Source organism: Antechinus flavipes, chromosome 4, assembly GCF_016432865.1.
Source record: "Antechinus flavipes isolate AdamAnt ecotype Samford, QLD, Australia chromosome 4, AdamAnt_v2, whole genome shotgun sequence".
NCBI lineage: Eukaryota > Metazoa > Chordata > Mammalia > Dasyuromorphia > Dasyuridae > Antechinus > Antechinus flavipes.
The window spans coordinates 146,849,592-146,921,299 of NC_067401.1; the positions used below are offsets into that span (position 1 = coordinate 146,849,592).

Sequence of the window (71,708 nt, forward strand, 5' to 3'; positions counted from 1 at the left end):
GGAAACTAAGGCAGACAGATTTTATATGACTTGCCTAGGAGACAGATTTGAATTCACATCTTCCTGACTCCATACTTTGATGCCATGATGTAGAAAGTATCTCTCTCTCTCTTTTTTTCTTTCTCTCTCTGTCTTTTTGTTTCTGTCAGGGATTTTTTGAGCTTTGAATTGTAAAAGAGGAGATGCTCTCACTAAACACTAAGAAAATGTCTCTCTGTGTGTGTCTCTGTCTGTATCTCTTGTCTTTATCCCTCTTGTCTCTGTCTTTCCCTTTCTCTTTCTCTATCTCTATCTTTCTCTGTCTCTCCTTTCTCTCTCTCTTTTCTTTGTCGCCTCTCTCTCTTTCTTCTCTCCTACTCTGTCTATCGCACTGTCTGTCTCTCTGTCTCTGTCTCTCTTTCCCTCCATCTCTGTCTCTCTCTCCCTCCTTCTCTCTCTCTCTCTGTCTCTCTCTCTTTCTCTGTCTCTGTCTCTCCCTTCCTTTCTCCTCCTCCTAAGCAAAAATATCTCTTCAAATTCTTCATCGCATTTTACCTTGAACTATCCCTTTAGATATAGTCCGAGTCTCCAGTGATGTTAAATATTTATGTACTTGCCTTTTTTCCATATTATATTGTGAGATTATCAAGAGCAGGCTCTGTGTCATACCTCTCTTTATAGCTCATCCAGTGCCTAGCGCAGTGCTTAATAAATGTTGGTTTGATCTGAATTAAATTGAATTGAAATCTCATAGATCAATAAAATCACAGACTTGGTCCAAAAGAAATCTGCCTTGGTTCCCTGAAAACAACTATTGTGTCTTATCTAAATTTTGAATTTCTTCCAATTTCTTGTATACAGATCCTCTGGCTTAGTAGGGCCTTAATATTTGTTAAAAGGAATAGAACCTCTTGGTTCCACTGTGAAACCACAGGGAACCAGTAGGTGGAGACTCAGCACCATTGTTATCCAATAGATATCCGCTGTATCCCTGTCCATTTCTGGGAAGATCTCTGCCTTCCAGGTCTCCTTCTGTTCCCTCTACATGAGTTAACAAATATTTCTTGCACAAACGCCAATGATGCCAAGGGAAGGATCCCTGTTTACAAGAATATTTATAGCAATATTTCCTCTTGTAGCAAAGAATTAAGAACAAAATAGATGTCCAACAATTGGAGAATGACTGAACAAATTGTGGTATATCATTAAATTATGGATTAACACAGGATTATAAGCCTAGTGTTGGAAGGAACCTCAGAGGCCACCTAGTCCAATTCTCGCATTTTACAGATGAAGAAATTAAGGCTCAAGTAGTGTGAGCAATTTACTCAAGATCACACAGGTAGGATTTGGACCTCAATCAGTTGACTTAGGACAGGTAGGTAGCACAGTGAATAGGGTGCTGGGCCTGAAGTCAGAAAGACTCATCTTCATTGATTCAAATTCAGCCTCAGATACATACTAGCTGTGTGACTCTGAACAAATCACCTACCCTTTTGCCTCAGTTTCCTCATCTGTAAAATAAGTTAGAGAAGGAAATGGCAAACCACTCTAATATTTTTACTAAGAAAATCCAAATGAAGTCATGAAAATTGTCTAAAGAATAAGGAGAATTAATATAATGATTAGAATAATGATGCATCACAGATTTATAAATGTAACCCAGTGTCTTCCTTGATATCACCAATTGGGCATTTCAAACTAGATGCTCTGAAGATATCTCAAATTCAGCATACTCAAAACAGAAGTTATTATCCTTCCCCAAAACCCACTCCTCCTCCAAATACTTTTCTATTTGTCAAAGGCACTATCATCTTTCTAGACTCCAATGTTCTAATCTCAATATTATATGCAACTTCTTAATCTCCTTCCCCTTACATAACTAATCAGTTACCAAGCTTTGTCCTTCCTACTTTTATATCATCCATATTCAACTACTTCTCTTTACTCATTTGGTACTATTTTAGTTTAGATCCTCATCATCTCTTGCCTAGATTGCTGCAGTAGTTTTCTAATTTGTCTCCCTGCTTCATTTTATTCTCACTACAAACTGCTATCAACATAGTTTTACTTAAACATATGTAGTATCCTTCTGGGGCCACTTCCCCAACTGTCAATCAATAACCATTTATTAAACACCTACTATGTGCCAGGCACTATACTAAGAACTGAGCAAAAGATAGTCCCTGTCCTTAAATAACCTACATTCTAATGGGAATTAGATACAAAATGAATAGAGAACAATTAACAAAGGGAAGGAACTACAACTTTTTCTCATACGATAGTATAAATTTTTAAAACAAGATTATTGCACATGAAACTGCAAATCACTTATTTACAACTTGATATATGTAATAAATATATAATATATAATAAAGTTATCACATAAATTTCTTTTTTTTTCTTTCCCCCATCTCTCTATCCACTTTAGAGATGAAGAGACTAGAAAAGACTTCTTAAAGAAGGTAGGATTTTAGTTGGAATTTGAAGGAATCTAGAGAAGTCAAGAGGCAGAGATAAAGTCGGAGAGTATCTCAGGCAAAGGAGATAGCCAGAAAAATTGTCTCAAGCTGAAATGTAGCATTTTGTTTATGGAACAATAAGGAAGCCAGTGTCACTTGATTGAGGGAGGGAAGTAAGGAACAAGAAGACTAGAAAGGCAACTAGGTTTTGAAGGACTTGACCACCAATGTCATGTGATCCTGGAGGTGACAGCTATTGTATTCTATTTGCTGAGGATAGGGTTGAAAGGGAGTTTGAAGGGACATGGTCAGAACTGAACTTTAGGAAAATCACTTTGATATGATAGCAGAAAGAAGGATGTAATGGAGTGGGGAGAGTCATATGGTAGGCAGACCACCTAGCAGGCTACTGCAATCCTTAAGGTGATGAGATCCTGCAACAGGAACATGAGATTCCTAGTATCTGAGGGAAAAAAAGGGGACAGATTTGAGAGCTGTTGTAAAGGTGAAATCACAGACATTGGTCACAGCTTAAATGTGCAGTGAGGTTAGAGATAGTGAAAGGTGTAGGCTATAAGCTGGGGAGACAGGGTGTCTGCAGCCATAAAGTGAAGTCCCCAGAGGATGCTCACCATTTCTCCTTTCATGGTTCTATTGATAACATTGAGGATTTTCTAACACTATCGTTCATAAACTTTTATGGTATGCAATCTACTGTTAATGAGTTGAATTCCTTCAAATTTTTAGAAAAGAGATTTACTGGGGTGTTGGAATCTTTACAAACTGCTAACTCATTAGAGTTGATAGATTATTGATCTGATCTTATAAGAAGATGTTTTGGGCCAGAACCTGAAACAAGGTACTAAGTAGAACTAATTAATACAATGCTTGTGTTTGCACCTTTACTCATTGGAGTTCACATGTTTGGGAAATTTCAGGGTTTAGTATGAGATATCTGAATTCACACCTCCCTTGAAGCTCTTAAGGCCAGAGAGCACTATGGGAGAAAATCCATAATCCCATTCTCTCAGAAGAGTCATATATAAGCCAGTGAAGAGTGATTCATTTGAGAATATTTTCCGCTTGGCTGGCTGGTGGCGGAAAGAGAGTTTTGGGAGGAAGAAGCTACGAGTTGAGAGTTGAGCGGGAGATTGAGAAGGCTGGGCTCCTGCACTTCCCCCACTGAGACCAAGCTGGTCTGAAAGGCTCGCCAGAAAGGTAGCCGAGCCCCAAGTGAAGGAGACACGACATTCATTCCATTTTTGTGCTGGCTGGAGGCTGAAGAAAGCAGAGGCAGAGGCAGAGGCTGAAGGACAAAACCTTTGGATTTGGAGACATTTGGAGGGAGCTCTTGGAACTAAGCAGAGAGATAGGCCTCTTAACTAACCAGGCTATTTTGGAAGGAGAAAATAAATGTTTGCATTTTTACCAGCTGGCTGCATTTGGGGTAATTATTGATCCCAACTGATACTAAGGCTGCCTCCAAGAATTACCTTCTCCCCAAGAAAGAACCATCATCTTACATATTTTAAAGAAGAAAAAGAACACCACACTGGGGAGGGGGGGGACACTTCAAGAATAATTGTCACATTTTATGCAAATTAGTGTGCAGTCTTTGCACACACAAGGTCTATGGGGAGAATAGGCTCAAACTTAAATACAAAGGCAGTAGAATCATGTTTAGAAAATATGTGTGGCTAAGAAGTGCCTCCCAACTCCTACTCCTGGAAGTCCTTTTCTTCTATTTATTTATTTATTCATTTTATTTTATTCATTTATTTATTTAAATAACTTTTTATTGACAGAACCCATGCCAGGGTAATTTTTTACAACATTATCCCTTGCACTCACTTCTGTTCCGATTTTCCCCTTTCTCCCTCTACCCCCTCCTCCAGATGGCAAGCAGTCCTATACATGTTAAATAGGTTACAGTATATCCTAGATACAATATATGTGTGCAGAACCGAACAGTTCTCTTGTTGCACAGGGAGAATTGGATTCAGAAGGTATAAATAACCCGGGAGGAAAAACAAAAATACAAGCAGTTTATATTATTTCCTAGTGTTCTTTCTTTGGGTGTAGCTAATTCTGTCCATCCTTGAATAATTGAAACTGAATTAGATCTCTTTATCGAAGAGATCCATGGAAGTCCTTTTCTTCTTTGGTCGTGTCCTCATTTTAGGCATAAGATTTCTATTGGGCTTCAAGAATAGTTATATTTCTAGAGTGCATAGCTGGAATTTCTTTTCCTAGTGAAAATTCAAAAAACCTTAAGCTTCTGCCATGGTCAAGTAGCTTTCTCTCTACATTCACCCTCTGTTATTGGTCACTCTTGATCTAGTGGTCACTGCTGCATTTTTTGGTTGTCGTTGAACTTCTAATAGAACAAGAATAAACATAAAAGAATATGAGAAGCCATGTGCTCATGTCACCTCTAGTAACAGGGATTCTTTGAGCTTTGGATTGTAAAAGAGGAGAAGCTCTCACTAAACACTAAGAAAGAAAGATGGATGTAGGTAGGTCACATCTTTGTGCACTCGGTTCTGATTTAGCAATTCCTGAAAAACTCACACTTTCTGGATCTGTAGCTATTTGGAAGACTTTTTTTGTCATCAAACAGTCCTGAATCATCATGGGTGGAAAACAGCTCCCCAAATTTGCATATTCTCACTTGGATTGAAACTGGCTAAAGGAATATCTATACAGTTTCAAAAAGACTGAAACTAGGTAGGGGCTTTCTACCCATGCTCCTAAGACCAGACCCTGATAGGCCAGCCTAATCCTATGCCATCCTTTTCCTCAGTAGCTCTGAGACAAAATATAAATTCTTTTATATTTAAATTTCAAATCCCTTTACCTAACCCAATCCCAAACCGATCTTCGCAGGTTCATTGGACATTATTCCCTCTCAGGAACTTCTCAATATGACATACAGTTCTCTCTGTCTTCAATGCATTATATGCCCTCTATGTATCTCAGCACTGACAATTCCACCCCACCCCCATTCTAGCAAAAATCTTGTAATCTAAGCATCAGAGATGAGGTCGATAAATCGATCCTTTCAGGGGCCTGGAAGTAGGCAAGAGGTCAATTAGTTCATCGTGCAGCGTGAAATCCATTACAGACTCAGTCCCTTTCGATCTCACTTCGTTGTTGGCGCTCAGAATTCTGATCTGGGTTTTGGATTCAGATTTCTCAAGGCTCTTAGGACCTGACCCTGGGTCCTGGTTACTTCCTGTGATTGCTGAAAGCTAAGAGTGTAAGTGCTTTCTTCCCCGTCTGCCGCTTCCCCGGAAACTTTCTAGATCCATTTGTTTGCAAGGTTTACAACAAGGTGGCTGGTTGGGCTTCTCGGGGAAGGAGAGATGTCCCTGTCCTGCGGCGTGAGTCTGCTCTCTCTAGTTCTGCTTGCCTTGGGTCAATCTGAGAAACTGAGCAAGAAAGAGCCCGCTCAGAATAGGAGGCACATAGTAAGAAATAGGAGCCACTGTGAACAAGAGAGCAGCCCGGCTTAAGAAATCGTCGGGGCTGGGTGGAGTAAGAGAAGGCACATGTTGGAAATTCTCTCCTAGAAGTACCGCCTCCCAAAACGCGTCAGGTCAAACAAACGGCCCCCAAACTTGTGCTTGGAAAAGAGTACCAGCTGCCCAGAGTCCTAGCCTTCCGAGACCCTGCTACCTTCTCCACCCCCACAGGGCCGGAAACTGTGTCCCTCCGCCGCCTACGTGGGTTGCCTAGGTGGGGGCCGAGCGCTTGATAACTTCAGTCTCCCGGCGGACCAAGAGAGTTCAGCGCGAGTTCGGTGCTTCTAGTCCCACCTCAGGGCCTTGTGCAGCTTTAATGAAGTATACCAGGCAGTCGACAGAGCGGGCAGGTGAGGGCGTCCCACGAGGGATTGGCAAAGCGCTCCAAAGCCCCGAAGGGAGTGGGGTGAGGAGGCCACTGTAGCTTAAGAAGTGTGGGAGGAGGAGAACCGGGGATCGGAACGGTGGGGCTAGGAGTCGGAGAAGGAGACGGCCGGGAGGTAGAATGGTGAGATCCTTGTTCTGAGCTGGACTTGGAGGGACACCTAAGAAAGTGGAAATACTCTCTAGGCCCCTGGACTAGCGAACCTAGTCTGGGTGGGCGGGGGAGAAAGAAAGAACTCTCCCTGAGACTGATCACCACTTAGCTGTCTGGTCTATTGTTTTGTTTTTAGAGCACTTCAGTTTCTAAAAAGAGAAACGTGGTCCCTTCCGTCTTTTCAGCCTATACCCAAACAGACGCGCCCCACCCCACGCGCGCCCGCCTGCGCTAAATGCTTTTTGATAAGGAAGGTGGTAGAGAAGAGTAAGCGGGTTTTTTTTTCTTTTCTATGAGTGGGCGGTGCTAGTGGAATCTTAAACACATTTTTAAAAATTTAAATAGGCATATAGCAGGTGCTTAATAAATGCTGGGTGAATGTACGGATGATTTGAATGTTCGGGGCTATTGCGAAAGGAATTATTATAACAGGCATTTTTCCCAGACGGAGGCGGTCCCTCATGCCCATTCCAACCCCTCCTCCCCCTGGGGCCCCAAACTCCGCCCCGGGGCCTCAGCCACGCCTTCTCGCAGGTATGGGGCGGGGAAGAGGCTAGTGACCCCGCCCGCCAGCCGCGGCTAGCCGTCGCCCCAAGTTGCTCGGGCTCCGGCGTTGGATGGTGAAGCATCCGCGGTAGGCTAGGGGTAGGCATTGGGGCAAGCCCGGGCATGGGCTTGGGGACGAGGGGAGGAGGAGCGCCCTTGGTCCGGAAGGAAAGTGTCCGAGCCTAAATGGAGGGAGGGCGCCCCGGGCTGTGAATCCTGCAGATTTATCTTGCGAGTGTTTTCGCCCTCCAGAACCCTCGGTTCCCACGTGGGAGCAGGCCGGGGCTGGAGCCTGGGTGCATGGGGTGAGGAACTGTGCCGAGGACGGAAGGAGGCTGGATTTCCAAAGATGGGCATTTTGCTGTGCCGTGCTGGTGGAAAGAGTGTCTCTGGGGCCCAAAGCCGACTAACCGAGGAATTGTGTGTGCCCTATGCAGGCCCATACCTACTTCTAGAACTAGTAGAAAACTTGTCATGCTGGTGTAACATAAAAAAGCAGTTCGGCAGAAGTTAAAACTCTTCGGAGAAGGGTAGAGGCAAATAGATTGATTTTGAAAACAAAGAAAGGAAAAAAAAAACCCTCAGAGATACTTTTTTCCTCTTCTCTCTCTCTCTCTCTTTTTTTTTTTTTTGAATTAACAAAATCACAGATCATACCAGAAAATAGCCATAGAGTTGGAAAAGTCCTTTAGAGGTCATCCAGTCTAGCCGCCCTCAGTTTACTGATGAGAATTCTTGGAATCAAAGATAATGGAAACCTAGGATTTGAACTCGGATTCTTTGGCTCCAAATCTTCACACTATCTTACTCAATTCTCTCTGGCTTTCAAAGCAGTGACTGAGCTGAGCCTTACAAAAAAATTGCCCTGGGTCGTGCACCAAGTTTTGGTGCAGAATTTGAAAATATAATTCAATAGCCCTGAATCCCTATGTACAATATTTCTGCAATTCTTATGCTTTCCTGTTCTTTAAACTTTCTAAAACTCCCTTTGAAAATGATCTCACACATATGAACAGTTCTTTTCTCTGGCCACCTGTAAGGTTACTCCTGGTTTGAGACATTGAGAGAGGGATAAGTGGAAGAGGTAATATTCTTTAAATTAAGATTAGTATCTGCTCTCCCATCTAGTGGTATCATGGCTGAGGATAGTGAGATTCCTCAGTCCTCTTCCCTCACTCTTGCTTTTAATCTACTCATTTGAAATAATTCTGGGATGATGCTGTTTGGCAGAAGGGGGAATAAGAATACTGGGTGATTAAGAGATTTAGCTACTGGTGGAGAGGGGTTACCTGGAATGTCTTTGCTCTAGCTATTCAAAAAAATACCACGAGGAAGCTATGTGTATTTTCCTCAACTGTAATCTGCAGCTTCTATCTTCTAGAGAGCTACTTGGAGCAAGTCAAAAACTTGGAATAGGTGTTTCCTCCCAAGCACCTACAACTATCTTGTAGTTGGAAGGAATATAACTGTGGGATTATATACAAATTTTGAAAGATATATATATATATATATGTTATATATGTGTAATACAAAATGTGTATATACATGCATATGTATAATATACTATGCATAATAGTATATTATATATGTATATATGTATAATATGCCATTTTATATAGCATATTATAAGATTTATAAATAGTATATATATGCTGTTTTACATATTTGTATGATTATATATACATAGAAATATACACACCCTTTATATGCTAGTACTATAAAGTACTAATATCTTGTAACATTTCTTTTAAAATCTTCATTTGATCCTACCATTCATTCCCTCAAGCCATCTTCCTATATCACACCTGCATTTCCCAGCCAACCTGCCAGACTAGGACCAAAACATTCTCCTCTTCTTTCTTTTCACTTAGTCACTTCATCAGTTGTCATGGGTTCAACTTTCATTAAAATGAAAACTTTTCCTGAGCCCCTGTCTTCCATTATGGACTTAGTTATTATCTATTAGAATTCTCCAACTGGTTGTCTATAATTATCTCAAACTTGACATGTCTTCATGTGTTCTTAATTTCCTTATTTCCATTGAGGGTTCCATCATTCTTATAATCACTAAGATTAATGTTTTAGGAATCCTTCCTGTAAATCACTACAAGCCCTTCTTTCTCAGAGTGCCTCATTTTCCTCATTGGTAAATGGATAAAGATTGTGATAATGACAAGATGTATCAAATTTCTGATTGAAATGACACAATTATTCTAGAGATGTTCGCTTGCCCATGTGATACATTGTCTTCCTTGTTTCTCAGTTTGAGCCCTGGAAGAAGGTGGGGTTTATAGTTTTCCAGTTAGAAAAATTGGGAAAGAGGTTAAGAATACAAAATAGGTCAATAAATATTTAACTTATAGTATAGTGCCTGGAACATAGTAGGCACTTAATAAATGTGTATTGATTGTGTTGTAGTCAGACTTTTAATATGGAACTTCATCGAGATAGTTTTGAGGATTTCTATATAGTTTATACAGAACTAAGTAGGTAGGCTTGTATTTTCAAAAGCTTTCTCAGAACCAGTCTATCAAGGCTGGTAAGGATGCTTGTTGCTATGTGCTTTTTTTCAGTACCTTTAAAGATTTTAAGTTCTGTCAGTTTTCATATTCGCTCCACCTACACAAATTGAAACCCCCCTACTTCTTAATATGATTATAGATTGAGCAATACCAGGGACCTCACATTTCATCTAGCTCCACATCCTCCCTTTTTACTGTGAGGTTTTATGATTGCCTAAGGCCACATATATAGTAAACAACAGACCCTAGTTTTGAATGACACAGCTTTATACTTGCTGTAGCTCAGAGGTGTCTAATCTTGCAAGCTGGCCACCTAACACACTTTTGATTAAGACCTGAATCAGATTGTAATTGGGAAATATCGAGCAAAATGAATAATACAATAAAACATAGATAATAGTACATTTTAAAACGGAGTTAATATGTAGCCCTCAGGCATCCTTATGTACAAATTAGTGGCCCGGTTTCTATTTGAGTTTAATACTACTATTAGAGCCAACAAAAAAATTTTATCACCTGATGACCAGTATTCTGATGATAAACCTTTCTAAACTTGGAAGTCCTTGAAAGACAGCCCATTTTCAAATGTTTTCAACATGAAAGGACCTGCCCTTCTGGCAGAGAAGAAGTCCTGTGTTTGGAATCTGTGGCACCTGGCTTTGAATTTCACTTGTGCCGAATGGGCAATTTTGGTTTTCCCATCTGTAAAAAAGAGGAGGGTCAGACTAGATGGTGTCTGCAGGCCTTTTGTATCTCTAATTGAGAAGTAGTGAATCTAGGGTTACTTTTCTTCAATGGAGAAGCCTGGTAGTGGAAAATTATTTTGTAACCCATGGTTATTGAGTTATTTTTCAATTCAAGTTGGACTCTAAGTGACTCCATTTTAAGAGAGAGACTGGAGTAACTTGCCATTTCTTTCACCAGTTCATTTTACAGATGAGGAGACTGAGACAAATAGGATTAAGTGACTTGTTCAGGGTCACTCAACTAGTAAATGTCTGAGGTCAAATTTGAACTCAGGTCCTCCTGATTCCAGAGCCATTGGTCTCTTCACTGCACCATCTAGCTGCTCCTGTGACCCATTGGAAATTCCATTTTAGTTGTCCTAGCTCCTTTATAAAATCAAGTCCCAGCTAAAATTACATGTTCTACAAGAAGCATTTCTCTCTTGATTATCTCCAGTTGTTTTGTTTTGTTTTGCATATATCTTGTTTGTGAATAACTTTTCCTATTGCCTCATCCCTCCCCCATTAGGATGTGAGCTTCTTGAGGGCAAGGTTTATTGGTTTTGGGTTTAGGTTTTTTTGCCCTTTTTTGGTACTCCTATTACTAAGCACTGACTGACACATGGTAGATACTTAATAAATGCTTATTGACTGACTTACTCATCTTCACTAGGAATGAAATAGATTTTTATTAACATGGGTCTTAGTCTCTCTTCTTAATACTCTCAGCCTCTTAGTAAAAACCTCACTCTATGTAAACTTGTAAGCTCACACAGCTTGGCCCAGAAATGAGTTTATTGGTACAGAGTTGAGACAGTCATACATTTAGTCATACCTCCTGCTTGTAGGGGTTCTAGTTTAGTGTGATGTTTGTTAGTGGGTGGAAAAAGAATGAAACTTGTCCTAAGAAGTATGACTCAAGATTATTTAGATTGGGGTCATGGAATCTTCCCATATCTGGGGGTGGGAAATGGGGATTACAGTTATCTCCCACCCAAATCTCACAACTCTGCCTTTCAGACATCTGGAACTGGATACCCAATAAATATCTAATATTTACTATGTTAAAACAGAACTCATCTTTCCCCCTAATTCCTCTTAACTTTCCCTGTTATTGTCAACATCCTTGCAGTCCCTTAGGCTCAAAATATAGTTTTCATCCCCAACTCCTCACTATATTATCTCTCCCTCCTGATAACCAATCTGTCATCAGGGCTGTTTGGGACTCAATGCTTTTAAAAACCTAAACACTCCACACACACTCTTGGGGTCTTCTTGCACCTCCAACCCCTACTTCAATCTAGTGACACTGGCTGGCTTGCTGTACTACACACAAGACACTATCTCTCAAGTCCGCTTGTTTTTTCTGGTTGTACCAGAAAAGTCTGGGATGCTTCTTATCTTTTCCTCCTGGCTTCCCTCACTTCCTTTAAGTCCCAACTAAAATAGCCTCTTCTACTGGAAGCTTTTCCTAATGCTTCTTAACTCTAGTGCTTTTCTGTCTTTTAATTGTTTCCTATGTATCCTGTATATGGCTTGTTGGTACCTAGTTATTTTATTGTCTCCTATTAGATTGTAAACTCCTGAAGAGCAACAACTAGTCTTTTTCTCTTTATGCATACCCAGGGCTTAACTTAGTGCCTGACACATAGCAGGTGCTTAAACATTTATTGACTCACTATCTCTGAAAAAGTCATTCCTGAGTGACTTTGCTAGGTGTTCAGGTCATGGTTGGCTATTGCTTGATCAGTGTTAAATGTGTATTTGTATTGATCACACCATTCCAGAGTGACTGGAACCAGATTAAAATATAATAAGAAAGTATTTAACAAAACAAATTAAAATGCAGTAAAACGTAGATATAATGAATGTGATATAATGTGATTTTCTAAGTCAGTATGAAACATTAGGGATCCTTATTATGAGGTTTAGTGGCTCTATTTCTATTTGAATTTAATACCAGTGAGTGACTTAAGTAACCCTGCTCCTCCCTCTCCCCTCACACAATAATAGTTAGCATTTATATTATACTTTAAGGTTTTGTTATTTTTGCTGTTGTTCAGTTATGTCCAACTCCCCGTGACCCTATTTGGAGTTTTCTTGGCAAAAATCCTAGGGTGGTTTGCCATTTCCTTCTCCAACTTATTTTACAGATGGAAAACTGAGGTAAACAGGGTTAAGGGACTTGCCCAAGGTCACACTGCTAGTGTCTGAGGTCAGATCTGCACTCAGGTCCTCCCGATTCCAAACTGAGTTGCCCACCCACTGTGGTACCTATTTTATGGTTTGCAAAGTATTTTACACATGTTATCTCATGTGAATCTCACAGCAAAGTCCTGTGAAATAGATGCTATTGTTACCCCCATTTTACAGACAAGGAAGCTGAAGTTGAAAGTGATTTGCTTAGGCTTAGCCAGCTAATGTTACATGTTACCTATGTTGAGTTACATATGTTATTTCATGTAATCCTTATGAAAACCTTGGAGGTTGGTGCTATTATCCAAGGCTTAGATAATAATGACTTCTCTGAGGACACATAATATGAACACAAGTGTCTGAAGTAACACTTAAACTTCGATCTTCTTTCCTTCCAAGTCCAGCACTCTGGCCACTAAATAACCTGTCTTCCTGGCATAATACTTACCTTGGTCCATTTTCCTCCGAGGGAAGAACAATTAGGAGCCTTTAAATGGGTGAAGAGTTTGAATTTGGTTGTTAATGTTTACTATAAAAGTCCCCACATCTTTCCAGTTAAAAGAAATTAATCTGACCAATTCTACATTGGGATAGTCTGCACCTGCAGCCCGTGCCATGAAAAAGATGTCCTTTTCCTTTGAAAAGAAAGATGAGTAAATTCTGCCAAAGGGGAACTCCCGAAGAGGGCATGGGGGCATTTGCAGAAGAATATGTGAGGTCATTTGAGGGGTTTGCATTTTCCTGGAAAGAGTTAGGGGGTAGAAGCTGCAGGGAAAGGGAATCTCTGGTTACCCTGGCCATTGGCCAAGCAGTGTAGCTATCAGTCTTGTTTGCCTTGTGGAGGGTTTCCTATCCTAAATCCACTGCTAAATTAATAGAAATCATTTTGGGTGGGGATGGTGGCAGAGGACAGCCATACCCAGTGATTTAGAACAATATAATTACTATTTCCTTTGATTATTCCTGCCCAGCTAGAAGAAAAGAAGGAAATGAGTTGTCATCCTATTATCTGTGGCACAGGATTGGGTGGGATTCCATACCCTTTGCTACCCACATAGTTTAGGCAGCACCCACATACTTTTACAAAGTCGTCAATGTTCCCCTGATCACAGGCTGGGGATTTCCAGAATGAGCTCATGCCCAGATTGGAGAAAAGCATTCCCCAGTTTCCTGCTCATCTGTACCTAGCTGGAGATGAAGAAGAAGGGCTTTTAACTACTAGAATTCATGCTGATCTCACACACAGCTTCTATTTTACAGGCTTCCTCCTAAAAAGATGAGAACATCGAAATTAGGAAACTCAGGGAAGCCCAGCTATCTCAGCAGATAAATCCCATTGTGTGAGGCCCCTGGGAAAAGGTCTGCCACCTGGTCTCTTGGAGGAGAACACTGCAATTTTTTCCAGCACATAGCAGCATGTTTTTCTGGTGCTTTATTGAATTGTTTATACTTGTTTTTCCATAGAGGGGAAGTCACAACAGTAGCCCCAGACCCTACCATACTATCAGGTTATCACTTTCTATCCTTTTTCCCTTTCGTAATCAAACTCCTAGAAAAAACTGTTTACACTAGTAACTTTTCTTTTTTCACACACTTGCTTTTCAATCTCTTGCAGTCTGGCTTCCATCCCCCTCACAACTAAAACCTCTCCCCAGGCTCACCAGTGATCTCTCTATTGCTAAATCCATTAATCTTCTCAGTCCTTATCCTTCTTGAGTACTCTGCAGCATTTCACATTGTTGACCCTATCTTTGAGACACTCTTTTCTCCCTGGGTCTTTGATGACAGTTATAATTTTCTTTCTGCCTATTGGATCAATTTTCTTTAACCATTGGTCATTTTCCATATCTCACTTCTTAGGTATAGGTATTCCCAGAAGTGGTATCCTGGACCTTTTTTTTTCCCTTCCAATTAATCAACAGATATTCAGCAACTTTCAATGTGGCAGGAAAAGTATTGAAGATAGAAATGCAACAAAATTAAATTTAATATTGGATAACAAGTGCTATAGAAATAGAAACCATTATAACTGATCAATATTAATTATATTAAAATAATGTTATTTTTAAAAGATGATATAGAAATGTAGGGTATTCTTATAATCATTATTAATTATAAACTTTAAAGGAATCCATTAAAATTCTTCATAATGATGCTCTACATTTCTAAGATACTTCTCCTACCTCTCCTTCCCCCACCTCCCCTTCCCCCCTCTCCTCCATGGTCCTATGAGTTCATCAGATGAGGGAATACCTGGTGAAGAACTCTCCCTACCAAAATAGATTAGCACCTATTTTGCATTTTACGGTCTTGGAAAGTTGCCTGTACCATTGAGAGGTTAAGTGACTTGCCCACTATCACATAGCCAGTATGTATGAGAGGCAGAATTGAAACCATGTTTTTCTGATTGTACAACCAGTTTTCTGTTTTAATATTTTATTTATTTTAATCATCCAAGATCTCCCTTTTTATCCTCCCACCCCAAATGAAAACAAAACCCTTTGAAAACATATAGAGTAGATCAAAATAAATTCCCACATTGTCCATATCCAAAAAATATTTGACTCATTCTGCATTTTGAATCCACCTCCCAGGTGGGTAGCTTGTTTCCTCACTAGTCCCCTGGAATCCTATCCTGGGATCATTATGTGGGTAAGAGTTCAGCACAGTAGTATCCCTTCACATTTATTTTCTATGACTTGTTTATCCATTTCCAATTTATGGACAACCCTTTAGTTTCCCATTCTTTGCTGCCTCAAAAACAACTATAAATATTTTTATTTTCAGTTTATTTTGCTTAGTACTAATAATCCCTCTTAATCTATCTATTCTCGAAATTCACCTTTCCTTTACTCTTTTCCTTCCTATTTCATTATTGAGTGAAATACATTTTTTCCTCTGTGTGTGCTCTTCCTTCCTTTAATACAATCCAGACAAGAGTGAAGTTTAAATGTCAGCTGCTCCCCTCACCTCTTTTTCCTTGTTTGTATAAATGTCTTCTTGTTCACCCTGAACCTAATTTTCTCTAACTTTCCTCTCTTCTTCACCAGTGTATTCCTCTTCCCATGATGGAGGGATCATTAATAACCTCTCCCACTTCTTTAATTGCACTTTCTGTATGAATGTTGATGATGAGAGACCTCAGAGGGGATACATGTCATCTCCCCATATTTGAACATTAACAGTTTATTCTTTGGTCCTTTATTATTGTTCATTTGTATATACCATTTTATGTTTCTCTTTGTTCCTATGCTTGAATTTTAGAGTTTTTCCACTACTCTGGGCTTCTCATCAAGAATAATTGGAAGTCTTCTATTTCATTAAAGGCTCCATTTCTTTTCCCTGTAGCAATATACTCAGTTTTACTGGGTGTGTCATTCTTACTTGTAAGCTCATATCTCTTGGCTTCAGAAATACTGTATTCCAAGTTCTCTAATTTTTTTAATAATAGTTTTATTTTCAAAATATATGCAAAGATAGTTTTCAATATTCACCCTTGCAAAACCTTGTTCCAAATTTTATTTCTCCCTTTCTCCCACCCCCTCTCTTAGACAGCAAGTAATCCAATTTCTATATTTATCATAATGCACAAGAAAAATCAGATAAAAAGTGAGAAAAAAATGAGAAAGAAAACAAAAAGTAAGCAAACGATAACAGAAAAGGTGAAAATGCTATGTTGTGATCCACATTCAATTCCCACAGTCTTTCTGGATGCAGATGGCTCTCTTCATCACAAGTCTATTGGAATTGGTCTGAATCATCTCATTGTTGAAAAGAGCCACAGCCAAGTTCTCTGATTCTTTATGTGGCTGATAAATGGAATCCTGACTGAAGTTCCTCAGTACTTGAATTCTTTCTTTCTGGCTGCCTGCAGTAATTTTTTTCTGTAACCTGTTTACTCTGGATTTTAGCTATAAAGTTCTGGGAATTTCCATTTGGGGGTTTCTTTCAGGATTAAACTAATAGATCTTTTCTGTTTCCCTCCTGTTCTTTCTTGTTCTAAGAGATCTGATCAGTCTTCTTGCATAATTTCTTGAAATACAACATCTAGGTTCTTTTTGTGTGTGTAGTGTTCAGATAGTCCATTGTTGTTGTTGAGCCATTTCTCATCTGTATCTAACGCTTCGTGACCCCACTTGGGGTTTTCTTGGAAAAAAACAAAACATTTGAAGCAGTTTGTTATTTCCTTCTGGTTCATTTTATAGATGAAGAAACTGAGGTAAACAGTGTCAAGTAATTTATTCAGAATTACATAGCTAGTAAGAGGCCAGATTTGAACTCAGGAAGACTAGTCTTTGGGAGACAGAAGTAGAAAGAGGGATAAAAGCTGTTCTGTCTCTCTGAAGAAGCAGGAGTCAGGAGAAATGAGTAGAAGTAAACAATTTCTGAACATTTTATTGTTCAGTTTTTTCAGGCTTTGCTTTCTGTGCCACCTAGCTGCCCTCAGATAGTCCAGTGATTGCTAAATTTTTTCTCCTTAATCTGTTTTCCAGATTATTTAATGTTTGTTTGTTTGTTTTCTATGAAATATATTACATTTTCTTCTATTTTTTCCAGGCATTTGACTTTGTTTTCATATTTCTTATTGCCTCATATAATTTTGCCACGCTGTTAATTCTCTTCCATTTCTTCCATGTCTCATTTCTTTTCCAAAAATTTCCCCAAGCATTCTCATTCTGTTACAAAAAACATTTTAAACTTTTTTTTAAACTCTTACTCCATTTCTTCCAGGAATTTGTGTTGAAGTTGAGTCCATGTAGGGGTGGGGATATGTTTTATCTTTTTCTTTTTCTGAGGCATTGCTAATAGATGTTTTAGAGTCATTCATTCTTTTTTGCATATGTGTCTTGAGCATCGATGCCATTATAATAGCTCATTATGGTGAGATTTTATTTTTTAATTTGTCCATTTATCCAGCTAGCTTCCTGACTCAGACTTGTAAGGGTTAGACTCCACCACATTTCTGGAGGAAATAGCGACTTCTTGTTGCTACTTTCTTGGGGCATTGGGTGTTGAGTTATTCTGTATTTCAGAATTTTAGGAATATGTCAGGGACCTGCAGGTTTTTAGTGCTTCAAAACCCCTGATCCAGGAAAAATCTGATCGTTTCCCCTCTCTCCCCCAACCCTTCTCCTTCCATTTGAGTGTTGCAAGTTCCTGACCTGGGTTTGATAGACTCAGGCCCTATCAGCTAATTGGAAAACTTTATTGATTCAAAGTGACAGAAGTGTAGCTTTTTGTTTAGAGTTAGATTTCTGCCTTAGTTATTCCTTTGTAGACTGAGTGAGATGCTAGAGCTGAGACTCTGCTCTGAGCTTGGTTCTGATGTATACTGCTGTTACAGTTACACTTTGCTTCTGAACATCTTTTGCCATATACAGACCAAAGCCTTCACCTCCAGGGAAGCTACTCCCTTCTCTGTGCAAGTGTCCTTCTTACTATGCCTTGGATTTGTGACCTGGAACTGGGTAGTGGGTCACAAAACTGGTACTTGTCCCCATCATGATGCCCTAAGATGCTGCAGTGTTCCTGCAGGCATCATGTTCCAGGGCTTGACCCTTCCCCAACGTTTCTGTCTCCCTGTGCCAAACTGGGCTGAATAAGTGACTCACTGTGACTTTTTCTGGCCTTCCTCACCAGGATTTGAGCTGGTGTATTTTTACATCTTTTCGGAGGGAAGCTCACTACACTGATATTTACCATTCCATATTGGCTCTGCCTCCCCTGTCCTTTTCTCTCTATTTTTTCTTGATATACTCAGTATACTTTTCTTGGGCTCAGCAACTACCATGGACTGAAATCCTATTTTTTCACATGAGTCCAAAATCTATATTCCCAGCCCTTACCAATTTCAGAATCATGGGATTTGAGAAGTGAAAGAGACATTAGCAGTTAAACCCACTTGTACATGAAAGGATTTCACACTATAACATACCAGCTAGGGGTCATCTCTCCTCAGCTTCAAGAAGTCTCTTGAGGGCAGCCCCTTCTACTTTTGGACATCTCTAATTGTTAGGGAAAAGTGAGGTGCTACAATAAGTAGAGCACTGGGGTCTGGCGTCAGGAAGATCTGAGTTCAAATGCAGCCTCAGACACTAATTGTGTGACCCTGAGCAAGTCATTTCACCCTATTTGCCTCACTTTCCTTATCTGTAAAATAAGCTGCAGAAAAACTGGCAAACCACTCCAATATCTTTGCCAAGAAAAGCCCAAATGGGGTCATGAAGAGTTAATAAATTGGTAAGAAATTTGTGTTTGCCAATAGTCAGTATTGAAAATTATCCTTGCATCTGTTTTGAAAATAAAAAGCTTCAATAAAAAACAAAAAAGATATTTGTGTTTGCCTTTTTGCAACTCTGGGCTTCTCTCTCTGGGGAGAACAGAACAAGTTTTAATCCTCTCTCATGAAGTAACTCTCCAAAATACTTGGTTATTATTTCCCACTAACTTCCTCTTGGCTTATAAACCAAACATCCTTAGTTTCTTCAATTAATTTTCTTTTGAAATGAACTCAGGTTGTCTATCTTACCAATTTTTTCCTTAGAAGCTATATATCCCAAGATCGTTAGCTTTTTTTGGATGCCGTCTTGCATTGCTGTAGTATAACATCCTCCCCACCCCCACCCCTAGTCTTTTTTAGACAAACTGCTGCTGAATCATGCTTCTCTAATCACGTACTTGTGAAATTGATTTTTTAACCCAAGTATAAAACTTAATAATGTCCATATTGAATTTCATCTTTTTAGACTTTGCCTGCTCTAGCTTTTTTGGATCTTGACTGTCATCCTATGTAGTAACTATCCTTTTTGTTTTGTTTGTTTTTTGTCATTTAGGGCAGCTATATGGTTCAGTGGATAAAGTGTTGGATCTGGAGTCAGGAAATTGAAGTTCAAATCCAGCCTCAGACACTTATAATCCTGGCCAAGTCTTTTTAAAAAAGAAACAGACCAATTCTTTCCCCTTGCCTCAGTTTCCCCATTTGTAAAATGGGTATAATAATAGCACCTACCTCCCAGGCATGTGATGATCAAATAAGATAAAGTGTTTGCATAGTGTCTGGGATGTAGTAAGCACTATATAAATGTTACTTATTATTAGCTATTATATTGTTTTTATCAATAAATTTGATGAGACTACTATCAATAGCTTTGTCCAAGTCAATGACAAAAAAATTTGACAAAATGGTATCCAGCATAGATCACTGTGGTACTCCACTGGTGACCTCCTGCCAAGTTGATAATAAACCATTAAAAGTTGCTTTGAGGCTGATCATTCAACCAGTTTCAAATAAATCTAACAGTATTATCATAGTTTCCACTAATTTCCATCTTTCCCAGAAGAATAATTCCCCGATCTACCCTGTCCCCCCAAAAAAAGAAGAAAGAAAAAAAGGCTAGTTTGGCATGATAAAAGCCTTGCTGGTTCTTTCCTTTTCTAGAACTTCACCAACCCTTTCTTTAGTGATCTGTTACAGAATTTTCCCAGGAACCAAAAAGAAGCTTAGAGTTTGCAAATTCTATTCTCTTCCTTTTTTTTTTTTTTTTTTTTTAAAAGGTGGTTTTCTCTGGTCCTTTCACATTTTCCACAGTCTTATAGCTGTCACTGACAGTGGCTTAGCTCAGCAACTTTAATAGTTTTATTTATTTAGTGCTCCTTATATGCTAGCCATTGTACTAAACCCTGGGAATATAAATGCCAGCAGAAAGGTGGTCCCTGCCAGCAACTTACATTCTAACAGGGAACACTGTATATAAAAGGAAACTGAAAAGCTGGGGAGAGGAGAAGGGGAATCACATCTGCCAGTTATTTTCAGTAATGAAGCACGTACTTCAGGTCTTTCCATCATGTCTGACTCTTTGTGACCCCCATTTAGAGTTTTCTTAGCAAAGGACAGGTTTGCCATTTCATTTTACAGATCAGGAAACTGAGGGAACAGTTACGAGACCTGCCCAGGATCATACAGCTAATAAGCATCTGAATTTTAACTTGGGACTTTCTGACTCCAGGTCCACCGCTCTTTCCACGAACTGTCTCCTATCCCCATTTTATAGTAGGAGTCAGACCCAAATTTTCTAACTGAAGTTCACTTCCCCTCTACCTTAACTCCATGTTGAGGAAACATTCAAGGAGTTAATGCAGTAGCTAGACCAAGTCAGGATCTCCGGGAAGGCTGCTTGGGTGCTCTAGCACTCAATTAGACTCTTTTGTCTCTGTTGACTTATTCTGGGAAACCAGCCCCAGTCAGTATTCTGGGAAGTCTAGTTAACTAGCTTTTTAGTGCATGTGTTTGGCAAGATTCTTTTTAAGGGAAGAAATGAATGAATGGCAAAGCATTTATGCCCTTGCTTTGTAACTATTACTGTTCAGTCATTTGTCAGTCAATGTCTGGCTCTTCTTGACCCCAACGGGGGTTTTCTTTGCAAAGATACTGGCGTGGTTTGCTATTTCTTTCTCCAGCTTATTTTACAAATGAGAAAATGGAGGAGAATCAGAGGCAGGTGAGTTGCCTAGGGTCACACAGCTGCTAAAGCTACATTTAAACTCAGGGCCCCCTGACTCCAGGGCGAAGGCTCTATCCCAGTGATTCTCAAAGTATGGTCTAGAGGTGGGTTCCTCAAACTACGACCCACGGGCCAGATGTGGCAGCTGAGGATGATTATCCCCCTCACCCCCAGGGCTATGAAGTTTCTTTATTTAAAGGCCCACAAAACAAAGTTTTTAACTATAGTCTGGCCCTCCAACAGTCTGAGGGGCAGTGAACTGGCCCCCTATTTTAAAAGTTTGAGGACCCTTGGTCTAGAGAATCCTGCGGATTTCTGAAACCCTTTTAGAGGGTCTACAAATTCAAAAATAGTTTTTATTTCCAGTATGGTAAATGTCTATAAATATAACCTAGATAAACAAAACAAAAACACTTTGGAGAAGATCCTCAATAATTTTTAATAGGTTAAAGATACTGAAAACAAAAGTTTGAGAACCACTCCATCCACTGCACATCTAACTGCCTCTAAGAGTGTTTTAAAAGCACAGTATGGAGTATCAGGATTTAGGACTGGAAAGGACAATATCCTTGTCCAACTTCCCCTCCTCTGTAAATGAGATTTGAGGCCCAGAGAGGTGACTTCATTTGCACTGGGAGCAAAGCCAGAATTTAAAAGCAGGCCCTTTCATTTGTCCTTTCTCTGTGCCCTTTCCCTGGCTCTGCCCTCAATTGAATGGGCACTCCATGTTTTTTTTTACCTTTCTTTACATCCTCATCACTGAAGCTCAGGGCCTGGCACATAGTAAGCACTTAATAAATGCTGGTTGACTGACAGTGACTGCCTGCCTTTGCTGTGGTTAACAGCTGTTTTAATTAGGTTAGTAATCTCATCTTACATTTTTATGGCACCTTTGGCATTTCAAAGCCTTTTCCCATGTTAACCCATTTGATAGTCATTAATTAACCCTTTCAGGTAGCTAGTGCTGTATTATATCCATTTTACAGAAAATGCAACGTGAGGCCTGAAGAGGTAAAATTAAGATTAGGGTCATGTGGCTAGTAGGTGACAAGAGACAGCAGTTGAATCCAGATTTCCATTTCTCCCACACCTTGCACTGGGTCACTCACTGGAAGTGTACCAGGAGACCCAAGAAGGCTGTAGAGGTTCCTTCCTAGGAGATGGGCACTGATAAGAGTGGCCTGGCTGCTTGGGCTGAGTGTGGAGCACCTTCCTGCCCCAAAGATCCGGAAGGCTCCCCTGGGTTATACCCCACACAGAAAGTTCTTGGAGATGGCGATCTGTTGGCAGTAAGAAGAGGAATAATGCAAATTGCAGCCCTTCCCCAGCTCCAAGATAATGTGTGTAGTGGGAGTGGGGGGAATGGGCTTGGAGAAGTGAGGGAGAAAATCGCTTTCATGGAATATTTTTTTTTTCTTTTTTCTTTTTGTAGACTCAGTCAGGATTAAATGACTTGCCCAGGATTACATAGCTAGTAAGTGTCTGAGGCCATATTTGAACTTAGGTCCTCCTGACTTCCGGACTAGTGAGTGTTCCATTCACTGCACCACCTTACCTGCCTCTCTGGAATAATTTTTAAGATTTCCAAGTTCCCAAAGATCCTGCAGGGATTCAGAATAGGGCGCTGAGCTACCCAGAGTGGGGAGTAGAGGAGAGTTTAGTTGATTACTTTTTAATCTGAACTAGAGTCCACTTTTTACCACAAAAACATAATTGCTGAGTCTCGGGGAGAGACTATAGGAATTGTCCACAGAGGGCATCTTGATATCTAAACTCATCTTTTTAAGATGCTCCGAGCACTTGGCTCTCTTTGGGTCTGAGGTACTGTGGAGGAGTGGTTGTGTCCTAAATTGTATCACCTTCCAGTAACCAAGTGCTTGCTGAGTCAGGTGAAGTCCATAAGCATTAATTAGATGCCTGCTGTGTGTCAGGCAGTACACCTAGCACTGGAAGTACAAAGAAAGGTTAAAATAGTCTTTGTTTCTTATCCCCACCGCCCTTCTCTTTTTTTATATTATTTTAAAATTTTTAATTAAAAAAAGTCTTCTTTCTTAAGGAGCTCACAGTCTACCTGAGGGAAGCCAAACTGACTAATATCCAGCCTCACTAGGGTAGAGGGAGAGGTAGGACTGAGCTGTTTTGGGCCACAGCCCAGAGTGAAGGGGCAATGTGAAAATAGGTGACTACTTTTCCCCTCCCCCTTCACACTGTTTACTGGGACTCTAGGAGATTGACATCTAACCCGTTTCCTCCACCTTCTAGTCTGCAGTTGCAACATGTGGTTTGCAAAGCATTGTAGGAGAGCTGTGTGAATTGGGTTCGGGAGAGTTCTGTACCTTGAGTGGGCCTGGGTCTCTGTGGCCACGGACCAAAGGGACCCGAGTCAGCATAGAAAACCAGGTGGGTCTGGGGCATCCCTCCGGACCAGGTACACCGGCATTGTCTTTCCGACCCTGTCTCTGCGACAGACAGAGAGGTAGTGGGGATGTTGGAGAGCTGGGAACTTCTGAACCAATCAGGAACCCCCTTTCCGGAGGAACATCTCCCGAGTGGTTTGGACCAAGAAGAGCTTCCTGTGAGTCTGTCCCGGGGGAGCTAGGACGGGTATGTGGTGTGTTTATTTCACAGCCATGCAGACCTGCCGACTCTCGGGGGTTTTCTCAGGAAGGTAGATGTGAGGTTTTCTTGGGAAGGGAGGGAGAGCTACTCTTTGACCTGCAGGAAGCAAGGACGATTTTTGGTTTTTCTTTACCTTCCTTGATGCTTTTTTTCCTCCCCCTTTTTATGATCTCCCTAACCATAAGTGGAAATCCTTGCCACCTCCAGTCCCAAGGCTTAGGCGTCTCCCTTCCCAACTAGTTTACAAGCACTTATTAAGCAATTGTTATGTGCCTGGCAGTGTGCTAAAGGCAAATACTGGGATCCAGAAGGAGAGATAAGACAGACAGGTTCCCTCCTGCCCTTTTCCTCTGTCCCTGCAGCCCTCCCCACCCGACTTCTGTGGAAGGGATGTTCTTTTGCTGAATGACTGGATGACTTGGGTGCTGTGTTGGGTGGGTAGTCATCTGACCAAAGCTGCTTTTTCTACGGGGGCGGGGGAAACCTGAGGGGAGGTCCTGGGATCCACTCCATGAGGTCAGCACAACTGAGTTCTGCTGCTGAGTTCTCAGTGGGTGTGTGCTGGTGCGGCTCCTGCTTCCTCTTTGCAGCTTTCTAAAAACGGCCTGGGTTCCCAGAAAGGCCACTGGGAGTTAGAGGGAGTCAGGTTTCAGTTTCCGTGGTGGGGAAGCAGCCAGGGAGTCATGTTTACCTTTGGGACAGAACCTGTTTTGGGGCTCCTGCCTCATCCTGTGATTCAGCCAGGTTAGGTTCCCTGGCCATCCCCAGAGCTGTTGTTAGAACTCCTCATCCACTCTGGGAAGGCTGCTGTCCCGGAAGAGTTCAGCTGACCCATCCTCTTCCCCCCAGCTCCAAAGCTGGCCTGGAAGTCAATGTACTTTCATTTTCTGATTTCAGGTGACTGGATTTCCATCCTCACCATTCCCTCCCCCTTTGGGTTCCTGATCACATCATTTGAGTGACAGAGGGAAGACTCCTTGTTCAAATCCCTTTCCATAGCTCAACAATTCTCCATCCATTTATCTACAGCAATTATCCTCCTCTTTGCTTGTTCTACTATCAGTGGAACATATCCTGGGCTGAGTGGGCCATGAAACCTGTTCAATAAAGCTAGATATTTGTCAGGGACAGTGAAAACTATGATTAAAAAAAAAGAGAGAGAGAGATTTTTCTCTTTTCTCTGCTCTGGTCTTGGTTATTTCATTTTTTAAACATATGTTCTGTTCGTATAGTGCTTTGTTGTTCTACTATTAAGAACAATTAATTTCCTCTTTCTTATTAATAAAAGGCAGCCGGTATTATGCATTTGCCTCTAAGAACTGCTTTGGCTATATTCTATAGATTTAGGATATGCAATCACTCTATAGTAGCTGTGTAATCGGCAATTTAAAAAAATTTATCTTTTATCCAATTAATCAAAAAAAGGCTTTAGAGGGATTCTCTCCTTGCTGATGGATGGGAAAATATCTCTATCATGACGCATAACCCAACTGATCTGCGCTCCTGCTGCCCACTTGGGATGTCCATGGAGAGAATTGAACTGGAGAGCTGAATACTCAGAGAAAGTGGGTGCCTGACTTAGCAGTAGCCGGGCCTACCTGGCTTTTCTTGGTAGCCTGGAGATGTTGAGATTGGCTAGGCTGGGAGTGGCTGACTGGCCCCACCTTTTCCTGGAAAACCTGCTTCCCCAAGTGGGTGGTTCTTGTACCTGTCTACTTCCCTGCCCATTTTCCTGCTTGGATGCCAACCTAAGGAAAATGTGGCTGCTATGTCTGATCTTTGAAGCAAGGCCACTGTGAATTGTTGCAGTTTGAAGGCTTGATGAGGTGGGGTAGATTAAAAAAAAAAAAATGGGAAGGGAAAAAATAGAAAAGACTATATAAAATGACATATAGGAGCTCCCTCCAGGTGATTTGACTTCTAGTTCACATCCTCTCTTCTGCTCTTCCTCCTCCATCAAGATTTACAGGTTTTCCTAAAGTGAGCCCCATGCTAATGCTAGGGAGGATTATCCTCTGTAATCCCTACTATCACTCCCTGCTTCCTTGGGTTGTGAAAAAATCACTTCTCTGGGTTTGTGTCCACTTCTGTAAAATGAAAATAGACCCCTAATGTTCCTTCCAAATCTAAAACCTCAGTGCTCAGCCTTACCTATTTCAGAGAGAGAGACAGAGGGAGGATGGAAGGAGGGAGAAAGGGAGGAAGAGAGGAAGAGGGAGGGGAAGAAGAAGAGGAAGAAGAAGAAAAGAGAGACAAACAGACATTTTCTAGGCTGGGATGAGGATAGCAAGGTAGAGAAACAGATGCTTTCCTCTCTAGTCCCTTGTTATGGCTGTACTGGCGCCTGGTTAGTCATGTGGGGAGAGCCTGTTGTGGCCATACAAACCTGGTGGAGCCCTGGTCTCAGGATGTTGCAATTTCCTCTCCCATGAGCAATAGCTTTTAGGGTAAGAGAAATTCAAGGCAGGGACTTTTACCCTAAGGAGCATGGTACTTTCTTCTGCTTTCTGTCTGCCATCTGGTCTCCTCCAGTCCTTGAGCTTATAGAGTAGTGACGGGGTGAGGGAGTGAGGCAACATTCACCAGCTTTGCAGGGAGTGTCACTAAAGCTGCTAGCCCAACCACTTTCTGAGTCCTGCCCTCTAGAAAGAATCAGGAGATTGCTTTCTTGAACCCAGCCCACCCTGTCTTTTTTGCAGAATTTATATAGGGCCTCCTGAGTGGTCCATCAATGCCATACAATTTATGACCTGAAAAAAGAAGGGAATATTTTGCTTTGATTTTTTTTTTCAAATTATACATCTGGGCGCTACCTTAAGAGAGAGCTAGTCAATCCTTCTCATTTTTGTTGTTATTGTTTGGTCATTTTTAGTTATGTTCCACTTTTTGTGGTTCCATTTGGGATTTTGTTGGCAAAGATATTAGAGTAGTTTGCCATTTTCTTCTTCAGCTCATTTTACAGATGGGAAAACTGAGGCAAATTGTGTTAAACAATGTGCCTAGGGTCACCTGGCTAGTAAGGGTCTGAGCTTGGATTTGAAGTGAAGTTGTCCTCACTGCAGACCCAACATTTTGTCCACACCTTAAGCTGCCTTCTCCTAATTTTATAGATAAGGAAAATGAAGCTTAAAGAAACATAGTCATGTTTATAATATATATTGGATTACTTGCCGTCTAGAGGAGGGAAAAATTTTGGAACATAAAGTTTTGAAAGAGTGAATGCTGAAAATTATCCATGAATGTATTTTGAAAATTAAAAGCTTTAATTAAGAAAAAAAATAAATATAGGCTTGACAGCATTATTGAATAGCACTGTGAGGGATGTAGAAGACCCTTATACAAAATGATTACTCAGAGATCATTCATTCAGTAGAAGGCAGAAAAGTTGTTTATTAAAAACCTCCGGAGGATGAGCTGTCCCATCTTGAGATAAGAAAGAGAAGTAGTAAAGATGCATAGCTTTTATACAAGAAATTACATCACAAGTAAGAGAGCATTGAGAAGGGGAGGGAGAGGCATCTAATTGGTTGTTGCTATTTGGAGAAATTGGAATGGAAGGTTTCAGGGAAATCTCCTGATTTCTAGGAAACAGAAAATCAGGCCTTCAGGCTTAATCAAGCAGATAGTGGTCAAGCTAATAGACTAAATATTGATAAATGCCAAATACTGATAAATGTCATCAGCTCAGGTTAAATAAATATGAGCCTACACATATTATACAAGTCATAGGGGAAATACGGAAATAATGAAAATAAAATACAGAAAAAGAATTCATACATTCTTTAAATTCTTCACCTTATTTTTCTCTATTCCATACAGCACTATTGGGATAAGAACCCTTTTCATCTTTTTATTTTGGGGAAAGGGAGTTGAGTAAGAGAAAAATTTAAATGTCTTTTGCCTTTAATAAACCATCAGATTACTTGATTTTTGATTATTGGCTAGAAGAGAGCTCAGAGACAATCTATTCTAAATCTCCTTTTACAAGTAAGCAAACTGAGGTCCAGAATAGTAAACAAACAGTCTGGCTTAAGGTCATACAAGAAATAAGTTTTAGAAATAAAATTCAAACCCAGTCCTTTCACTTCAAATCTGTTTTTGTTTTCATCTTTATAATTTTTTTTAGCAATAAAGTATTTTTATTGTTTTATTAATAGCTTTTTATTTTCAAAATACATGCAAATATAGTTTTCAACATTCACCCTTACAAAACCTTGTGTTCCAAAATTTTTTCCCTACCCCCTCTCTCCTAGACAGCAAATAATCCAATATAGGTTAAACATATGCAATTCTTCTAAACATATTTACACATTTATCATGCTGCACAAGAAAAATCTGATCAAAAAGGAAAAAATGCATCTCTATAATTTTTTTTAATATATATTTTTTATTATGTATTCTTTCTACCATACCGATGCTGTCTCAATGATACAAATTCTATTCCACCTCCTCTCCCAACACAACCCCTTCTAAAAGTTGAGCCTTGTCTAGGCAAAGTAGGATTATCATACTGGAAATTTCCAGTGGAACCAATCCAACTTGCCCAAAGAATCTCTAATCTGATCTGTATTATCCTTTTTTAAAATTTAATATCTTCATTGAGTATGGTCCACAGGTAATAGAGATCATTGGTTCTGAAAGTGTGGTCCAGAGAATCCTAGAGGGTCTCTGAAACCATTTCAGAAGGTCTACAAATTCAAAATGAGTTTTTATTTCTAATATATCAAATAGCTGTAAATATAATCCATTTAAACAAAAACTCTTTGGACAGGTCCTCAATAATTTGTAATAGTAAAAAGATGAGAACAAAAGTTTGAAAACCACTGGGATAGATCATCACTTTAGAACTGGAAGGGAATTCAAGTCATCTAAATCAATAGCTTCCATTGTATAGATTAGGAAAATTAAGTCACAGGGGAGGTTAAGTGACCTTGTCTCAAAGATAGTAAACATTGTACTGCTCATTCATTTCAATAGTGTCCTATTCTTTGTGATTCTTGGGATTTTCTTGGCAGAAATACTGGGGTGGTTTGCCATTTCCTTTTCCAGCTTATTTTACAAATAAAGAAACTGAGTTAAACAAGATTGTGCAACTTTCCCAGAGTCTTAGTGTCTAAGGCCATTTCTGACTCTAGGTTGGCATTCTATCCATGGTAAACATTAGAAGATATTTATGAATGTATAAAATTGACTTTTTCCACAGTTTGATTTTTTAAAAAGCAAAAAACAGATAAGCCATTGAGAATATGGTAGGGTGAGATACTTAATACCTATTAATAGGATTTTTTCCAAGACTGGTAGAAATTTTTAATTAATTTAATTTAATAATGCTTTATTGAACAGCAATATGGGAATAAGATATAATATTCTCTTTAAAATGTGATGTTCTCTGTTAAGGTTTTCTTGGGGTCTCGGAGCAGCCTTCGTTTCAGTTCAGAGTAATCACCACACGAGTGTAACCAGGGGTTAAAGTCAATCCTTTATTGTCTCTTTTAAAATCTGGTCTCTTTTCCTGGGGCTTTGGCTAGCTTTCTTGAAGGCCTTCTGTAGTATTGGTTCCTCGAGCTTAAGCTCCCACCTGCCTTCCCTGGCCTCTGAATCTCTCCAAATTCCAAGGGTTTGTGCTTCAGCCTCCAGCCATCCCAAAAGTGGACGATGGAATGAATCTGTCTCAACCTGGAGAGCTTCTAATGCACTTGTCCTTTCTTGCTTCTATGTTCCACACTGAGTATAAACCAATCATTACATCACTAGGAAACCATTATTTGTTGTAGGATTAAATCAATGCTAAACTAGATTTAACCATTGTCTCCTCAATTCCACTTAGTTTAGTACCTTGTTTCAAGTTCTAGCCTATAATATCTCCTTGTAGGATTAAATCAATCATACTGAACCATTGTCTCTATCAATTCCACTGATTCAGTACCTTGTAAGAATCCTTTGTTTAAGATTTTGAGTTCTGGCCCATAACAATAAGAACTACTTTTTAAAACCAAAAAGTCAGATAATAAACCTAAATCCTCAGATTCCTTAAACAGTAAGTTTTACCTGTTATCTTGCTCCATTCTGGTAGCAGTGAAACCAGGATTCTTTGAGATCAAGGTTTGAGAGTAGAGAGAAAATAGTACCAATATTAGCCTCATTTGAGAGTAGAGAGAAAATAGTACCAATATTAGCCTCATTTTACAGATAGGGAAACAGAGGCACAGAGGTGAAGGGGGAAAGTGATGCTGTGTGATTTGGAGTCAGTTTAAATCTTGGCCCTTAACGATCTTTGTCATTTTGGGTAAATAGTTAACTTTCCTACACCTTGATATTTTTGCCTATAAAATGAAAGGACATAGTAAGATGGGTTTGTTGTTGTTGTTTTTTTTTTTTTTTTTTTAGTTCTTTTCCATGTCTAAAGTACTGTGATTCTAAACGTCTCAACCAAGTTCAGGAGGTAGTAGAGCTGGGACTTGAACATGGGTGCTCCAGCTTCAAATCTAGGTCTTTGTTTGGATCCCACTGGAATCTGCTTCATTACCATCCAGCAAAAAATAAAAAAAATACAAGAGTACATAGATGATTACACAATTACATAGAGTTCCCATCCTCACTCCTGACTGCCTAGTGAGTGTAACAGAGCCCAAGGGAAATAGGTGGGGGCTTCCCAGAATGCCCTTTTCTGCCTGACCTCACTGCACTGGGGGCAGTGTGTGCCCACACAATGGTGGCTTCTGTGCCCTGCCCGCCTGCTGATGCCCTCCCGTGCCCTGCCCGCCTGCTGCCCTCCTTCAGTAGCTCAGCCCCCGAGAAAGTACTGCCAAGCCAAGAAATTTTCCAAGAGGTCCTAGTTAGTGACAGTATCTTAGAGCTACCCCCAGAGTAAGTTAGAGTTTGCAGGCTGGGAGGGAAAAGGGAAGGGGAAAGTTCAGTGGGGGGGGAGGGGGGGGCAGAGCGGCACACGAGAGCCAAAGTACTGTCTTCCCCGGGTCAGCAGCATGTGGGCTGCCAGAGAAAGGAAATGCTTGAATCCTTCTGTGCTTAATGAAACAGGTAGGACCTCAGGTGGATCGTCAGCCCTTTGATTGACTCGTTATTTATAGCCTACTGTGTGCTAGGTATAGAGCATACAAATGCAAAAAGTAAACAGGCCAGGTATGGCAGCTCGTACCTGTAATTCCAGCTCTAAGGGAAGCTGAGGTTGATGGATTGCTTGACAGTTCTGAGATGCAGCTGGCTGTACTGATAGGAGTGTCTGCATTAAGTCATCTGGCATGTGAGACTTGGGCTCCAGGGAAGGAGGGTGGAGTAGCTGCCTAAGGAGAGAATCTTGCCCACCCTAGAAATGGAACATCAAGGCCCCTGTCTGTGGTGGAGTCCGGCCATAAGTAGCCCTTGTGCTTCTAGCCTAGAGGAATGGGGAAACCAAGCCTTTTTTTTTTTTTTTTTGGACAGGGGATGGTGGAAGAGAAGGAATCAAGTCTTAAAAGAAAATACTCAAAAAGGCCCTCCTCTAAAGAACTTTATATTTTATTAGAGGAATTCAATATGTATACGTAAAATAGACAATAAATATACAGTAATTGGAGGAATTAGGAAGGAGATGGTTCTTGAAGTGTTCAATATGTATAATAAGATATTCAATCTGTATACATAGAATATATATATATACACACAATAAATATATAATAATTGGGGGAATTAGAAAGGAAATAGTTCTTGAAGTGTTCAATATGTTTGAAAAGATATTCAATAGGTATACATAGAATATATATACATAATATATATAGTAATTGGGGGAATTGGAAAGGAGATAGTTCTTGAAATGATCCTTCAAGATCCTTGAAGATTTTGGGGGTTCTAAGAGAAATCTGAGGTGAGAGAATATTTCAGGTACAGAGGTGAAATTTGGGTTATCATGGAGGAATAGCAAATAAGTCGGTTTGTCTGGAGAGTAAATTGGAAAAGCATAATAATCAACCTCTTGGAAACAAGGTGGCACAATGGATAGAGTAGTGGGTCTAGAGTCAGAAAAAACTCTTCTTCCTGAATTTGCATCTGGCTCAGACACTTCCTAGCAGTGTACTCTTGGGCAAGTCACTTAACATGGTTTACCTCAGTTTCCTCATCTGTAAAATGAAATGGAGAAGGAAATGGCCAACCCCTCCAGTATCTCTGCTGAAAAAACCCCAGAGTCATGAAGAATAAAACATGACTGTGAGAATGACTCAACAACAAAGTAATACCAAAGGATCTTTGGGATCAAGATTGTGTGCTTTTTGGGTCCAGGGCAAATAAGACGGGAACTTGACTCTCAAGTGCTTTTACAAATGCAGAATCAGCATTTTGACTTAACAGGAACAGAATCCGAGTAAAAGAATTATTGCATCTTTAGACTTGGAAGGAACATTATAAATCATTCACTCCAATATTTGCATTTTATAGATGAGGAAACGGGTCCAGAGAGGGCAATCTAGGCCCCCTGACTCTTGTCTTTTCTCTGCTGTACATGCTGCTTTCATTTCTTGCATTCCCAAAAGCAAGTACCAGGAGGAAGTCAGATCTTGAGTCTGGCATTGGAAATAGTTCCTTGCCAGTATGGGGATATTTTGTTTTGTTTTTGGTGCTTAATATATTGTTATTTATTTTATTAAATATTCCCCTATTACATTTCTTTTTTTTTTTTAAGTTTTAACATTCAGCTTTAAATTTGAGTTCCAAATTCTCTTCTTCTCTCCCTTCCTTCTCTATCCCTTGAGATAACAAGCAATATGATACCAGTTATATACAGAAGTGTTTTCAGGAGCTGCTGGCTCATGTTTTCCTGTGCTTTCTTTCCCTTTAGATCAGTCTGATGAAAGGGCATAAATTTAGCGTTTGTGGTTTAGGAGGAGGAGTTTTTTTTTTTTGGGGGGGGGGTTGGGGGGGTGAGGGAGGGAACAGAGGAAGGTAGTTAGTGGAAAAGTTCTGGATCTCCTTAACTATATGAGTTCACAAAGTGAATAAAGGAGGAAGACTTTAGACTAAGAAGAAGGGTTGATATTTGCATAATCTCCTGTGCTGGTTTGGTCTCAAAAGATACAAAGAAACAGGGTGGTTCCTTTCTGTTTCCAACAGAGAAATTCCCACGTTAGGACATAACCTTGTTTCATTCTGCATGTTGAGTCTATGTCCCCTCAGTCAGATGCTTAAGAAGGTTCATCAGTAAGCCTTTATTAAGTATTCAGCACTTGGAGAGCAAAAGCAAAAAACAAGATCAGTCCCTGCCTTTGGGCAGCTTACATTCTAACAAGACAGAAATACTCTGGTGGGAGAAGACAGATTCCTCAGTTCCTAGCTGGGTCCCTGGCATTGCTCACACTTCTAGGCTGAGAACCATGGATAGATTCCCCCACCCCCCCAATTCTTCAACTGCCTTTAAAAAAAAAAAGATACTGGTTATATGTGTTCTATCCCACTGTCTCTTCACTGTGCAGCTCAGTACTTTGGCTTCGGGTGAAGAGGCGGTCTCAAGATCTAAGCAAACTCTTCTATTGACCCATTTTGCTTTAACTCAACAAGCATTTATTACACACATTCAATGTGCAGAGCACTGTGCTAGGTAGAAATTGGAGGAGGTGTGAAGATTAACTAGGACTTGGGCCAGCCCTTTTGCTGACTATTTGTCCCTGTGGCTTTGTGGCCCAATCTGGGCTTTCTCTCTCCCCCTCCCCCGCCTCTATCTCTTTGTCTCTGTCTCTCTCCCTCTCTTGTCTCTCTGTCTCTCTCCCTCTCTTGTCTCTCTCTGTCTCTCCCTCTCTTTTATCTCCCTCCCTCCTTTCTTCCCTCTCTCCTCTACTCTCACTCCCTGTTTCCCTCCTCTCGCCCCTCCCTTTGTCTCTCTTTCTCCACTTTTTTACTTCTCTATTTTCTCTCCCTTCCTCTGCCACCCTCCAGTTTTTTCTCTTTCAGGAGTTCTCTGTAAGTGAATCACAAGAAATCTATGTCAGTCTGACTTGGGGCCGGGCCCTATGTCTGTCTCTTTTCCAGGGTTTCATCTTGGTGCTACCCATGCTGAGTGAGGAGGGCTACAGAATGTTCCAAAGTCATTTCCATCCTGTTTGAGAACTCCTGCTTCTCAAGAAGTTGCTTGTTGGATAGGAGCCCCCCTTTGATGGTGAGACCTAGAAAGCATGATCTTTAGCCTTGAGATAGATCCTTTTCCTCTCCTTCCCCTCCCTCCAAAATATATCCTTCTCTTCCTCTATCATGTACCCCTGTTGTACCCTGGGATCCGATGGGGGCACATCTTCCTGTCTGTACCAGTCTAGGGGGACCAGACACGACACACTCTTTAGTAGAGAAAGGGCCTTGCCAAAACTTCAGTTTGCATTTTTAATATGAGAGCAGAGGACAAATCCTGGCTCCTGTCAGGCTAGACCACGTTTGGCCCAGCTTGGCTCACTGTTTCTATTCCAAAGCTGCCCCAGCTCAAGGGCTTGGGGTAGAAAGGGAACAGGTTTTTGACCTGATTAAATCTGCATCTGCTCAGTTTTCAGAGCCAAGCACTCCACCCCTGGCCTAGTGAGTCTGCTTCCTCTCTTTCAGGATATTACAAAGAGGAACTAACAGGGTCGTCTGAGGGGGGAAATCGTCAGGGTTGGCAGAAAGGATGAAGAAGGGGAAATCAGCCATGATGTAACAAGAGAATGTTCTGGGATGACAGTTAAAAATCCTTGGACATAAGATAGTTTCAGTACAACTTGAAATAGGAACTAGGAGGCCGTCAGAGTCAGAAGCAAATGAGTTTAGTTTAGTTTCATGTCCCATGAATTAGAACCAAGCTACCACTTCCTAGCACAGAGCAGAAAACCCTCCTGGGATAGCTATGTTCTCCTTGCATATCAGCCCAGCCCAGGAAACCCATATCCTGGGTACAGCTACAGAAGCGTTTTTTGTTTGTGGCTCAATAAATGGGGTCACCCAGGATTCCTTTCCCCTTTTGTCTTCCCTCCCATTCCACGACCCTCCTCCTACTCTGCACTGCCAGCCTCCCCCATCCCCGCCTCCTAACATACAAACTGAGAGAGAAGTAGGAATAGTCCTTCTTTTTCCCCATAGACTCAGAAATCTGCCCCCACTGCTTGAATTATTGCCAAGGCTCTGACCAAAGGATGGGGTTAGCACAGTGGGTCCCCCTTTCTACTCCATAATTGGTGTTTGCTCTGGGAAGAGACCAAAAGCAAAGTCAGTAGGAGACTGGAGTGGGAAAAGAGGCTTTCCTAGTCTAAATCCATCAATCAATAAGCACTTACTATGTAGCAAGCACTATGCTAAGCATCGGGGATACAAAAAAAAAGAAAAAAAGAAGTAAAAACAAATGTTTATGACCAACTTCCTGGGGACCAGATATTCCTCTTCCCCTTGCTGAAAAAAATCGCCTACTCAGTCATTGTTGAAGGTCACAGAAAGACAGAAATATCGCCCAGTTCCTACTAATACTTTAATCTTTACCTTAGTCCCTGGGGTTATGCACTACATGAAGTATATATATTACTTCATATATATAAGCACTATCTATACCTATGTATATGCATATAGATTTATAGATATACATATATGTAGATTGTATAGATGGATATGTAGATTATATATACCACTTGATTTGAACCTCATAATAAACTTGAGAGGAGATTCCCTTGTTGAGGAAACTGAGGCAGGCAGAGGTTAACTGACTTACTCACCCAGGATTGTACGAGGAGTAAGTTTCCAAGGCTGAATTTAAATTCAGGTCTTTCTGACTCTAGCTCAGTGTTCCATTCACCTACCTGTTCTTGGGCATCCCTTTCTCATCCTGCCCTAGAAGTTGCCGGCCAGGTTATGCATCCAGCCTGACCATACCTCATATTCTCTCCCTTGTGGCTTTTCTTCAGAGAGTCCCCTGGGGTCTGTGACCCTCCTCTGTCCTGCAATGGCCTCCAACGACCAGAATGGCGGCAGTATCTCCTCTTCCAGCAGCCGCCTGCAGAGCCGGAAGCCGCCCAACCTCTCCATCACTATCCCGCCCCCAGAGGTCTCAGCCCCAGGTGAACAGGACAACATGCTACCTCCTGAGGTAAATGGCCGGGGAAAGGCGACATTCCTAGCTCATGACCCCAGACTAGTTTGTCTAGCACCATGTTAGAGAGAGACAGCTGCCTCCCAGTGAGTATGTTCACAGAACAGGGAGCAGACATGAGGATGGCTAGATGAAGTTTCCTCCTTGTTAGCTTGGGACACCAAGGTTCGAGCTCCGGGTCCTTCCCTTCCTCTCCCAGCTCTGTCCAGGACTCTGGGTGGAGCTAGCAGCCTTTTCCCTACCACAGTGCCTCAGACCACCACAGTCTAGTCACAGATTGAAGTTCGTTTCTTCATTTCCTCACCTTGCCCCCCAATTTTGTACTAGCCTTGGGTACAGGACAAGAAGCAGACCCTAAGCCTCTGGATTCTGGGAAATATTCCCATTAAAGAACTAAAAATGTCTTCCCTGTCCCCTCTGCTTCCTCCTTGTCCCCTCCAGAGACCTAGGAATCCAGCCTATTTGAAGAGTGTGAGTATGCAAGAGCCTCGAGGACGATGGCATGAAAACAATTCAGATCGCCGTCCTGGCTTTCGTCGCCAGGCTTCTTTGTCCCAAAGCATCCGAAGGTGAGCACTAGTCTTTAATCTGTCACACATTTCCCCAGGATCCTGAAGCATCAATCTATTTGGGGGCAAAGAAATGTAAATTTAAATGTGTTATTATTATATTTATACATATTATTATATATATTATACAAGTACATTAAATATGTAAATGTACATATATATAATATGTCTCATACATAAATATAAGCATAAATTAAAAACACAAATATAAATTTGTGTTTATCCCTCTGGCATCCAAAGTAATCATTATTTCATTTGACCCATATGACATTCTCCTGAAGGGAGTGAGGGCAGGAATTTTTAATAGATGGGAAAACCACAGTCCAATGAGGATAAGTAATCCCCTGAAAAGTGTCCCAGTATGCCAGGAGGAGAGCCTAGGAAAAGACTCAAAAGAAAAAGAGTAAGCCTTTTACTAAAGAGCTTCTGTGGAGTGACACATCGAAACACACCTCCATGGGCATTTTCTTTCTCCTCTTTTCACACGAGATCTTTTTAACAGGGTCAGTGAGACCCTAAATATGGGGTTGGAAGGGACCATATACAGCAGATCTGTGTTTGTTCCTGCAGGGGCACTGCACAGTGGTTCGGTGTCAGTGAGGATTGGGATGGAAAGAGACAGAACTGGCATCGGAAGAGTCTCCACCACTGTAGTGTACGCTATGGGAAACTGAAAGCCTCCTGCCAAAGAGACCTGGAGCTCCCCAGCCAGGAGGTGCCTTCTTTCCAGGGCATTGAGTCCCCCAAAACCTGCAAGATGCCCAAGGTATGGTCCAGTGCAACATTTATCAAGCACTGGTGTATGTAGATCATTGTGCTAGACATTCTATACAAAATACATATTTTTTAAAATTTTTTAAAATGAAAGTGCTTTATTAAGCACTTTCTGTTTATCAGACTTGGTATTAGGATTTGAGCACAGAAAAGGACAAAAATAAAAATATCTGTTCTTCAAGAATCAATCAATGAACATTTATTAAGCACTTATTATGTGCCAAGCAATATGCTAAGTGTTGGGATATTAAAAAAAGCAAAAGATGGGGCCTGCCTTCAAGTAGTTTATGTTCTGTTGTTAGAAGGTTGTGTTTTGTCCTTCCTTCTCGAAGAGGCCATGACCTCAGGGGAGGTAATACCGTGAATGCAAGTGAATTGAATTTAAGGGCTGGATGCAATGAGAGCCTTTTTAAGCTAGATCTTCCAAGGTCTCATTTTGATTGAGGGTAACGCCCAATCAATGATGAAGGCTAAGTAAGAAATAAAGCAGAGAAAGGCCTCTTACCCAATCCAAAAAATATATATATCAAACTGGGTGGAGAAGACCCTCAGGGTTTCTGGCCAAAACAGATAACAGTTCTATTTACATTCATTCTGAGCCAATCAGAGCCCAGACAAAGACCAAATAAGTAGGGCTTGACCAGGAACTTATTCTTGGTCTGTCTGTGAAAACCAGAGTAATTTTTAGGTTTAAGGTATGATCCGTAAGAAATCTAGTCCATGAGAGCCATCTGCACCCAGAGAGAGGACCATGGAAACTGAGTAGATCACAACATGGTATTTTCACTTTTTGTTGTTTTTTGCTTGCGTTTTGTTTTCTTTGTCATTTGTTTTCCTTTTTGATCTGAATTTTTCTGTGCAGCATGATAATTGTGAAAATATGTATAGAAGAATTGCACATATTTAACATATATTGGATTACTTGCTGTCTAGGGGAGGGAGTGGAGGAGAGGGAAAGAGAAGAAAGTTTGGAACAGAAGGTTTTACAAAGGTGAATGCTGAAAATTATGCATATATTTTGAAAAGAAAAAGCTTTAAAAAAAAAAAGAAAGAAAGAAAGAAATCTAGTCCATAAACGCCAAGATATCTTGTGAGGTTTCAGAGATCAAAATTTACATTCCTTTGGCCCAGAACACCTTCAGGTAAGGGTAAAATACACTTTTGGAGGGAAGGAAGAAAAGAAAAGAGCATTGTTGCCCAATTGGACAGTTCTGGTTGTATCCCCAGTGAGGGAGCACCTCCTGCTACTCACAGAGGTTGTTTGTCCTGTGCTCTGGAAGACTTCCATGATTTCGGGGAGGTGTTGTCATGATTTGCAAGTGAATTGGCTTTAAGTGAGGGAGGACTGTGTAAAGTCCCCAACCTTACTTTCTCCTAGCCTTCTGGAAGAAGGTAATATGTATAGGCATATTACAGTGAAAAGAGGAGGATTAGGGGTCAGGGAACCTGAGTTTAAATCTTATCTCTTTCAGTTACTAACTCTAGGCCTTAGACAAATTAATCTTTCTTAAGCCTCAGTTTCCTTATCAGTAAAATAAGGAGATCATACTGGAAGTTCTCTAAGGTCCCTTCCAGTTCTAAATCTGTGATGATAATGATGAAGTAAATGCTGTATATAAAGTAAATAGAAAGTTTGAGACACTCAACTGAGAAAAATAGGAAAAGTCTCTTGTAAGAGAGCACTTGAGATGAACCTAGAAGAAAGCCAGGGCTTCCTAAGAAGTAAAGGTGATGAGGGGGAGGAAGAGCATCACATGCACAGGAGACAACATGGGCAAAAGTATAGATAGGAGATCAAATCTCATGTACAAGGGCCATCAAATTGGCCAGCTTAACTGGAACATAAATGTGTGAAGAGGATTAATGGGGAATCAAGCAACCTGGAAAGAGATTGGAACCTGATCATTAAAGGCCTAAATATCATTTATGAGGTTGTCTCTTTTCTGAGAGGTGGTAGGAAGCTACTCATGGGGGAAGGATGCCGCTAACTATAATACACAATATTAGGTGATCATGCAATAGAAAAGTTCAAAACAAACTATATGAGGTTTGGAAAGATATGGGTTTCATGGTCAAAGTTGCATTTGAAATGAATTCAAATTCATCACAGAGATGATCAACTGTGATGGACTTGGCTCTTTTCAACAATGTGGTGATTCAAGGCAATTCCAATAGACTTGGGATGGAAAATGCCAATCGCATCCAGAGAGGTATGGAGATTGAATGTACCTCAGAGCATAGTATTTTCATCTTTTTTGTTGTTGTTTGCTATTTTTTTCTCATGGTTTTTCTCTTTTGATCTGATTTTTCTTGCACAAAATGACAAATATGGAAATGTTTAAAAGATTGCTTTATGTCTTGGGAAGGAGGGAAGTAAAAAAGGGAGGGAGGGAAAAAAAACATCTTTACATGAATTTGGAAGAATAAAAACTATTTAAAAAAAAAAAAAAGAATTCATCACAGAGTGTGGAAGCATGATGTTTGTTCAAGGGGCAGAGAACTTTCCAGGTTAGATATCATTTGAATGGGTGTGGGTATATATCTGTCTCTGTTTTGGGGGGTCCCAGTAATACTTTTATACTAAGAACCTGTATGATTGCCTGAATTTCCCATACTTGGTCTCTTTGCACCTCCAGATAGTGGATCCACTTGCCCGGGGCCGAGCATTCCGACACCCAGATGAGGTGGACCGGCACCACCCCCCACTGCCACCACTGACTCCAGGTGTATTGTCCCTCAGCTCCTTTACCAGTGTTCGATCAGGTTACTCGCACCTCCTCCGTCGAAAGAGGATGTCTGTGGCACAAATGAGCTTTCATGCTGCAGCTGCTCTCCTCAAGGTGAGTTATTCATAGCTGTCTCTCAGTTCCTTGATTCATTGTGGTGTGGTAGAAAGATTCCTGGATTTTAGTTAGAAAATCTGAATTAAAATCCCAGTTCTGTCTCTTTCTATCCAAATGACTTGACCTCTGGTCTATGTCACTTTCCACATCTATAGGTTAAATTAGATGATGGCTGAGGTCCTTTAGGATTCCTTCCAGCTCTGAATTTCTGCAGGCTAGCATCTTCTGCCTCTTGCATCTGGACTGCTCCCCTGTAACTTTTACCTTCAGCTCTCCCTTTCCTTTTCTACCCAACCACTTAGTACCCCCTCTCTCTGGCTCCCAGAACTACATTCTATGCCTTCATCAAAAGCTAGAGAAAGGCAGCTGTTGCCTGGGGGAAAGGCAGGATAAAACCCTGGGAATAAAAAAAAATATAGGACCCTAGGTCCTTGGGGATTCCATAACATGAGCTGTCAATGGAGAAAGCTGGAAAAAGATGGAAGGATGTGGGGGAGAGAGGGACATACAGAGAATGACTGTCCATGTTACTGTTCCTTGTCCTTACCCACCCAGGAATTAATATCATACGTTATTTGAGGATTTTCCTAGAGCTCTTTTTGATCCCTCTCTTTATTGTTCCCTTTCAGTCTTATTTCACCTATTAAAGTACTGGTTGGTTGATGGAGAATGGCAATCAGTTATTTAGGCAGGATGGGAGAGCCACAGGTGGAAGATGTTGATTCCCTTCCTTTTAACAGCTGTACAAGGTTGGGAAGGGAGTGAATAGAAGCAAGGAAAAGCCCAGATGTTCTGTGAGCTGGCTTTGGTCAGAGACTTGTATGCTAACCCTTGTTTTCTCCCTTGACCAGGGCCGATCTGTACTGGAGCCCGCAGGCCAGAAGCGCCGGGTGATCAAACGAAGCTTTGCCTGCCCCAGTTTCCATGAAGAGGATGTGGTGGATGGAGTGGACACATTTGACTCCTCATTTTTTAGTAAGGCAAGCTTGGGGTCTGGGTCCCTCCTACCTCTGGCCTGGGATAAAGATTGGGGGAGGCTGAGGAGTAGATTTGCAGAGACAAGTCTTGGAGCTTAAGGTTTTCCTTCCTCTAAGAGCCAAAGAACCAGACCATTGGTTGGTTTGGGATGTCACCTAATCAGTCACTAAACTTTATTGATAATGTGATGCTCTTCCCTCAGAATGGATGGGGGCATTGCCCCTTGACCTCTTTTGCAGATCCCACTTTTTCCCTTCCCCTTTCTCTGAGTCCTAGTTCTGGATTTGCCTTGAAACAGTTGGAAAGTGACTCTTCCCCTGGCTCACTCCTCTGTGCCCTCTCCTCCAGATTGATATGCATGAGATGGGTTCGATGCCTGATGATGTCTTTGAGTCACCCCCACTCTCTGCCAGCTACTTCCGAGGGATCCCACGCTCTGCTTCTCCCCAGTCCCCTGAAGGTCTACACATTCCCCTGTGAGTATAGATCTAGAGTTCTCATGAAAGTGAGGGATATTAATAGAATGGGGAAGGGAAGGGACGAGACTGCAAAGGTCTTGGTGAGGTCACTAGAGACCTTGCTCAGAAGCCATCTCCATATTTCTGTTCATTTGGATGCTGTAGTCAGTTGGTCAGTAAACATTTATTAAGTGCCGACTGTGTGCAAGGCATTGAGGATTCCCAGAAAGGTAAAAGTTCTGGCTCTTAAGGGGCCTCATAGTTTAATAAGAAAAACTGTGTACCAACAAACTATAAACAGGATAAATTGGAATTAATCAACAGAAGGAGGCAGTAGAATTAAGAAGTTGGGAAAAGTTTCTGGTAGAAGGTAGAATTTTAGCAAAGACTTGGAAGAAGTCGAGAGGTGGACATAAAGGTGGGAGACAGAGAAATGCTCAGGGTATAGATGATGTAGGGGAAAATTCTATATTTGAGGCAATTATTCTGCCCCCCTTTCCCAAGGGGACAGCACTGGATCTCTCTGCTGACTCCCAAACACCTTCTAACCCTTCGAGGCTGTAACTGAACAATTGGGATGAGGACTGATGGGGGAACCTTCTTAGAGCTGAATGTCATCCTTCGCTCTCTACCCCAGGAAGGATTACACCCAGGTGCCAGCTCCAGCCACCAAGCGGGGCCAGCGCATTGCCTCCAAGGTTAAACACTTTGCCTTTGACCGGAAAAAGCGACACTACGGGCTGGGCGTGGTAGGGAGCTGGCTGAACCGGAGCTACCGACGCAGCATCAGCAGTACCGTGCAGCACCAGCTAGAGAACTTTAGCAGCCACCGGTGAGAGGGGTGAGGGGTGGGTGTGGGCCTTGCAAGAGCTCTTGACATCATTACACACCGGCACTCTATAATCAACATAATTTGGGGAAGTGTCCCTTTGAGCAAAGATCCTATCTTGGGTACTCCAGGAGAAAAGTAGAGGAAATCCAGATCCTGGTCTCAGGTAACTCTGTTTCCTACATTAAGTAGGAAGGCAGAGGCTCCCCAAGACAGAAATAAAAACTTAAACAGAACTGACCCCAAGCTGGATTGCCAGCTTGGGTTGGTTCTTGGATCAAGATAGACAAGAACACTAGCTTTTTTGTTCAGTAAATGTTTATTAAAAAGCTATTATATGTAAGGCTGAAGGCTTTGTACATTCTTCCTTTTCTTCCTCTATTCCTGATCCCAATAGTATGAAGTTAAAATGTAATAATAATAATATCAATTTCAGATTTCCTGGAGTAAATTAAATGCTTTCTAATTACTTTGACTACACTTTTCCTAGTCTTCCCCTAATAGGAAGTTATGTGCTTTTTTTTTTTCTTTTTGTGGGGAAGAGGGAGGCAATCAAGATCAAATGACTTCTCTATAGTCACCAGTAAGCCTCTGAGTTCAGATTTGAATTTAGTTCCTCCTGACTCTGGGACTGGTGCTCTATCCACTGTGCCACCTAGCTGCCCCTTATGCTTTTTGCTGAAATACCCACTATCTTAATTTAAGACTGCAGGGTATTTAAAATTTTTCCAGTTTAGAAAAAAATATTTAAGAAGTATTAAAAGTTGTCCAAAAAAATTGTATTTATTAGAAATGATGGAGGTATAATATTCTACATTGAAATAAAATCAATGATTTTATTTAATAAAATATAATAAAAATCAGGCTGTTTTAGATTTTTTTTTTTAAAGTCTTCCCTTTTGTTCTCTTCATTGTTTGTACTCACCTTTGGCTTTTTGTGTCTCCCATAACCTTGGTTTAGAGCAGAGATCAAAGATGATGATCTAAGGATTCCTTGGTGCTCTTTGGACTCTGACTGAAGTGACTCCTACTGACCACACACTTTTCTATCCCCAGGCCATACTTTACTTACTGGCTGACTGTTGTGCACATCCTGATCACGCTTCTGGTGATTGGCACCTATGGCATTGCCCCTATTGGGTTCGCTCAGCATGTCACCACCCAGCTGGTGAGTTGGGACTGGAGTACAGGCTTAGGCAGCACCACCTAATAGGGAAAGGTGATCTGGGTCAACCCAGTTTTAGTTTTTGTCCTTGAATGCCTTAAATGTTTTTTACCATACTAGTGAAAATCTTTCCACAATGCCCAAGTCAGGAGAGGGCCTTGTTAAGCAAGACAACCACCCCTTCTTTTGACAACAGGGTACTAATACAACTTGTTATCTCTACCAGAACCCTCCCCAGGTTTCTGGCAAGGTGAAAATTTTTCTCTTACCCTCTTCTTGCAGGTGCTAAGGAATAAAGGTGTGTATGAGAGCGTAAAGTACATCCAACAAGAAAACTTCTGGATTGGCCCAAGCTCGGTATGAAATTCAGAAACCACCTACCAGTCAAGGTTATTGGAATTCAGGTTCACATTCAAGGGACCACTTTTCAAGTGGTTGTATATTGGTCACTTGAGAGACAAAGGTATTTTTTGCCCTGTCTCTTACATAACTATAGCATTTATATAGAATTTTTCAAGTTTGCCATTTGCTTTACAAAGATCATATCATCTAATCCTTACAATTGCCCTGGGAAGTAGGTGCTTATTATCCCCATTTACAACTGAGGAAACTGAGGCTGAAAGAAGTAAAGTGACTTGCCCATGATCACACATCTAATAAGTGTCTGAAGCAGAATTCAACCTCATATCTCTCTGGCTTTCAAATATTGATGTCAGAGACCCAGTTCCCTCCCCTTCCAAAAAGAGACTTCTCTCATCCTAGACTCCTCAAGGCTAAGGATGTAGGCAGGAGTATCACTCTCCTTCTTCTGGACTTAGTTCTCCTTCCTCGCCATGTTTTGATCCCCAGATTGATTTGATCCACTTGGGGGCCAAGTTTTCCCCATGCATCCGGAAGGATCAGCAAGTTGAGCGGTTGATTCAGCGGGAAAGAGATCAAGAACGGAACTCAGGCTGCTGTGTCCAGAATGACAACTCGGGCTGCATCCAGACTCAACGGGCAGACTGCTCAGTATGAGAGTGGAAAGGGAGCGTGGTGGGGAGGGAGCGCCCTTCTGGGCCAAGGCTGATGGGAGGGAGCTGATAGTATTACTTGGGAAGCAAAGGCTGTTGGGGCATCCTCATTGGTCTGCTTCCCCTTAGTGGATGTCAGGTAGAATCATTGCTTTCCAGCTGGATGGAACCTGAGAGGCCATCTCATCCTACCTTTCTCATTTTTTTAGGTGAAATAAGGTGCAGGGAAATTAAATTAAGGCCCTTTCCTAGGGTTCCTGAAGTAGTAAATGTCACAGGCAAGATTTGAATTCCTCTCATTAGCAAATTGCATTGCTTTTAGTTTCTTTGTCAGTGTTTTTCTGTCTGGTTATTTTTCTTACTTTTCTCCTTATTAGACATTCTCCCAAGCAGAGACCACTTCTCTTTCCTCTTTCTTACCTCATCATACTCACCACAGGGCTTTCTCTGCATTCAGGGTTCTTTCATCCATCAGTTTTGATTAACTTCTTTTGGATTCCAAAAAACCTGAAGTTGAGACCCTTTTGTACTTGGATATCAAGACATTTTATGGACTTAAGCCTTTGGAAGAAGGAAAGATGGAACCCTTTTTCTTAGGCATGACTGCCCCTCTCTCACTTTCTAGGAGACTTTGGCTACTTTCATTAAATGGCAAGATGACACTGGTCGTCCCATGAACAAGTCTAACTCAAGCTTGAGCCGGACATCAGCGGTTGTTTGCCACCAGGACCCCAGGTACAAATTGGACCAACCCTCAGAACTAAGGCTCTAGAATGGTTTCCTAAATACAGGAATAGAGATGGGACCCTGAGTGTTCTTTCTTTGTACCTGCCATTAGATTCAACAAACTTTTATTAAGTGCTTACTGAGGGGGGAGAGGGGAGACTACTGTTTCAAGCCCCAAAGCCACAGAGATAAAAGGGACACAGTCCCTGCTCTCTTGTGGCCCTCAGCCCTGACAGGACAGTGCTCTGGTCATTCTACTCTGGGATCTTTTCTCCCTTCTCTATAGGACATGTGAGGAGCCAGCCTCCAGCGGAGCTCATATTTGGCCAGATGATATCACCAAGTGGCCAGTGAGTAACTTCTTGGGATTCAATGAGGAGTTTTTTTTTTAGAGAGAGAAAGAGAGCGTGCTCATGTATACCAACAACCTCACCTGTGTCCTCCTTAGATCTGCACAGACCAGGCCAAGAATAATCACACTGGTTTCCCTCACATGGACTGCCAGATCAAGGGTCGCCCGTGTTGCATTGGTACAAAGGGCAGGTAAGCCCCATGACTGTTCTCTCCCCACACCTTGGCCCATACTTTTAGGGGAGCTCATCCCAGGCCTATCTCCTTCTGGTTCCTCTGAGAGAATCATTTTCCTCCCAGAATTTTTGAAGCTCTCCTTCCCTCATCCCTTAAAATTGCTTTCTTTCCCTTTTGCCCCTCCTTTTCTTGGCACTTTTCCAAGTCCTAGAAGATGGACCTTCCCTAGTCAGGGGTGCCAGAGCTCTTGACTGCTAATTAGAGGCTTGGGGAGTAGGAGGGGTGGGTATGAGGTGGGGAAGAAAGGTGTAAAAGGAAGGCAAAGACTATATACCAGGATCTTAATTCCTTCTAATTTTATCCAGCTGTGAGATCACAACCCGGGAATACTGTGAGTTCATGCATGGCTATTTTCATGAAGAAGCAACACTCTGTTCTCAGGTGAGCTGAGGACCTTGTGAGAACTAAGTGGAGCTGAGCCCTCAGAAAGGGGACTAGGGTATTTTGACCAGGGAATGAAGGACTGACATCCATGGCCCCCCAGCAGCCAAAACCCTAGTCATTTCCTAGCATAACCCAAAGAGAACTCTCCTATCCCCTTTCTTCTCCCTCCCTGCCACTCATTTAAGGTCTTCCCAAGGGGGCAGATAACAAACCAATGGCCCCACTGAGCCACAATATCCTCTAAGACTGGCCACTCTTCATTTCCTCTTCCTATCACTTTCTGCTCAATTCTTCTTTCTCAGGTACACTGCTTGGACAAAGTATGTGGTCTTCTGCCATTCCTGAACCCTGAAGTCCCTGATCAGTTCTACAGACTGTGGTTGTCCCTGTTCCTCCATGCTGGGTAAGAGTCTTTTCCTGACTCTACGTTTGTCCTTGATCCCAAAACAATGAGCTCGTCTTTGAGGGTTCCTTCTATGGGATAAGTAATTTTGTTAGGCAAAAGGGACCCATTGAAGGGATTTGAGAACAAAACCAACATGTTTTATTTAAGGGAAATGTCTGAGAGTGATAGGAAAGATAAATTGGAGGTTGGGGGGAAGAGTGGAGATGGAAAAGATCAGTTAGAAGGCTATATTAATCTTTTAGACATGTAATGGGAACTTCTGCAAGGTTGGTAGCAGTAGAATTAGAAGTCAAGGGGCACAGGTGGGAGAGGTATTCAATAACAGAATTGGCATGAGTTGGTTGTTGTGATTTATGTGAGTTGAGGGAGATGCAAGAGTCATAGTTAATATTAAACTAGCAAACATGGATGACCAGTTGCCATTGACAAAATTAAGAAGTGAAAAGGAGAAGCAGATTTTTGGGGGTAAAGATGAGCTTGAGATGGGAATGGAACATCAACAAGAGATGTCCTTTAGATAGTTGGAGATTCAGGATTAGAAGCTGTGAGAGAGATCAGGGCTAGAAGTAGAAATTAATAATTACTAAATTAAAACACTAAGGGATTGGGAAAGTGATGAGAATTCTCTGGAGGAAATTGAGGAAAAACAGAAAGAAGAACCAGAAAAATGTGGTGTCTCTGAAATCAAGGGAGGAATAGGATTTAGGAGGAGTGAATAATTGATAATGCCAAATGGTGCAGAGAGTTCAAAAGAGGATAAAGACTGAAAAAAAGCTGTTGGATTTGGCTAAGAGGATGTTATTTTTTTTAAATGAGTATGTTATTGATGATTTGTGAAAGAGTACTTCATATACAGTAGTAGGGAAGAAAACCAGGATTGTAAGAGGTTGAGAAGTCATGAATAAGTAGAGGCATTAGGTATCGACATTTTTAATTTTATATTTATTCTGAACTTGACACCCCCTTTAAAAAGGATATTTCCATATACAAGGTAGAACAGAAAAAGGATTATATATGAAATGGAGTTTCTATTACATGCAACTTGTTTTTTAAAAAATAATAAATCTAATCTTTTACATTCAAAGCTATTCTGCTTGTCTGTGTTTCCTTCTGTACTTCTTTCTCTTCTCTGGGCACTTAAAAAAAATGCATCAATAATTTTCTTTTCTGAGCAACTCACTCACTTCTGTCTTCCTCTCAATATATCTCTTATGTTAGGGAAAAAACAAAACATAATCCTTGTAACAAGGAATCTTAGTCAAGCAAAACCAATCCACATATGTCATATCTAAAAATATGTCTCCTGTACATTTGAGTCTATCACTCCTTTGTCAGGAGGCGGGAAGTACACTTTAATCATCATTCCTCTTGGATCATGGACACTTATTACATTAATTAGAGTTCTTAAATATGAGCAATTTTTTTCAAAAAGTTTAACATTGGAACACAGAGAAGAAAAATGTAGCAGTGGATAACTAAAAAAATCAAGATAAAGATTTATTTATTTCTTTAAGATACATAAAAGAGAGAACAATTGTTATGCTAGTATCAGATTGTGGAGGAAGTGAGAATAAAGGAAATCAAGGACAAAGAGAAGGGAATAAGCCTTAGCAAATAAGAGGAAATTTCATTTCTTCTGAGACAAAAGCAGGGTAGAGGAGGAGATCTGAGGTAACAGTAGTGTCCTTTAATGGAACTTCCAAAGGCCTAAACCTTAGTGTGAGGAGGAAGTGGGGAATATGGTTAAGGACTTGAACCAAAAAGATTTGAACAGTAGCTTTGGAGGATGGTAGAAAAAATTGCTGCATAGCAGGGCACCCTCTAGATGTAGTAGGTAGAATCAGCTTGCTCTTATGACTCCCTGGCAATGTTTATCCCCCCGGAAGTACAACGGTAGATGATGGGAATTATCCAGGCTTGAGGAGGTGGTATTCATACCAAGCATTTATTAAGTGCTTCTGTGAGCAGGTTACTGAGATAGGGTCTGGCCTTTGCCTCTACTTTTGGGGGGACAACAGCATGCCCACAGATAAATAAATGCAAGTGATTTGGGGACAAGAGCAAAAATACAACTGAGGATGTCAGGAAAGGCTCTGCATGAGGGAAGGGCATCAAGAGAATTCAACAGGGCCTAGTTTGTTTTTTGAAGCATTTGGAGTTATGAGACTTATCTGGGGGTCTCATAGCTAGTAAGTGTCTGGGACTGGATTTGAATTCAGATCCTTCTGACTCCAGGGCAGTACTCTCTCCACTCTATTTTTTAGCCTTTCAAACTTCTAAATAGAATGTGCAGCAGAGGCCTGCTTGTGATCTCAAGCGCTAATGTTTTTGGGGCTCTCTATGATGAAAAAAGACCCTCTGTTCCTGTCTTAGGTTGGGGCATTGCCTCGTGTCTGTGCTCTTCCAAATGACCATCCTGCGGGACCTGGAAAAATTGGCAGGCTGGCTCCGAATTGCCATCATCTTTATCCTCAGTGGGATCACAGGCAATTTAGCCAGCGCCATCTTCCTTCCATATAGAGCAGAGGTAGGAGACCTATCGTCCACTACAAAGTCTATGATCTTGCCTTTGAAAAGGAATGGAGATTCTTTGAGGGGAAGATTGGGCCCCGAGGGAGTTGGCCATCGGACTGGGTCTGCGGTTGAAGGGCTGTCACTGTCTCAAGATGGAGAATTCTAAGTACTTCCGCTTCAGGGGAGAGGCAGTTTCCAAGGAGACGGGTTTGGGGTCAGGGAGTGCCTCCTATCGTCCCGACCAGCCATAGTTACTCAGGAGGACCTTGCTTCTCCCTAGAAGGCTTTGCTCTCTGCCTCCATAGATCCTTTAGGTACTGGATTGACCCCATTGTTCCTCCCCTCCTCCTTCTCCCTTGGCATGGTTTAGCAGGCTAATCTGGAGATTTAGCTGCCTGGCCTTCTAATCCCCGTGGGTGAGGGAGGAGGCAGCAGCAGGTTCTTTACTCTCCTCCTTGGTTTGCTCCCTGCCTAGGAATGACCCCAGGCTTTAGCCCCATGGGCACCTTTGACAGGGCTGAGTGATGCTACCTGCCTCTTCTTCCTTAGGTGGGCCCTGCAGGCTCCCAGTTTGGCATCCTGGCCTGCCTCTTTGTGGAACTCATCCAGAGTTGGCAGCTCCTGGAAAAGCCCTGGAAGGCGTTCCTGAACCTGTCAGGCATTGTGTTCTTCCTCTTCATCTGTGGGCTCCTGCCTTGGATCGACAACATCGCCCACATTTTCGGGTTCCTCAGTGGCCTGCTCCTCTCCTTTGCTTTCCTGCCTTACATCACCTTTGGCACGGGAGACAAATACCGCAAACGAGCCATGATCCTGGTGTCCCTGGTGATCTTTGCAGGTCTTTTTGCCTCCCTTGTCATCTGGCTGTATGTCTACCCCATCAACTGGCCCTGGATCGAATACCTCACCTGCTTCCCCTTCACCAGCCGATTCTGTGAGAAATATGAGCTGGACCAGGTGCTACACGGATGAGCTTTCCTCATCCTGGACTCCAGGCCTGCTGAAGGATGGGAAGTGTCCCCTTTTGGGTATCTGGTGCCACCAAAGTTTGAGCCATTCAAGAGGAGAAGATGGAGAGCTCCGTGGAGTTTACCTTTTCCTCTGTTGGGAGGCTCCGTGAAAGTGGGTGGTTAAATCCTCCTGGAGTCAGAGGGCACTCATGGGCAGCTCCTACAAGAGGGTGGGGGCTGCAGCTGCTTGGTGTGGAGAAGTTGGGCAAGAGGCATTTTGGGAGGTGGAGACCCCACTTTCTCTTATATCTTCATGTTCTTCACTGAGGCCTTAGGGAAGGCCCAGGCAGCCTTCTCCTAGGAAGCTCAGGTTACACAGGCTCACGTCCCTTTGCCTTCCCTACACTGCCGTTAGGAGGCCAGAAAATCTTCCTCCATCTGAGATTATTGTAGATGACTTTTCCACCTTAGCCATAGACTGTCCTGTGCCTTCTCTCCCTTTAATCCATTCCCAGCCTTAAGAGGCCTTTTCAGTGCAAGGTCTCTCCTGCCAAAGCTGCCTTAAACCATGAAGATGTCTGAAGGGTCAGATTCTGTTCTTTAACCTTCCCATCCTCAAACTTTTCAATGGTAGTTGGGGTTGTCATGCTTTCCCCATCTTCCCTGTCTTACTGCCTCACCCCCTGCGGTTCTGAAGAGTTGTCTTGGGGTTATAAGCCTTTCTTAAGGAAAGTAGGAAGTTTGTTGGATACCTTTAAGAGAGAGAAAAGGGGAAGGACAGAGACAGGAGGAAAAGATTAAGAAAGAAAATTACTGCTTAGGAGGGAATGGCTGGATCTGGGAGTTGGAGGCTGCCTCTGATTCTGTCCTTCACCTCTTCTTTCCCTTTTTCCCCCTTCAACTGACTGAGATTCTTCAGCAACACTCCCCAGCCCCAGTAGCTTTCTACCTCACAATATACCCGGTGATGAGGATGGAATCTGGCTAGCTTTGGGGAGCTGATTCAGATTTGGAGAGTTCCTTTTTTTTTTTTTTTTTTTTTACTGGTTCGTTTTGGAATTATCATTTTTAAAACTTATGCCAGTTCAGTGATAACTGTTATGGACAGTATCACTAAATTAAATATTCTTTATAGAAAACAAAGTGTAAGTTTCATCTTTGGGAAGAATTAACCCCAGAAACTTGAAGCAAAGCAAAAGCTGAGGCTTAACAGCATGAAAATGAAACCATGGGTGGGAGTGATGGGGTTTCTTAACTGCTTTACTTTACAACACAGTAGATGTGGATGGGGATGGAGAGCCATTGCTTTAGCCATTTGTTGTCAAGAAGTGAAATTGAGAGGTTGAAGAATTTGGAATTGAGGCAGTTCTTGGGGAGAAAGAGGACCTGGAAAGTTTTGTGTTTGGGGAAAATGGTAGAGTTCAAGTGAGGAATCTTGTAAGAGAGAAAGTTATGAGAAAAGAAGTCCTTTTAAATTCGTCCTTCCAGCTCTGTTCCAGGTAAGAGAAATGTTCTTTTCCCACGCCCTTACTCCCACAGATGCAGGAGAATATAGAAGTGGCCCTGGCCCATAAGAAAGTTATCCCTTCCTGACCAGAAAGCTGCCTGAGCTGGGCCAACATCTTCCATTTCCAGGAGTGGGTGATATAAGGGGGCCAACTGTCCATCCCCCATGCTATTGCTTTTTCTTTTTGGTGAGGCAATTGGAGTATAAGGCTGTGACTTGCCCAGGGTGTCACATATCTAAGTATTAAGTGTCTGAGATCAGATTTGAACTCAGGTCCTCCTGACTTCAGGAGGCTGTCTCCACTGTACCATCCAGCTGCCCCAAGAAAAACATTCTTTAACAGAGCTATTGTCTCTACTGTCAGAGAAGAAAGGAGGGAATCCTCAGGGGTAGAGGATTGCGCCCTGGGTTGAAGAAGAAACACCCACACAGAATACTCTCATTTTCTAAATGAAAATTCTGTTTGAATATAGAGTTTCAAATACTGGAGAGGACTTCCCATCTATCTCTTCTATGCTACCATTCCCATTGGCCTTTCATTTGGACCTGGGCTGCGCTGTCTTGGGGGAAGAGAGGGTCCCATCTCTGTTAAATCTAAGCCCTACCTAGACAACTGAGAATTCTTTTAGTGTCTCTTTTAACATTTCAGCCAAATTGGGATGGGACTTGAAGAGGAAGGGACAGAGGGAGAAGGGAAGAATAGGAAATGGGGACCCGTGTGACTGAGCCTTGCTGTTATTAAAATCCTAGCCATGGTCATGGCAGCAGTGACCCATCAGATTACTTCTCAGTCACTAAAGGGTTTTGTATACTCCTACCAGGATTCAGAAAGACTCTAGGCTTCAGAAGGAAGGGGAAGCTATTGGAGGGAAGGGAGAAAAAACTTAGCAACCACTGTTCCTTCGAAAGAAGGTGCGACCTTGCACTGGGCACTGGAGTTCAGTGAAGGATAGGGTTCCTACACTGACCGCACACGGACCGACTGTCTGAAAGCCACACTTCTGATAGAAGGGCACCAGGAAGTCCTCACACATAAGCACAACCCGGCGAACGGATGACTGATAGCACAGATATTGCAGGTAGCGCCACAACAAGATGGAGCCTTTCCCTTGCTGGCGGAAAGTACGGTGTACTGCAAGCACATGAATGTGGGCCGTGTGGCCCCCAGGCCGATGTAATGTCAAGGACTCCTGGAGGCCAAGAAGGAAGAAATTAAATCTGTCTCATTTCTACCCCTCCCCAAACCCCAAGAATTATCTATTCTGGCCAGGACTTTTGGGTTGGGAGAAAGATAAGGTATCCCAAAAAACTAGGGGACCACTTGGGGTAGTTGGGATGCTCTCAAGAAAGTTCCTGGAGAATCCTAGTGTACTCTGAAGTATTGGAGCAAGAGGAAATGATTCTAGTTTCCTTATTTTAGCTCCGGAAATTGGAAGGTGAGGGAAAGGTTTGCTCCTCTGTTCATTGCTGAGAGAGGATATATATACATATATATATAAACCAGAATTTCTTTCCTTATTTTGGTTAAATGATCTGTCTGATATAGGGCACCATGGCTTAAAAAGACTCTAGGCTCAAGTTGGCTAAATAGCCCCTCCTAGGAGATTGGGCCTGTGTAGGTCTCCCATCCTATAACCCCACACCACTCCCCCAACGCCTCACCTGAGTCAGTCTGTCCTGGTCCCAGAGGGAACCAATGATGAAGGCTACAAGCCGACCTTCCTCAAACCAGCCCAGGGACATCTCTGGGCACAGGGTCAGGAAGTGTCGGATCTCATCTATGTATAGGGGACAGTTGCCAGAGACAGAGATGAAGGCTAAGGATAGAAAGAAACAGGACAGATCCATGGATTAGTCGCTGCTGTATATGGACAGACTCCCAGGACAACTTAGAAAACAGCTACGGGTGAATTTGTCAGGGCAAGGGAGGAAGGAAGGGCAATGTATTCCATTCTCTCCCTTTTTTCAGCAATGTTTCAGCGAGGAGTGATTGAAAAGTAAAGGCCAGAGCTTAAGAATGGGTACCTTTAACCTCTGGCCCATGGCATTAAGAGGCCTCAGTCCTTATCCCAGCTCTTCCCTGCACTTGCTATGGGATAGTGGGCCTTAGTTTCCCTCTCGTAAAGGAAGGGATTGCACAATTGCTACCATTTTCTCTCATTTTTCTCTTCCTAGCGTCTGTCCCTAGGACAAGAGCAATCTGAGATGTCTCATCTCTACCACTTTCCCCAGGTATTGATTCAGGCTTCATTTGATGCACAAAGTAAATGAAAAAGAATTGACCCACACAGTAGGGTCAGTGACTTACCTTCTCGCTCAATCTCAAACACCCCGATGGCATCTTCTGGTGAAAGACATCGGAATTCACTGGCTGGGAGCGTGTGACGGCGTTGGCGGTTTGGGGATTCTGCAAGGCGCCAGGCTGGGCTCAAGATTCTGGGCTTCTGACAGGGCAGGGCTTTTGGCGAAGGCATCTTATCTACCCGCGAGGTCCCTACCACACCTGTCTCCTTCATCCTTAAGTAACTGGTCCTCTGATTACTTTCCAGAACACCCTTTATAAGAGAACAAAGGAGGTTCCTCATCTTTTTGACCTATCATTGGGTACCTGTTCTAAAGCCCACAAAGTGGTTCTTGGTCTGATGGAGTAGTGGGATCCAGGGGTGGAACTATGGTTCCAAAGAGGAGCTGAGGGGGAGTGCCTGGATGTATGCCCAGAGCATGCTACTTTTAGGCACTCCTTGAACCATTATGGTATTCACATGAAGAAGCATTTATTAAATGCTTAGTATGTACATTTAATACATTGTATTAACTACCAGTGAGTCAAAGAAAGGCAAACAGTTCCTGACTAAAGGGAATTCACAATGTAAAAGCGACAAAATCCAAATAACTCATGTCCAGATTAGATATATACTATTTTGAGGATGGACTCCAGGAACTAGGAGTGGTCAGGTAGGGGAAAAAACTTGGGAAAAAGGTCTTGGGGATTCTCAGAGGCACTTACCTGATATTCAGAAACCTTTGGTTTCAGGACAATGAATGAGTGGAGGCAACTTTGTTCAGGGAGCTTCATCCCTAGGCTCTCAGAGAAAAGCCACTTAGTCTGGCTGAGCTCCTCAAAGCAGCTTTCCCAAGTCCCAGGGGAGTATTCTCTACTGCTAAGTCTGGCAGAGCTTCAGACCCTGCCTCTTGAGAAGTACAAGTCTGGGAGGGAGGGTTTGGGGATTGGAGAGAGGCCTGAAGATCAAGAAGTATGGAACAGAACTGTGTTTCAAGATTACGTCAGAATTGGACACAAGGCTGCTTGGATGCTTATCCCATAACCATTAGGCTTAGTGAGACCCTCTGCATTTCCCTCTCCTTCTCCAAACTGAGAGGCAGTGGCAATAGCTTGCTGTGGTCTGGAAACTCTAGTAGTCTGACACTGGGGAGGGGGGGAAGGGGCAGGGAGACTAGCCTAATTTACCTATCGGGAAGTTCTGAACCTTGGGTCTATAAACTTGTTTTTTGGAAAAATATTTCAATGTAACTGGTCTCCTTTGTAATCCTATTTATATTATGTTATGCCTTTAAAATATTCAGAAAAGGATGGGTCTAAAGCACTAAATAAAGACATAAGTAAATGGATGGATGAATAGATAGATGAAAATTACAAATCCTTGCACCAGGCAAAAGCAATTTTTTTGATTTCTTCATGCTTTTAGCTTTCCTCATTGGGTACTTTCTCCTCTTCTCAAATCTCAGGAAAGAATCCTCAGACCAGGCAGCTATGGTGGCTACTGAGCATAGCTTATCAGGGTCTTAAGGGCCTGAAAGACTGAAACTTGTCAGGCAGCTTAGAATGATTGGAAAGGAGCCCACTACAAACTTAAAAGAGACTTTTTTTTCCTACTCAAAAGTAATGAAGAGAGAATCCTACTACAAACCCAATCAGCTTTTCTTTCCCCCTCCCAGTAATAAGGAAGTACAGTATATCAGTGAAACAAGTGGTGGTCAGGGACAAGATATTAAGTTTTTTTGCTGAGGCAATTGGGGTTAAGTGACTTGCCCAGGGTCACACAGCCAGGAAGTGTTAAGTGTCTGAGGTCAGATTTGAACTCGGGTCCTCCTGACTTCAGGGCTGGTGCTCTATCTACTGTGCCACCTAGCTACCCCTATTAAGAAATTTAATCTTCATTGCCCTTTCTACCTTTCTTCATCACACTAGTTACGCCAATCAGGTTTTACTTCCTGTGTCAGGCCCTGTTGAAGGATAAAAACGTTATCTGATTATTTCCTCAGAGCCCAGTGGGATGACTTTGGTTTAATTGCTAGACTGGTCAGAAGGCCTGAGTTCTAGTTCTGACAAGTCACTAAGATTTAATTTTCTAATCTGTAAAACTAGGCAGCTGGACTCCATAATTAAGACATATTTGAAGAACAATAGACTGACTTGGAATAATAGTGTTGTGAGTGAACATCTGGTAAAACCCATTCTTATATGAACTAGCAAGGGAGGGTTGAATACCCAAATATTTACAAATACACATATACACAAACCAAAGAGAAATTCATTAAAGACTACAAGGATAGAGTTGGGAATGGTGCCAGAGTTAAAATGAAGAATATCTGGAAGACAATGTTTGTAAGCAAAACAAACATCTTAGTCCTTAAAGAAAGATTAAAAGAAGAAAAGAGAACAGGATAAGAAAGTAGGGAAGAAAAAATTTAAGGGAAAAAAAGATGATGTGAAAATTTAAAAGGTTCACATCAATTGTTGATTGGTTCAACAAATTATGATATTTGAATGTAGTGAAAAACTATTTTGCCTTAAGACATGATGAAAGATAAAATTTCAAACTTTCAGAAAAAATTAATGAGTGAAATGACCAGAATGAGAATAATTTCTGCAATGATAGTATCATAAATGAAAACAGTTTTGAAAGGTTTAAAAATTCTCATTAAATCTCTAATTAAGAAGTTCTTAGTCTTTTCTTGTGTCAGATCTATTTGGCAATCTGATGAAGCTTCTGTACACCTCAGAATAATGCTTTAAATGTACAAAATGCATAAGATTACTAAGAAAACCAACTATTTTGAAATCTAACTCATCATTTTTCAAAAAAAATTCATGGACTCCAGGTTAGAGCACATGTTCTCTAATGTCTTTCCCCCTGTCTAAAGTTCTGAGTCTATGAACATTAAAGAAAGGTAGGGAAAGAAAAATAGTATTTAGGGGGAAAATTTGAATGAAGAGGAATATAGACTCTATAGTATAAGTAATAATGAGTAAGAGGTAGTTTCCCTAGAGAGTGTAGAATAGCCATCTTTCTGCTGTCATTTCCTAAGATTTCTACTCAAAGGTGAAGAGAATTAGAAGTGATCCATTATCTCTGGAGAGAAATACCTGAACCACACTACCGGTGATAATAAGGAAAACAAAAGAAATTTTAATTTATTTCTGAGGGACCCAGATGATTGAACATTTGTGTTATTTTCCCTGGTTAAATCCTACCTATTTGGAAGCTCAGTCTTCTTCAACACACTTTCCCTGGATGATCTCATCAACTCCCAGAGGTTCAATTATTATCTCTATGCAGATGCCTCCTAGAGCTATCTTTCCAGACATATTTTCTCTCATTAGCTCCTGGTTCACATCACCAATTGCTTATTGGCAATTTCAATTTCATGTTCCAGACTAAATGTTGTTTAGTCATATTTGACTCTTTGTGACCCTATTGTGGAGTTTTCTTGGCAAAGATACTAGAATGGTTTGCCATTTCCTTCTCCAACTCATTTTACAGATGAGGAAACTGAGGCAAATGGGATGAAGGATTTGCCCAAAGTCACACAGTTGGAAGTGTCTGAGACTGGATTTGACCTCAACAAAGGTAAATCTTGACTCCAGGCCTGAGACACTATCCACTCTGCCACCTAGCTACCCTTAACTTTTATTTTTCAAAACATATGCATGGATAATTCTTCAACATCAACCCTTGCAGAATCTTGTTTTCCAATCCCCCCCCCCCCATCTCTTCCCTCAGATAACAAGTAATTCAATATATGTTATACATGTTAAAATATATGTTAAATCAAATATATGCATACATATTTTTACAATTATCTTGCTGCACAAGAAAAATCAGATCAAAAAGGAAAAAAATGAGAAAGAAAATAAAATCCAAGCAACAACAACAAAAAACAACAACAACAAAATGAAAATACTATGTTGTGTTCCACACTCTGTTCCCATGGTTCTCTCTCTGGGTATAGATGGCTCTCTCAAAAACTGAAACTGGCCTGAGTCATTTCATTGTTGAAAAGAGCCATGTCCATCAGAATTGATCATTGTATGGTCTTCTTGTTGCCGTATATAATGATCTGGTTCTGCTCATTTCACTTAGCATTTTCCTCTTTCTTTTGAAGGTACCACCATTCTTCCAAAGACCCCATCCATAATCTCAGCATTATCCTTGATTGTTCCTTATGAGACCTACTCAAGCCTTCCTGTTTGTACCTTCAGAATATCTCTTGAATCCTTACCATCTACTCTCAGAGCTACCACCTTAGTGCAGGCCATTACCATTTCTTTCCTGGATTATTGCAACAACCTTTTTATACAGATGGGTAGCTAGGTTGTAAAGTGAATGGAGCACTAGACCTGGAGTCATCTTCAAATTTGGCCTTAAGCAATTACTAGCTGTGTGATTCTGGGCAAGTCACTTAACCATGTGCCTCAATTTCCTCATTTGTAAAATAAGCTGGAGGAGAAAATGGCAAATGGGCTGCTAGCTAGTGCAATAGCTAGAGCACCAATCCTGAAGTCAGGACAACTTGAGTTCAAATCTAGCTTTACACACTTAATACTTACTAGTTTTGTGACCCTAGGAAACTCAGCCCCAATTGCCTCACCAAAAAAAGAAAAAAAATTCTGTTTGAAATCACTTTTTTTCTTTTTTTCTTTTCTATTCACTTTTTCCCTTTTGTTTTTTTTCCTCTTTTGGTTTTTCCCTTTTTTTCTGATTTTTCTCTGAAATGTATTTAAAAATTAATGTGTATTAAAAAAAAAAAGAAAGAAAGAAAATGGCAAACCACTCCAGTGTCTTTGCCAAGAAAACCCCAAGTGAGGTTATGAAGAGTCAGACACAATTGAAAAACAACTGAAGAATAATAATTCATTTAAAATAATATTTAATGAATAGTAAATAATAATAATAATACTTGATTGATTAACATGTACAGTTACGTGAAATTTTTATCTTTTACAAATGAGGATGGATCATGTAAGTTTTCTCTGATTACCCTGTCTGGATAGTCTCCTCCTCCTCTGAACTTCTATATTACTTGTTATGTTTACTACTTTTCATAAGTAGCTTATCTTGTAGAACAGTGGTTTTCAAGATTTTTTGATCATATTCTCAGTAAAAAAAAAAGTTTTACTACATATTCCTAACGTATATATTTGTTTGTTTTTAAATAATAAGCAATACTATTATACTAACATGGTAGGTATATACACAAAATATACAAAAAAAAAGAATTTAAAAGTATGAGATAAAGATGAAAAATATTTTAAATTTATTTTATTAACTATACAAAAAAACTTTTTTTTCTAGAGGACAATATCAAATACTTTAGTATTTTCCAAAAAATAATCTGTTTATGTCCTGAAGCATATGAAAGATTAGTGTATAAAAATTGTTTTTAGGAACTTTATTAATTTGATCAATGTAGCTAGCTAAGCAAGTGAATTTAGGTAAAGCTTTTTAAAGTGTTTACCTGTATATTATTTTAATTTACAATAATAAGTCACAAAAGTCAGGGAAAGTAAAAACTTTTTAGCAAGAACTATCTTTTGCTACATGCAGATATTTATGGTACTTAAAAAAACAAATCATGAACATTTTTCTAATTTTTTGTGTAAAACTTTTTATTTTTGAAACACATGCATAGTTTTCAACATCCACACTTGCAAAATCTTATATTCCAAATTCATGAGAAATTTTCAACGTAAATCCATTCTGATTCTGCTTAGTGGATAACATCATATCTTAATCTCTATTTACTGTTTGTATAGGTTAGGCTTGTTTCTGTATGGCTGTAAGGAATATCCAAAAACCCAGTCGTCTGTCAAGGGAGTAATGAATAACAAAATAGAAAAGGCAGATTGGCCCCAATGTAAAGGATTTTAAATGACAACCAAAAAAGTTTATGTTTGATCTGAGAGGAAACAAGGAAACCACTGGAATTGCTTGAGTAGGGAGTGATATATGATCAGACCTCACTTTAGGAAAATCATCTTGGTAAGTGTGTGGGAGATAGATTGGAGTGGGGAGAGTTTGGAGGCAGGGAGATCATGGAAAAAGAGAAGTGATTATAATCTGAAGCAGTGGTGATCCTCTGAGTGGAGACAAGGGGATGGATGCAAGAGATATTGCAGAAATCGAATAGACAAGTCTTGGCAACTGCTTGGATTATGAAAGGTGAATGAGTAAGGAATCAGGAATAACAATGAGGATGCAAACCTGAGTGACTGGAAGAATAATGGTGCCATGGACAGAAACAGAAAATTTAGGAAGAAGGTGGTTTGAGGGGAATGATAATACAATGAGATCTGTAATACAAACTGTCAACCATCTTGAGCAGGAAGTGATACCTCATTTTAGGAAAATCATTTTGGTTAAATGTATGGGAGATAGATTGGAGAGGGGAGGGATTGGAGGCAGGGAGATCATGGAAAAAGAGAAGTGATTACAATCTGAAGCAGTGGTGATCCTCTGAGTGGAGACAAAGGGATGGATGCAAGAGATATTGCAGAAATCGAATAGACAAGTCTTGGCAACTGCTTGGATTATGAAAGGTAAGGAATCGGGAATAAGAGGCTGCAAACCTGAATGACTGGAAGAATAATGATGCCATGGTCAGAAACAGAAAATTCGGGAAGAAGGTGGGTGGGTTTGAGCGGAATGATAATGTAATGAGATCTGTAATGCAAACTGTCACCCATCCATCACTGTTCATCCTGGATATCTGACTCTGTTCCACCCCAAATTAAAAGAAGGGAAATAAGTCTTTTAATCACACATTGGTTAAGAAGGGGGAAAGTTAAGAGATTGTACTAATAGCAGGAGTGGGTAAAGTAGGAGAAAGTTGGATTGCAATAGGTGAAAAGTTGGTATAGTTACATATTTTTTTAAATACAAATCAATTACTCTTTTTTTATATGGTTTTACTTAATGGTTGATATCATTCCTTAATGTGGTTGTACGGGATACATCCATTTGGGGAGAAAGGGATGCAATGCATCTTCCCACCTTCCAATTGGTTGATCACACTCCACGTGAGATCATCCCACAAATCCCAGGAGTTCATAATTCTCACTTTGGAAACATTTCTCTAGTTACAGTTTGGGTCTGAGACATTTTTGCATCCTCAGGGCCTAACATAAATAGAACTTTGCACACACTAGCTCTATGAATGTTTTTAAACATCAGTAGTGATGCTTAAAAAAAATAGTGAGGTTTGATGGCTTGACGTCTTAAGGATTCATTTTGTGACTTGCTTTTTGTAGGTAGGTTGGCCTTGTTGTGACAAAAAAACTGGGTCATAGTCCTCCTCCTGAAGTCCTTATTTAAAATTATAGATTAGGTATTTATAGCATTTCTCTCCTTTAATGACTGGGAGGCAGAGAGCAGTCGCCATCTCCTGGAAATATAGAGAATTGCAAGCAATCTGGAACTGAAAAATTGGTTGCTTTTGTTTTTAAATTTTTTTATACTCAACTTAAATACCTCCTCCCAAAAGAGCACTTGTGTATATAAAGACAACACTAAGAGAATTGTATTCAAAACCATGAATTTCAACTTAATGCTGTTTACTTTTTTAAAGCATATCTTGCTTCCTAGAACTGAATTTTCTTTTTTTTCTTTCTTTTTTTTTTTTTTAATAACTTTTTATTGACAGAACCCATGCCAGTCAAGGACCCACACTTAACACCATATACCAAGATAAGATCAAAATGGGTCCATGACCTAGGCATAAAGAACGAGATTATAAATAAATTAGAGGAACATAGGATAGTTTATCTCTCAGACTTGTGGAGGAGAAAGAAATTTGTGACCAAAGATGAGCTAGAGACCATTACTGATCACAAAATAGAAAATTTTGATTATATCAAATTAAAAAGCCTTTGTACAAACAGAACAAATGCAAACAAGATTAGTAGGGAAGCAACAAACTGGGAAAACATCTTTACAATTAAAGGTTCTGATAAAGGCCTCATTTCCAAAATATATAGAGAATTGACTCAAATTTATAAAAAATCAAGCCATTCTCCAATTGATAAATGGTCAAAGGATATGAACAGACAATTTTCAGAGGATGAAATTGAAACTATTACCACTCATATGAAAGAGTGTTCCAAATCACTATTGATCAGAGAAATGCAAATTAAGACAACTCTGAGATACCACTACACACCTGTCAGATTGGCTAAGATGACAGGAAAAAATAATGATGAATGTTGGAGGGGATGCGGGAAAACTGGGACACTAATGCATTGTTGGTGGAGTTGTGAACGAATCCAACCATTCTGGAGAACAATCTGGAATTATGCCCAAAAAGTTATCAAACTGTGCATACCCTTTGATCCAGCAGTGTTTCTACTGGGCTTATATCCCAAAGAGATCTTAGAGAAGGGAAAGGGACCTGTATGTGCCAAAATGTTTGTGGCAGCCCTCTTTGCAGTGGCCAGAAACTGGAAAATGAATGGATGCCCGTCAGTTGGAGAATGGCTGGGTAAATTGTGGTATATGAATGTTATGGAATATTATTGTTCTGTAAGGAATGACCAGCAGGATGAATACAGAGAGGCTTGGAGAGACCTACATGGACTGATGCTAAGTGAAGTGAGCAGAACCAGGAGATCATTATACACTTCGACAACGATATTGTATGAGGATGTATTCTGATGGAAGTGGATTTCTATAACAAAGAGACTTAACTGAGTTTCAATGGATAAATGATGGAGAGAAACAGCTACACCCAAAGAAAGAACACTGGGAAACAAATGTGAACTATTTGCATTTTTGATTTTCTTCCCGAGTTATTTTTACCTTCTGAATCCAATTCTCCCTGTGCAACAGGAGAACTGTTCGGTTCTGCAAATATGTATTGTATCTAGGATATACTGCAACATATTTAACATATATAGGACTGCTTGCCATCTTGGGGGGGGGTGGAGGGAGGGAGGGGGAAAAACGAAACATAAGCGAGTGCAAGGGATAATGTTGTAAAAAATTACCCTGGCATGGATTCTATCAATACAAAGTCATTATTAAATAAAATTAAATTAAAATTAAAAAAAAAAAAAAGAACCCATGCCAGGGTAATTTTTTACAGCATTATCCCTTGCATTCACTTCTGTTCCGATTTTTCCCCTCCCTCCCTCCCCCCCTCTCCCAGATGGCAAGCAGTCCTATACATGTTAAATAGGTCACAGTATATCCTAGATACAATATATGTGTGCAGAACCAAACAGTTTTCTTGTTGCACAGGGAGAATTGGATTCAGAAGGTATAAATAACCCGGGAAGAAAAACAAAAATGCAAGCAGTTTATATTCATTTCCCAGTGTTCTTTCTTTGGGTGTAGCTGCTTCTGTCCATCTTTGATCAATTGAAACTGAATAAGCTCTCTTTATTGAAGAGATCCACTTCCATCAGAATACATCCTCAAACAGTATTGTTGTTGAGGTATATAATGATCTGCTGGTTCTGCTCATTTCACTCAGCATCAGTTCATGTAAGTCTCGCCAGTCCTCTCTGTATTCATCCTGCTGGTCATTCCTTACAGAACAATAATATTCCATAACGTTCATATACCACAATTTACCCAACCATTCTCCAATTGATGGGCATCCATTCATTTTCCAGCTTCTAGCCACTACAAACAGGGCTGCCACAAACATTTTGGCACATACAGGTCCCTTTCCCTTCTTTAGTATCTCTTTGAGATATAATAAGCCCAGTAGAAACACTGCTGGATCAAAGGGTATGCACAGTTTGATAACTTTTTGAGCATAGTTCCAAACTGCTCTCCAGAATGGCTGGCTGTGTTCACAATTCCACCAACAATGTATCAGTGCCCCAGTTTTCCCACATCCCCTCCAATATTCCGCCTTATCTTTCCCTGTCACTCTAGCTACTCTGACAGGTATGTAGAGGTATCTCAGAGTTGTCTTAATTTGCATTTCTCTGATTAATAATGATTTGGAGCATATTTTCATATGTCTATAAATAGTTTCAATTTCTTCGTCTGAGAATTGTCTGTAGAACTGAATTTTCAATAGAGAAAGAGAAAGAAACAGAAGGAAAAGACAAAGTATGGGAGATGCAGGGACATAGGAACGTCAGTGGTCCCAGGGCATTCAGGGCTTTTCAGAAAGAAGGGCCTTCCTGGCCTAGGACCTGTGAGTTAGATTGTGCCTAATAACAATCCCAAGAAAGATAATGTGCAAATAAAATGAGTAGCCAGCCACACCTTTGGATTTCACCAAATGCAGAAATATAAAATACTCAATTAGCCCATTAGATATATCTAATCTAATCTTCCCCCACCTCCCTCAACAAGATAAAGAAATTTTGCTACGCTGCTAAATCAATGCTTTTCACTTTGCCTCTAGCAACTCCTAGTAATATTATGGAGGCTTGGCAAGGTCCAGACCTCCTGTTGCCTTATGAATAACTTTAATTCTTCTGCTAAAGGGTAGTACTATGTCAGCCCTTTTCTTCCTCCAAGCTCTAGAAATCAAGATTATTTATGAAGGAAATCCTGAAGTTAACAGTATCAGTTCTCAGGATTGCTAATCTAAAATCTCTGCTCAGAAAAGAGTACAGAAAAACAGAAGGCCGGCAGGAATAGAGATCCAGAAACTTTCTCGGGCTTACCTGCGGGTAAGTACGTGTCATTCACCATGTGCAGCTCCTTCAAGTAACGATTTTCAGTTCTTAGGTAGGGAGTAAGGAAAATTCCCCTAATCACTGCTTTATTGCACTTTTGCCTTGAAGACCATGAGAGAGAAAGGGATTAAAAGATAAGGGAAAGGGGGTGAGTAATTTCACAGCTGACTCTTGTAGCATACAGATAGAGGGAAGGGTTTCTGGGACAAGAAGACATCCTCCTGAGCTAAGTGATAACCAGTAATTAGGGGTTAGCCCCAATCTCAGGGCATAAGTTCACCTCCATGGAAAGTACCCTTCAGATGCAAGATCTATACCCTATAATCTCATTAAGTTGATTGGGGGAAACTCTAAATTGATCATGGGCTCTTCTGATTGATCGTCATTAGAAAGAAATCATTAGTAACTATAGAGAGAGTAGTTCACTTGAGAGATGAGGTCAGAAGGCAGAAAGAAGTTAATGAGAGGAAAGAACCAGTATACCGAGCTTTTTCTAAGACTTTGGCTTTGAAAAAGGAGAAGAAATATGGGATGATAGGTTGAGTGAGAGATAAGGTCAAGCAAATATCTTTTTCAGAATGATATACAATGAAATAAATTAGACAAGTCAGATTTAGAAACAATAAAACTCAATAACCCAGTGTTTGATAACTCAGCAAAATATATATTAATGAGGAAAGAATTATCTACTTGATTTAAAATAACACTAAGAAAAATGGGAAGCCATGGGGTAAAAATTAGACCAACCTCTTATGCTATATTTTCACAATACATTCTGAATGGACAATTGACCTTAATATTGAAGCTTAAACCTTTAAAAAATCTGAAGAGAAGCAGATCATATCTTTTCACAACTATGAATTAGAGATAGTATTTTAATCAAAGTCTAGAGGCAATTATTAAAAAAAAAAAGATATTGGAGGTGATGTGGGAAAACTGGGACACTAATACATTGTTGGTGGGGTTGTGAAGTGATCCAACCATTCTGGAGAGAAATTTGGAACTATGCCCAAAGGGATCTAAAACTGTGCATACTCTTTGATCCTTGCAGTGTTTCTACTGGGTTTATATCTTAAAGGAGAGAAAGGAACCCACATGTGCAAAAATGTATATAGCAAGAAACTAGAAATTGTGTATGCCCTCAGTTGGAAAATGGCTGAATAAGTTAGGGTATATGAATGTTATGGAATATTATTGTTTTATAAGAAATGACCAATAGGATGAATACAGAGAGGCCTGGAGAGACTTACATGAACTGATGCTAAGTGAAATGAGCAGAACCAAGAGATCATTGTACACATCAACAAGATTATACAAAAATCAATTCTGATGGTCTTTTTCAAGAGTGAGATGATTCAGACCAGTTCCAATGATCTTATGATGAAGACAGCCATCTGCACCCAGAGAGTGAGCAGTGAGAACTGAATGTGGATCACAACATAACATTTTCACTCTTTTTGTTATTTGCTTGCATTTTATTTTCTTTCTAATTTTTTTCCTTTTTGATTTGATTTTTCTTGTACAGCCAACTAATTGTATATATATATATATATTGGATTTAATATATTTTTACCTTTTTTTTTTTTTTTCCTGAGGCAATTGGGGTTAAATGACTTGCCTGGGTTCACACAGGAAGTGTTGAGTGTCTGAGATCAGATTTGAACTCAGGTTCTCCTGACTTCTGGGCTGGTGCTCTATCTACTGCACCACCTAGCTGCCCCTATTTTTTACCATATTTAACATATTTTTGATTACTTGCTATCTAGGGGTGGGGGAGAGGTGGAGAAAATTGGAACACAGGGTTTTGCAAGAGTTAATGTTGAAAAATCATCCATACATGTCTTTTGAAAATGAAAAAGTTTTAATAAAAAAAAAGAATGATATGCATTTGAGTATGTGTTTGTAGGTATCAGGGAGAGATGAAAGATCAGAGAAAACCCACTAAACTTGGAAGACTTGAAGATTGGGCAACTGGACCACCACCCAGCACCTGAAACTGAAGCAGGGACACCACTACCCAAAAGTCTACTTTTAAGTCCATGTGACCTATGTTCTTTTTTTTTTTTTTTAAGCTTTTTATTTTCAAAGTATATGCAGAGATGATAGGCTATGTTCTTTATCCTGCAACAATACCCCTTTGTGTATCTGAACTTAATCTTTCTTTTGCCACCCTTTATTACCCCTAAGACTAGCAATGTCCCAGAACTTGTTGCTCTCCATATCCCTGTATTAGTTAAGCACTGGCTACATAGGAATAAAAAGTCTCCAACACTCACCTATGTCTTTCATCTACATCTTCCCCAATCCTTACTTCCATTGCCTTCTGGAATGCCCATTCCACATTAAACTTCTCTTCATTCTGGTCTTTTCCTATCATACTCCCTTCCATCTCTTTGCTCACAATGAGATTTCCTCAAAAGACACACATCCCTGTATTTTTGTAGCTGCTTCCAGGTCATTCAGTACCTATCCTTTCTTTTTAGTAATTATATTAAATTCTCTAATTCCTCCTTACCAATTCCTCCATCTCTTTGCATCCTATGACTTATTCTAGCACTCCCACTTCAGCCACAGAGAGGGATGGTCATATCTTGACTCTCATCATTAACTACAAGGGTTCCACTTTCATGATTAAAAAAACAATAAGAAGAAAACAACTCTGATGAGACCTGTCTTACCATAACCATCTATGGGTCACTCTTCCAATGCTACTTCTCTTTATGATTCATCCCACTTAAATCTATTGAACTAAAACTTTTGTGGAAGACTCATCTTCCTGAGTTCAACTCTGACCCCAGATACTTATTACCTCTGTGATCCTAGGCAAGTCACTTAACTCTGGAAAAAAACAAACAAACAAACAAAACAAACCCTGGGCCCAGATGGTTTTACAAATGAATTCTATCAAATATTAAAAGAACAGTTAATTTCAATATTACATAAACTGCAAAAGAAAGAATAGAAGGAATCCTACAACTTTTGTGATATAAATATGGTCTTGTTAACTATCTTGTTTCTCTATTAAAAGTTTGATATCTAAATTCAATTCAGAAAATGAAAATTATATACTAATATTTTAAATGAATATTAAGTACAAAAATGAAATGAAATATTAGCCAAGAGGCTTTAACAGCAGATCAAAAAAGTTGTCCATTGTAACCAGTCAAAATAATAAATAATAATAGCATTCACATAGTATCTAGTATGTGGCAGGCACTATACTAAAAGCTTTACAAATATTGCCTCATTTGACCCTCATAACCACTTTCGGAGACAGATGTGATTACCCATTTTGCAGTTGAGGAAACTGAAGCAAGAGAATTTAAGTGATTTGCCTAAGTTCACAAGCCAGTAAGTATTTAAGGCAGGATTTGAAGTCAATTCTTTTAGACTCCAGGCCTAAGGCTCTATTTACTGCATTACCTAGGATTTATGCTAGAAATCCAAGATGGGTTCAATATTACTATAAACATAATTAACTTAGCACAGTGCCTAGCATATAGTAGGTGCTCAAAAAAATCTTTATTAATTATCAATAATAAAACAATAAAAACTATATGATGACATCAGGAAATCCATAAAAGTTTTTGACAAAATACAAGGTCAATTTTTATTAAAAACAATAAAAATCAAGGAAAGGATCTTTCTTTAATATGACAAAAAAGTATCTTAAAATGCTAGTATTACATGTAATGGGGGTAAATTAAAAGCCTTTCCAGTAAGATAAGGTAAAACTGGGTACATTAACAACACTATTATTTGATATAGTTCTAACTTTAGTAATAAGACACTACCACTACATACCTCTCAGATTGGCTAAGATGACAGAAAAAGTTAATGATGAATGTTGGAAGGGATGTAGGAAAACTAGGACACTAGTACATTGGTGGTAGAATTGTGAAGTGATTCATTTATTCTGGAGAACAATTTGGAACTATATACAAAAGGCTTTGAAACTGTGCATACTCTTGGAGCCAGCAATATTTCTACTGGGCTTATATCTCTCTCTTTTTTTTTTCCTTTTTAATAACTTTTTATTGACAGAACCCATGCCAGGGTAATTTTTTACATTATCCCTTACACTCACTTCTGTTCCGATTTTTCCCCTCCCTCTCTCCACCCCCTCCCTCAGATGGCAAGCAGTCCTTTACATGTTGAATAGGTTACAGTATATCCTAGATACAATATATGTGTGCAGAACCGAACAGTTCTCTTGTTGCACAGGGAGAATTGGATTCAGAAGGTATAAATAACCCGGGAAGAAAAACAAAAATGCAAATAGTTTATATTCATTTCCCAGTGTTCTTTCTTTGGGTGTAGCTGCTTCTGTCTGTCTTTGATCAACTGAAACTGAATTAGCTCTCTTTATCGAAGAGATCCACTTCCATCAGAATACATCCTCAAACAGTATCGTTGTTGAGGTATATAATGATCTCCTGGTTCTGCTCGTTTCACTTAGCATCAGTTCATGTAAGTCTTGCCAGTCCTCTCTGTATTCATCCTACTCGTCATTTCTTACAGAACAATAATATTCCATAACGTTCATATACCACAATTTACTCAACCATTCTCCAATTGATGGACATCCTTTCATTTTCCAGCTTCTAGCCACTATAAACAGGGCTGCTGGGCTTATATCTCAGAAAGATCATAAAAAGAGAAAAGGCCCCATGTGTAAAAATGTTTGTTGCGGCTCTTTTAGTAGCTAGAAATTGGAAAGTGACTGTATACCCATCAGTTGGAGAATGTCTGAACAAGTTATAGTGTATGAGTGTTACAGAATATTATTGTTCTATGAGATCATTCCTTTTTACTCAGGGTATTGATGCTGTACTGGCTGCAAAAGTGGATTGTTGAATGTTGGGATGCCAAAGGTGATTCAGCTCTATGTTTCAGAGACATCAATGTTACTGTGGCTGCAAATCCAAACTTGGGAGTGTTAATATGTCAAGGCACCCTTTAGACCTTTTGAACTTACAAAGTCAGAGGTTCCACTCTCTTCACTAGTCACCATGAGCAAAGAAATAACTCCAAGTAACAGATTGCTAAGGCAGAGAGGAAATGTCTGAAGTTGACAGGCCTTTTTGAATGCTACCCCAATCAATCAAGGATTCCCCTCTTTATCAGATGGTTAGCTGACCAGAACCAATCACACAATGTCCATTTTATGTCATCATGACTTTCCTGGAAGGCGTCTTCCCTGGAAAGATGAATCAGCCACATAAGCTGATAAAAACTGTGCATTCACAGTTGTAAGATTTTAAAAAATATATCTTTTATAGCTATGAATAGGGAAAGGTTTCATGAGTAAATAAAGGATAGAGAGAATTTTGAACATAGTAATTGAAAAAGCTTTTGCACAAAATTAACATCATTAAAACTGGAACAGAAATAGTTAACTAGGAAAAAATCTTTGCAGCAAGTTTCTCTACTAAAAGTTTGATATCTAAAGAAATGATTAGAATATATAAGACTAATAACCCCCTATAGACAAATGGTTAGTGGATATAAATTGGCAGTTTTCCGAGAAGAAATCCAAGCGATCAACAACCATACTAAAAATGCTACAAATCACTAATCATTAGAAAAATTCAAATTAAAAAAACCTCAAGGCTATACTCACATTTATCAGATTGACATAGAAGAAAAAAATGAAAAATTATAATTGTTGGAAGACTTTTGGGAAGAGAGATACCTGGTCATCTGTTTGTTGAGTTGTGCATTGGTCTAGCTATTCTAAAAAATAATGTGTAACTGTGCTACTCCCCACTCCTATCCGTAGCAAATCACTTATTCATATGCTTTTAACCAAGTAATACCTTTGGACTTGTGTCCCTAAAAAGATAAAAGAAAGAGGAAAAAACTCATATATACAACAATGACAATTTTTGTAGCAAAGAACTGCAAAGTAAGGGGGCACCCATCACTTGGGGAAAGGAAAAGTTATGACATAAATATAATGGAATATTACTGTAGTGTAAACATTTTAAAAGGAATAATTTCAGAACAACTTTAAAAGAGCTGTATGAAGGTGCTGAGTAAAGTAAGCAGAACCAGAAAAACAATTTATGCATTAATATCACAAAGAAAAATAACTTTGAAAGGTTTAAGAATTCTGATCAATGCAAAGATTAATCATGATTCCAGAGCCAATTATGGAAGAAACATGGTACTACCTACTAACAAAGAGGTGATGGAGTCAAGGTGTAGAATGAGACATAGATTTTTGGACATGGCAAATGTGTTTATTTGTTTTGCTTCTCTATGTTTATTACAAGAACTGCAAATTTTTTATTGGAGGAGAATGAGGAGAAAGGTTCTAGCAGTAGGACTGCTAAAAAAGAAAAAGGGGGAAAAAAGAGAATCATTGAAGCATTTTTAAAAATACACAGAAGGGAATATAATCAATTTCAGAAGGAAACAAAGAAAAGCAGGACTACTTTAAATATAATATGCTAAATTTATTAATAAAAAAGAATCAACCTGTACAAAATACAAATTTGTGCTTTGATATGTAATTTCTGTTCTACTTTATATAATGAAATGTTTTCTTTGTCTATTAAATTCAGAATTAAATAAATTTAAATTTCACTAAATGTTACCAACCCCTCCAGTTATAATCTATATCTCTATATCTTCACAAACAAACTCCTATAAATTATCTACACTTGTTTCTAATGCCCCTCCTCTCAAAAAAGTTTTTATAATCTGGTGTCCTACTCATTCAACTGATATATAATCTACAAAGTTGTCTTAAATGTCAAATTTTATAGTCTTACTCCTCATTCTTCTTGACTTCTCCATAACATATGATGGTTGTTGACCACACCCTCCTCCTGTACTCTTTTTTCTAAGTTTTCCTGATGCTAACTTCTGATTCTTTTCCAGTCTGACTGACTTTTCTCATTCTATTGTTGACTTATTATTTATAGCATTCCCTTTAACTATGAGTACTTCTCAAGGCTCTGTTCTCCGCCCCCCCCCCCCTCTATACTTTTTCTTTTGTTGACTCCATCAATTCCTAAAGGTTTAATTATCATACCTGTGGAGAAAATTGATAGATCTACATATCTTCCATTCTGTCTCCTAAGAGTCAGTTCAACATCACCAATTACTTTTTGGACATTTCAAACAGGATGCTTCAGAGATATCTCAAACTTAACAAATCCCAAATAGAGCTCATTATTTTCTCTCTCCCTCTTTCCATGTTTCCCTATTTCTATCAAAGGTATTACCTTGCTTCCAATATCCTATGATTTCTTGTTCTCTACCCATATATCTAATCAACTGTTGAATCTTATCATATCTGCCTTCACAATATCTCTTACATCTGATACCTTTCTCTTTGTGCATAGCCATTACCTTAGTTC

At 40.3% G+C, this 71,708-nt stretch overlaps 2 protein-coding genes across 2 annotated transcripts; one reads left to right on the plus strand and one right to left on the minus strand.

Moving 5' to 3' along the window:
- The first annotated feature begins 5,547 nt into the window (after positions 1 to 5,547).
- Positions 5,548 to 51,034, plus strand: RHBDF2 (rhomboid 5 homolog 2). The gene is made up of 19 exons (XM_051994984.1): positions 5,548 to 6,315; positions 33,627 to 33,753; positions 35,510 to 35,691; positions 36,136 to 36,263; positions 36,834 to 37,029; positions 39,674 to 39,877; positions 40,732 to 40,860; positions 41,207 to 41,334; positions 41,954 to 42,148; positions 43,202 to 43,313; positions 43,593 to 43,667; positions 44,160 to 44,321; positions 44,949 to 45,058; positions 45,336 to 45,399; positions 45,498 to 45,592; positions 45,943 to 46,018; positions 46,324 to 46,424; positions 48,801 to 48,954; positions 49,491 to 51,034. The coding sequence occupies exons 3-19, from the start codon at positions 35,548 to 35,550 to the stop codon at positions 49,911 to 49,913; spliced, it is 2,496 nt and encodes an 831-aa protein (XP_051850944.1). The 5' UTR covers positions 5,548 to 6,315; positions 33,627 to 33,753; positions 35,510 to 35,547; the 3' UTR covers positions 49,914 to 51,034.
- A 77-nt stretch (positions 51,035 to 51,111) lies between these two features.
- On the minus strand, positions 51,112 to 55,057 carry AANAT (aralkylamine N-acetyltransferase). Its single transcript, XM_051995021.1, has 3 exons — positions 53,707 to 55,057; positions 53,061 to 53,215; positions 51,112 to 52,588 (listed from the first exon to the last, which is right to left on the minus strand). The coding sequence occupies exons 1-3, from the start codon at positions 53,981 to 53,983 to the stop codon at positions 52,283 to 52,285; spliced, it is 738 nt and encodes a 245-aa protein (XP_051850981.1). The 5' UTR covers positions 53,984 to 55,057; the 3' UTR covers positions 51,112 to 52,282.
- Between the last annotated feature and the right edge of the window lie 16,651 nt (positions 55,058 to 71,708).

Bases quoted from the DNA above. Each gene is read 5' to 3' on its own strand.
- RHBDF2 (XM_051994984.1), top strand. From the start codon at position 35,548: ATGGCCTCCAACGACCAGAATGGCGGCAGTATCTCCTCTTCCAGCAGC. The intron at 37,030-39,673 runs GTATGGTCCAGT...TTGCACCTCCAG, and splicing joins AAACCTGCAAGATGCCCAAG to ATAGTGGATCCACTTGCCCG. The intron at 43,314-43,592 runs GTGAGTTGGGAC...CTCTTCTTGCAG, and splicing joins AGCATGTCACCACCCAGCTG to GTGCTAAGGAATAAAGGTGT.
- AANAT (XM_051995021.1), bottom strand. From the start codon at position 53,983: ATGAGGAACCTCCTTTGTTCTCTTATAAAGGGTGTTCTGGAAAGTAAT. The intron at 53,216-53,706 runs GTAAGTCACTGA...TTCTATCCTTAG, and splicing joins GTTTGAGATTGAGCGAGAAG to CCTTCATCTCTGTCTCTGGC. The intron at 52,589-53,060 runs GTGAGGCGTTGG...CTTGGCCTCCAG, and splicing joins ACCAGGACAGACTGACTCAG to GAGTCCTTGACATTACATCG.